The following is a 71740-nucleotide window of genomic DNA, read 5'->3' as shown; positions in this document are numbered from 1 at the left end:
TCCATATCCTCTTTCACCGATGATGTCATAGATGCCGACGACATTGACTGCTCCTTCTACGGTGAAACCCACAATTATTAGAAGTAATCACAATTCCCTAATGGGTTTCACTAATTAAAATTCACAAACCTTTTTCATCTTTCCATCGTAGAATTCGCTTTCATTGTCTCCTATCCCGAAATCTTTCTTCCTCCTGTTCATCTTATAATATGAACCTAACAATATATAACTGACATGTGAGAGAATAATCAAGATCATAAAAGAAAAATAAAATCAAGCTTCCCAAAAAATTATTCTCACTTCAATTTGTAATCTAAACAATACTGGGGAAAAAAATGTACCATAAACCCTAAACAAAAGATAATCACATTGTTTAAAATGTGATTCCCCTGCAGAAATAGTACTGCTCAATTTGTAATCTAAACAATACTAAGTTGTTAGTGTAGTAGCTGGAGATGGTATATGAGCATAGGCGGCTCCCTACAAACATGCAAATATACAGTGTAATCAAACATGCAATAAAAAGAAATTAGCCGTAACATCCAACCACGTATATAATACTGCTCAATTGTAGAATGATGAAACTTCCCTAAAAAAATTTAGGAAGTCATCAAAACCCAACCAACCACAATCTATCATATCCCAACAATAATACCACTTTTTTCTCCATTGAAAAATACTTTTCTTCCAAATGTTAATACTAATATGATTAACATTTCTTCCAGTAATTGACCTTTCTTCTTATCAACTAAAAAGGTGGCAAAAATATTGGAGGACCTAAAAACAAATACATGCATAGAAAAGTATGGCATGAACTATTAGGTAAAAAAAAAAAAAAACCAAAATTTCAAAAAATACTGTTCAATTGTAGCATGATGATGTTGGTGTAAACTATGCACAAAGAATTCCTATTTTCATGTCCTCGACAATCCACCATTTGAGTAGAGAAGCAAAAAAATCAAATAAATAGTTATACAGATGAAAAAATCCCCCTTGACCAACTTGCCAGTTCACACGAAAAAACAATTGTCTCATTCCAGGACCACAACCAAGGTGGACCACACCCACTGCCAATCAACAATAATATTGGCTCAAAATCGCAATATTCGACAGATGTTGGACAAACAACAGGTTGGGGATGAGGTTTCAACCAAAAGCTTCCAACACAACAAAAAAATTCAAAAAACAACTATTAAAGGCTTCCATTTCAGTCAATCAACAAAACCCACAAAGAAATTTCGGAAAATACCTTCGTCGAAACCAGATTTTTCCGATTCAAAATATTGTGATTTGAACGAAACCTAGCCTGAAAAGTGACGCCGGAATGGGTGATTTAACCGGTGGGTACTGTCGCCGGTGGCCTCTGTCGCTGGTGGTTCTGTCTTCGGTGGGTTCTGTCGCCGGCGGGGTCTGCGTCGGTGGCGTCTGCGTCGGTGGGTTGCCGCTTGAGGTGTATCGGAAGGCTTGTATTTTGACCGTATAAAACTTGAGAGTTTCAAAGAAGAAGGCCTCAATTTTAAGCCAAACTCACCGTTTTGGATGGTCCAAAACGGTGAGTTTTATATCCTACGTGTCCAATGTGAACACGTAGGATACAAAATTCTACTGAGGTGGACTTAAGTAAAACGGTGCGTTTAACTCAAATAACGGAAGTTAACAAAAATTAACGGTAGGGAGTTTTTAAGTAGTCTCGAGTGACCCAGGGATTAAATTTCCGAAAAAAAATACCCAAGGAGTTTTTTAAAAAAGCGCGTTGACCTAAGGATTTTATATATGATTTCCCAAATTGATAATGTCCTTTCTAAGGCCAACTAAAAGGCAAAAAGAACCCTAAATATTTGTCAAAAAGACATAAATGTTCCTATAAATTCGTAAAAAGAAAAGTTTGGGAATTTTTTTAAAAATTCCCACTCCTTTTTTTTTAAAAAAAAAAAATTATTATTAAGGTTATTTTCGTCACTAGGGGACATTGACAATTTTTGGTAGTATGAAAATGACACTACCGCAATTGAAAGATTGGAGAAAATATTATCAATTGGGTGGTAGTTTGAGAGGATATGTAGACTTTCGCCAAATTTCTAAAATTTTCACATATAATTTCTATATTAATGTCATATTCTCCCATTTAAATAAAAAGCAAAAGTCATATTATAGTCTTTTTTACATGAGAAATGCTCAATGGCGGATGAGGCATGTCAAATTAGCGAAAATATACGCGAGATGGACACCATAATGTAAAAAAAGTATTTATCTTTTGGGGAAAATTTCAATTTACCCCCCTGAAGTTTCAGGAGTTTTTCAATTCGAACTCCAATGTTTAAAAATTGGCAATGCACCCCCCTAATGTTTCAAAAATTTTCAATTCAGATCCTCTGTTACTAATTTTCGTCTAATTGGATGGAAATCATCCCACATGCATCTCACGTCGAATTTTGATGCCCTCTATTTCAATTTTGCCCTCATTTAAACCTATGAAATTACGAAATTACCCTAATTAAAACCTATGAAATTGAGGATAATTACGTAATTTCATAGGTTTTAATGAGGGCAAACTTATAATAGAGGGTATCAAAATCCCACGTGAGATGATTTCTGTCCAATTAAATGAAAATTAGTAACGGAGGGTCTGAATTGAAATTTTTTGAAACATTAAGGGGGTACATTGTCAATTTTTAAACATTGGGATTCGAATTGAAAAATCCCTGAAACTTTAAGGGGATAAAGTGAATTTACCCTTATTTTTTTATATGCGGAGATTGAGATTCGCTAGATGGACACCATAATGTAAAAAAAGTATTTATCTTTTTTATACACCGAGATTGAGATCCACATGGCATATAATTTTGTCCGCCATCGTGGTGATTGCTTGTTAGGCTACCAAAACCCAAGAATATGTTTGTTAACAAAAATTGACCATTAATTATTTTATAGTCAAAAGTTAGAATCTTGGACCAAAATTTGTACATAATGAGCGATGTCCAGAAATGTCGTCAAGCCGTCAAAGATTGGGAGATTCTTAGACCAATTAGCAAATTAAATGGATGAGCCAAATTTTTTTTGCAAGCATACCTTGGAGCATCTAGGTACCTTCCAAAATCAAAAGGTCCCAACTCCCAAGATGTGGGAATAATGTACGTTTTGGTTGGAGATTTTAATAATTTTGCAGTTTGAATTACTAATGATTTTGATAATAAATGTGAGAAAGTATTTATGCGACTCGCCTTTCCTAATAGGTTTTCGACAACCTGTCCAACTGTATAAAGCAAGTGAGCCTCAAAAGAACTCTCACATATAAAAGCCACATCACAATTAGGAGGACACCAGGAAAATACTAAAAGAACACCTAGCATTTCTGATATAAGAATTCCTTGTAAAACATATATATATAGCAGAAGGGCTGAAATAGCCGCAGTTAACTACTAACCACCTAAATGTCTAAGCATTTTTTAAGGTGTTTAGAAAAAAAATCACTGACCACTTAGGTCTGTGCGATTAGTGATTTTATGATTTGGAAAAATTGCTAATTGCTAACCGCCTATATATGTATGCATGAAACGACGTCGTATGTAATAGAGTATTACCATATTACCATAGAAACAATGTGGTTTTGGTTTTTTCTCTCTTTTTTTTTTTTAATTTTTTTCTCCTTCTCTCTTTTCCTTTTAAAACGCGGTTAGCGGAAACGGTTATCCAATTTTACTAATCGCCTAAGTGGTTACAGTTAGTGATTTTAGCTAATAGCCACTAACAGTAACCATATTTTCTCTTGGAATATAGATTCAGAACTTCAGCAATTTTTAGTTGGGATTGCTAGCAAATCGAACAAAATATGGGGAAATACTAGGTGTTCTTCAAGTGTTCTCCTGGTGTTTTTCCAACTGTGATGTGGCTTTTAAAATTATCGTTGAATTTGAAATTATTATCATTGACTTTAATCTATTGGTGATTTTAAAAGCCACGTCACAATTAAGAGGATACTAAAATAACACTAGAAGAACACATAACATTTCCTTTCTCATATTGGGGAATAGCTTTCCTAACGAACCCCATTAGAGCAATGCTATATTTATTATTTAACCAAAAATATGGTACATCTCAAAACCTTATCGTCAAATGAAAAATGCCAAGAATAAAATTTTATTTTAAATCAAAAACATAATTCTCTTAGATAAAGGAGTCTAAAATATTACTCTATAATATGATAAAGAAAAACATTCATGGTAAACTATTTTATCAAAAAAGTAATACTTGTTCGAAAAAAAAGTACTACATTATTTTAATTTTAATTTTAATTTAGGATGAAGCCAATAAATGAAGTATATCATTGGGTATAAATTGATGTAGTGGAAGGCAAAAAGAGAGAAGAAGATGTTCTTTCTTGACTTCATTTAAGGAGAAGAAAAAACAATAAAGGAAGCCATGCGATTATTTTATTAAAAAAATGATAAAGAGACTTTGCCAAAAGATAACATATTTATAGTCCCAACTCCAAGAGTATCCTATTCTCCTAAAATAAGGGTGCATTTTGGTATTGCGATTTCATAGATAAAAAATGTGATTTTTAACCAAATTGAATAAAATAAATCATTTGGGATTGTGTCTTTTAAAAAAAAAAAAAAAAAAAAAAGTTTTGAAAACATAAATATCTGCCTTTTCAAATCACGAGTACGATACACTTAACTGTATTTTTAAAAATCGCATTCTCAAATTACAATTTTTCAATTTAAACATTGCGTCTTGTTTTATCCAAACTCAACCTATTCGTCAACATAAGTATGAATAACTCTTCATTTAATATGTGGCATCTTACAAAATAAAAAATAGAGGAAAATCCACATATTCTCCTCAAACTACCATCTAATTAACAATGTCCCCCCAAACTATTAAAAATTGTCAATGTTCCCCCAATGACAAAACTACCCTTAGTAAAATAAAAACAAAAATACTAAAACTTCTAGAAAAAACCTAAAACTATAAATAAAATCCAAAGGGTGGCAAATTTAAAATTAAAAAAAAAAAAAAAAATCCTTAGTATAAGAAAAAAAATTAAAAAATTATGATTTTTTTTTTTTTGTTATAAAAATGAAAATTTTTGTTTTTTTGTTTGTCTTATAACTTTTTAAAATAAAAATTTCTGTTTTAAAAAAATTAACAATTTTCATTTAAGAAAATAAAAATTTTCGTCTAAGAAAATAAAAATTTTCGTTTTCTAAACAAATTTTTTTTAAAAAAATGTTTCTTTTAAATAAAAATTTCCGTTTAAAAAAAAAATTCATTAAAAAAAAAATAAAAAATTTCGTTTAAAAAATAATTTTTTTTTTTATAAAAAAATCTTTCTTTTTAAATTAAATTTTTGTTTTAAAAAAATCATATATTTTTTTATTTATTTATTGAATTTATAGGGGTATTTTTGTCTTATTGAGAATAGCATATGGGCATTTTTATCTTTTTGCTAACTTTAAGAGGGACATTGACAATGTTTTGGTAGTTTAGGGGGACATGTCACAATTGAAAGTTTGGAGGAGGTATTGTCAATTGGGTGGTAGTTTGAGGGGGTATGTGCACTACAAGAAATCCAGTCATCAGGGCAATATCATTAGGGGCGACTACAAAGTAGACGCTAATGATTACATATAAGTGTCCATTTACAAAAGTCGACGTTGATAGGCGATTATTAGCGCCCACTGCAACATCCACTGTGCAGTGGATGCTAATATGTCGACGCTAATATATTGACGGGGATTATAAAAACCCTATCTAGTCACCAATGGCTACTTCCTTTTATACCCAACCAACGGGGCAACAATTAAATTGCATATTTTTAGCAATTTTCTCAATTATTCTTCATAGAAATTGCATACTTTTAGCATTACTCTTTCTTTCTTTTTTTTCTTTTTTTTCTTTTTATATTTTTATATTTAGAGTAATGCTATACTATAGTTTTATCCTATAATTGTTTGGCACTCCAAAACAACTATTGGATATTTATCTTTATTTAGAAATGATTAATCCAAGGGTTAGTTGGAAGCTTCAACCTTGTTGGATGAATGTTTGATAGAATAATAATATCTAGCATTTTTTTTTTTTTTTTTTTTAATAATGACTGATCCAATGGTTGATTGGAACTGCCACATAAATATTGTAATTTTTTTTTTTTTAGTGAAAATTTCATGCTATCATTAATAGCATCAAACAGTACAACTCTATGAAGTTACAATATCATGAATAAAATCAGGGTATTCTTCCATCCATATTTGCTCCAAGGATTGTTGAAGAGCCGCCTTTGCCAAATAACGAGCTTACCATGTTTGCTTCAATTCTAATATGTATGAAGTGTCATGATTGAAGACTATATAGTATTATTTTCGAATTGTAAATCAAATTATCATACCTGCTTCAAGATTGATCTTCCTTCCCTAATGCATTTGCTATTTTCAAAGCATCACCCTCCAAGATAATATTTGGTATGCCCAATCTCTACCAAATTTCACTGCCTTCCATGCAACAAAAGCTTGTAAACAGTTGGGTTAGTTATATACAACTTGAACGAGCATGTGGTTGCCAAGATCTTTCCCTTATGGTTTCTAACAATTACGTCCACCCATATTCTTTGTTGTCTTCTCAATAGCCGCATCTCAATTAATTTTGATCAAACCACATGAGGGAACCATCCATATTGGTACAATTGTATTTGGCTGACGTGCTTCCTTATTTTTTGCCTTTTGTTCTGCCTCTTAAAATTCCTCTATTGCTTCCTTCACCCTTATTGTGTTGGGTGTAAGAGATCTCCTCCAAATACTAATGTATTTCTATGGAGCCAAATCCTTACGGCTATTGTGGTTATTAGTTCAAACTCTTCATTCCCAAACTTCACTAGTGGCTTACTTGCAATTTGAAGAAAATCATCCTCACCGCTAAAACATTTTTAAATTTTTATAATATATTCTCCCCACATATCATTTGCAGACAAACATCGCTACAAGATATGACATGCATTCTACACATTCACTCCATAAATTGGGCACAAAGGATCATTAGTAATCATTTTTTAAAACAATTTTTTTTTTTTTATTGGTAGCAAATTATTACATGCCTTCTAAATAAACACTTTCACCACCCTCGGGACATTTAGATTCCAATAAGTTTTCCACTCATTGCTATGCACGAAGGGTATGGAGCATTCACTTGAATCCTGCATTAATATATCTTTTCTCATGTGGTATGCATTTTTCACTGAGAATTCCCCATTTGACGTACTATTCCAAATCAGAAATTCCACCACCTAGTATCTTTGTCAATGAGTTCCTTCACTCTTGTATCCCTATCCAACCTCTTGATTAGATTGCATTGCAAAGTTTTAACGGATTTGGGAGTTATTTATCTTCCCAAATTCTAATATTAGACCCATCCCCCCACTCACCACTCTAACCTTGCCTTTAGAAGACTCTTTACCTACTATATACTCCTCCATGCATAGAATGACCTACGTCTGAGAGGAGAATCTGATAGAATATAATCCCTGGTTTCTATTATAGTGTTCTCGCTTAAATAAAATACACATATTCTTCATATTAAGGCTTTGCACTCACACTTTTTCATAAATTGTCAACCGCTATTGAATCTTGCTCCATTCCACAACATTTGCTTTACAAAATAATAAGCTATCGTCAGCAAAAAATAGGTGGCTCAATTTGGTTTTACCTCTCGCGGTTGGAATAACTGACAACATCCTACTTTCTTCCGTCTTCTAGAGGAGAGAGCTCAAATCGTCAACACATCAAATAAAAAAGGTAGGAGAATAAATGATCATCTTCCTTGAGCCCTTTGGATATAACGACTTTTCCGTGAGGCTAGCCATTAATAAGGACATAATAATTGACTAATATGACATGGACTGCGATTAATGTCACCCATTTATAAGAAAAGTCAATCTTCTTCATTAATCTTTCCAGAAAATTTCATTCAACTCTGTCAAACACTTTATTCACATCTAGCTTTAGCGATGTATCCTTCATTCCCTTTCATCCGAGATTGCATTGTGTTAAGCGCCTCATAAGCCACCAAGATATTGTTTGTAATCAACCTCCCAGGGATTAAAGCACAATGATTCTTGGAGGTAATAGTTTGCAATATTTTTTTCAACCCCTTTGGCAATACATTTGGCAATTAATTTGTACAAGACATTGGAAAATGTAACTGGTTGGTATTTTGTTACTTTGGATGGGGTTCATATTTTTGGAATCAGGGCTATATAACTATAATTAATGTTAGCATAAAAAATTCCAGAATTCAAGAAGTCAAAAATAGCTTGACATACCTCTCCCCCCACTATATATTTATTTATTTTTTTATAAAAACATGTCGCAAAATTGTTGGATCTATTAATTTGTAATTGAGGTTGTTTGATTATTGTTTCCATCAGAAACACAAATTTGGGCTTTTTTTTTACTTTACCATTTGGCAAAGGTCTTGAACTGTCTGAGGGTTTCCAAACCCTTGATAGTTTTAACTTAGGACACTCATGATGATTGATGGGGCTGGTTGTTGGAAATGGTGTCCAAAACTCCAATTGATTGGATAATGTTTTTAATATTATGATAAAGAACAATAGACATATACAGATATATTCTTGCATGACATATATGTGTGATTGTGTATTGTTCGATTATATGTATGTAAGATCCCTAAAATGTATTGTATTTGAGTGATTGTGTATTGTCCAATTATATGCATGTAAATGTTGTTACCGTGCACAACAAAGATAAATAATATAGAATCAAAAAGAGAGAGATCAAGAGAGAGTTGAGACACAGATTTACGTGGTTCGGCAATCTGCCTACGTCCACAGAAGAGAATGCGGCTATATTTTTCTATTCAATGATTTAGGGTTATAACATAACATATTTGTAGGAAAACCCTAATTATAAGTATTTTGGAAAACCCAAAAATACCCCCCACAACTTATTTGTCCCCAGGCCTACATAAACTAATAATACTTAATGGGCCAGTAGTAGAATATGAGCCACTTGTTCCAACAATCTCTACCTTGGCGGGTATTCACCTTTTTGAAAATAATTAAGTATTGGGCTTATGCCTAGAACTAATAGGTTTGGAGATGCCGCCTTCTCTCCTCTCTTTTCTAACACATGGAGACATTTGTCAAGTCCAAGCTGTGCTTGAACTTGTCTGCAGTAACAGGCTTTGTCAACATGTTCGCTGCATTTTTAGAAGTGTGAATCTTCTCAAGTAACAATTCAACTGTAGCAACCAATTCCCTAATCTTGTAAAACCTCACATTAATGTGTTTGGTTTTAGCATGATACACTTGGTTCTTTGCCAAGTAAATGGCACTCTGACTGTCACAATACAACGGAACTCCGCCTTACTGAATACCCAGCTCCTTGATTAACCCTGTAAGCCACAAAGCTTCCTTTGCGGCCTCAGCCCCCGCCTTGTACTCCGCCTCAGTCGTGGGCATTGAAGCCATGGATTGGATCATAGACCTCTAACATATGGGTCCTCTTGCAAGAGTGAACACTTAACCCGTGGTCGACCTCCTGTCATCCAAATCCCCTGCATAATCTGCATCCACATATTCGACAACTGACAAATCACTTTTCTGTCTGACAAAAGTGATGCCATACTCTGTAGTACCTTTCAAGTATCTGAAAATCCATTTGATTGCATCCCAATGCTGTCTCCCCAGATTCGCCATGTACTTGCTCACCACACTGATTGCATGAGCCAAATCTAGCCTGGTACATACCATAGTATACATCAGACACCCCACTGCACTGGCATATGAGACCTTAGACATGTCTTCAATTTCTTCAACTGTCTTTGGACACTGTGAGGTAGACAAACGGAAATGATTCGCCAAATGTGTGCTTACCAGTTTCGCATTTTCCATGCTAAACCTCTCCAACACCTTCTTCACATAGCTAGCTTGAAATAGCCACAATCTCTTGGCATCCCTGTTTCTTAGCTGCAATAAGCATATCATCCACATACAGTAACAAAATAATAAATGAGTTATCATCGAGGCTCCTCAAGTACATACAATCATACTCACATCTCCCGTGGCCAATTCTAGTCATATAGGAGTCAAACCGCTTATACCACTACCTTGGAGACTGCTTCAACCCATAAAGTGACTTATTCAATTTACAGACTAAGTGCTCTTGTCCAGGTTGACTAAACCCTTCAGGCTGCTCCATGTAAATTTGTTCCTCCAAATCAACATGAAGAAAAGCTGTCTTCACATCCATTTGCTCCAATGCCATGTCATAATGAGTTACCAACGCCAATACCGCTCTGATGGAAGTATGTTTGACCACTGAGAAAAATATTTCCTTATAATCAACCTCTTTCTGCTGTAAATAATCATTTGCTACTAGGTGAGCCTTGAACTTTTCTCCGCATTTTTTATGATATTGCTTCATTTTTCTTGACCACTCATTTGCACCCTATCGCCCTTTTTCTCTTTGGAAGCTCCACCAAATTCCACGTCTGGTTTCTATGCAGAGACTCAATCTCTTCCGCCATAGCACGCACCCATCTTCTCTTCTCTTGGCTATTGACAGCCTCTTGAAAAGTAGTAGGATCTTACTATTGATGACAAGAGCATAAGAAACCATGTCTTCAAAACCATACCTAGTTGGTGGCCTGATAATGCCTTTAGGCCTGTCTGTGGCTATAGTGTGATGCTCATTAGCTCCTGAAGTAGAGGTCTTTGTACCCTGAGAAATGTTCTCCTGCACAGGAGTCTCTAACTCCACCTGCTTATCACTGCTACTGCTTTCTGACACCTGCTTCTCTTTACCCTGAGTACTCTTCAACATGGAATTTTCATCAAATACCACGTCTTTACTGATCACCGCCTTGTTTGCCTTCGGATCCCAAAACTTGTAACCCTTAACCCCTTTCCCATATCCAAAAAAGACACGCTGTCTAGGCTTTGGATCAAGCTTCTATCGTTCGTCACTAGGTATGTGCACATAGGCTGGACAACCAAATACTCTCAAACCAGAGTAATCTACCTCATTACCTATCCGCACCTCTTTTGCAACTTTCCTATCTAGTGCTACCCTCGGTGACCTGTTGATCAAGTAGCATGCCATACTTACTGCATCTACCCAGAAAATCTTTGCAAGTCTAGCATTCAACCTGAGACATCTTGCTCTCTCTGCAATAGACCTATTCATCATTTCCACCACACCATTTTGTTGTGGTGTCTTGTGTACTGTGAAATGTCTTTTTATACCATGCTGCTCACAAAAATCTTTGAACTTGTCGTTTGTATACTCAGTTCCATTATCTGTCCTAAGGCACTTAACCTTCTTCCTAGTCTGGTTCTCCACTTCAACTTTCCATAATTTGAACTTGGTAAACGTTTCTGATTTATGCCGCATGCCACATGAAGTACACCCAAACCTTTCTTGAAAAATCATCAATAAAGACCATGAAATACGTATGTCCTCCCCGTGATGCTGTCCTCACTGGTCCCCAAACATCAGAATGAACATAGTCAAGAATGCCCTATGTCTTATGTGTGGTTGTCTTGAATTGTACTCGATTCTGCTGTCACAGAACACATAATTTACAGAATTCAAGCTTGCACGTTTTAACATCCTTCAACAAATTTCTCTTATGAAGCTCCAACATGCCCTGCTCACTCATATGACCCAACCGCATATGCCACAAAACAGTACAATCAAACTCAGACTCCATAGAATCAACTCCACCTACAACTGTTCTTCCTAACAGTTTATAGATATTCTTTGAGCTTTTCTGCCCCTTCATAACTACCATTGCACCCTTAGTCACCTTCATTACTCCACCTTCAGACTTATAACCATAAGGTCCATAACCGTTTGAGTCTAAGGTTTCTAATGAAATCAGATTCTTTTCCACTTCTGGTACATGTCTAACATAACATAATGTTCTAATCACATCATCAAACATCTTAATCCTGATATTACCTATGCCAATAATTTTACAATGTGCACCATTACCCATAGTAACTATACCATAATTAACTGACTTGTAGGTGTCAAACCAATCTCTATTGGACATCACGCGAAACGAACATGCTAAGTCCAGCATCCAATAATCCACAGGATGCTCTGAATTTGATGCAATAGAAAGCATATCACTATCAACATCGTCTGAATTGTCTTCCATTACGTTCGCAAATTTTGAGGAACCTTCATTCTTGTCGTCCTTTTTCTTCTTCCAGTCTGGACAATCTCGCTTCATGTGCCATTTTTTCCGCACTTATAACAGATGATGTCCTTCCTCCTCCTGCACTTTGTCCGAGAATTCTTGCCATTCAAACCACCTTTGTTAATGCTTATTCCACGCTCTTGGTTACCCTTTACAATTAGCCCTTCTCCTTGAGAACTTTCATCATTGATTTTCTTCATCTGATGAAAAGCCAATAGGGCTCCTATAATGTCCTTTAACTCCAATGACTCTTTTTCCCATGTTAGAGTTGTAACCAAATTCTCATATGTAGGAGAAGTTGGGAGTGAATTCAATAGCATTAACACCTTGTCTTCGTCTTCGAACTTCACATCAACCCTCTTCAGATCTCTGATTATTTGATTGAATGTGTTGATGTGTTGGCTCAGATCTGAGCCCTCCGCCATCTTCAAGCTATACAACCGCTGCTTGAGATAGTACTTGTTCGTCAACGACTTTGACATATACCGACTTTCCAGTTTCAACCAAACTGCCGCTGGAGATTCTTCATCCATGGCATGATACATCATGTCATCTCCTAGACAAAGCCAAATAGCAGCCACCGCTTTCGCCTCAAGTTTCTTCCAATCTATGTCTGCCATCCCTTCTGGTTTCGTCCCATATAACGCCTTGACCATCCCTTGTTGCACCAACAATTTCTTGACACGTCTCTGCCATAACTCGAAATTACCGGATCCATTGAACTTCATCACGTCGAATTTCGCAGAAGATATGCCAATCCCAGCCATCGTATAATTAGGCTTTGATACCAATTGTTGTTACCGTGCACAACAATAATGAATAATATAGTATTGAAAAGAGAAAGATTAAAAGAGAGTTGAGACACAAATTTACGTGGTTCGGCAATGTGCCTACGTCCACAAGAGAGAGTGCGGCTATATTTTTCTATTCAATGATTTAGGGTTACAACATAACATATTTATAGGAAAACCCTAATTATAAGTACTTTGGAAAACCCCAAAATACCCCCCCCACAACTTATTTATCCCCAGGCCCACATAAACTAATTACACCCAATTGGCCAGTAGTAGAATATGAGCCACTTGTTCCAACAGTAAGATCCCTAAGATGCATTGTATTTGAGTGATGGTGTGTGTATCACATAAGATCATACTCAAAGGTCCTTACAACTTAAACTAATTGTTCGTAGTAGTAAATGGAATTTGGAACCCCATCTAGACTATAACATATCGAACCTCAACGATTTGTCTTGGTTAAGAGAAGTAGGTAGGCTTCACGTTGATATGTTGGGGTATTGGCAGGTTTGGGCCATACACCGGACATGACCACATGAGTCATCATTCGTTTACTAATACTGTCTTAACAATGATGTACGTGCATGACGACTTATAGTATTTACTCTAAATCTTGAGAAGTTCTTTGAACTCAGTTGTGAAGTGTAGATTACTTTGATGTATTAAAAGAGTGAGACCTATTAGTGGTTGATCTAACCTCGGTACATTAGGTGATCGCATGTAGCATTGTGGGAACACTGATTTCAAGAAGGAATCCAAATCCCTTGTCTAAGACAAAGCGATAAGGAACAATCCCCTTGTTTTAGATTAAATGGGAAAGATTTTCCTGAAGCTTAGGCTTGAGTGTTTCAGTAGGTATGACTGAAACTTATGCATGTACAAGGTGAGAATATTTCTCATAAAGTACATAAGGACAATCATAAAGTTAAATCGATGACTCAAGGAAAGATGTAGTGAACAAAGTGACAGTACATAAACTTTAGTTCGACTACGGAATGATTCCATGGAAGGGTAACACACATAATAAGTACGTCATGAGGATTAATTGATTAAAGCAAAAATATTCATTAGAGTGCAGTCACAGTTATGTAGAGGTATTAGTTGTGATTAAATAGAGTTGTGTGATATGGTCAACGTAGACATAGTCGCAAACCGCTAATGATATTTTTTCCTTTGGGTCCCTCTTTGAGCTAATGTAAATTGACTAGTATAAATATTGGGCCTCAGTTATATTTATGTGTTTTTACTTGAGATGTTTTATTTTATAAAACATAGGTAAATTGACTAGTATAAATATTGGGCCTCAGTTATATTTATGTATATTTACTTGAGATGTTTTATTTTATAAAACATAGGCCCAAGAGATTTATTAATCTAAAGGGCCAAGTTGGAGAAGTTAGACATAGGGAATTAAATAGAGCAATTGGGCTCATGATTTAATTCCTACATGCTAAAGAACGTGATGAACACGAAATTGTTCATCACGTTGGATAAATCCAAAAAGATGAAATTGTTCATCAAGATCCTTTTGAATATCAGCCACAAGTTCATCAAGAATGTGATGAACACGAAGAACATGAATAATGCAAAAAACATGGAATGAGTATTGACTCAGACCATAAGTTTGAAAGTTCGTTAGGACGACAATTGCTCAGCCCTACATCATAGGAAGAACGGTTGTACGCTCCTATGCCGCAATGCCTAGGAGAGGCCGAAGCTACATATAAATATTATTACTTATATGTTATTAGATCTAAGTATGTTTATCTTGTTGGCAAAAGTTCTTGGGGATTGTATTTTTTAATCCACTGCGTAAAAAGAAAAAGTTTTAAAATTTACGCAAACGATCCCAACACTGGTTACCAACCTCTACCGTTATATTATTTCCTGCTTCCATGGTACTCAACTGCTTTTTTTTTTTTTTCCTTGCCCTTTGCCACCTCTATTATCGACACCTTCGCTAGGCTCCTTTTGTTATTTTGTGCCCACTATGCCTCCCATATTGTGCTCGTTGCTTCCAATATTTTAGAGGCGTTTTGACACTTTTTTCTGTTTCTGAATTCCTTGCTCTTCAAGTTTTCATTACCATTTACTTCGTATGACATCGACACCCAATAATATGATAGTTGTGTGATAAAAATGTAATTTTATCATTACTCATCTCAACCAATCCATCTATTATTCCTTATTAAAAGAAAAAATAAAATAAAATTCAGGAGTTTGTTAGGGCTGATTTGAAACCGTCTAATTCATTAGGATTTAACTATCAATTTGGATACAGATATGGGCTGACCTGGACTGATATTGGTCGGTGGAAGCCCGGCCCATTTTCGCCCCTGAACTCCTTCTCTCAACTCTCAGCTGAAAACTCTCAAAAGCCTTCTCTCTCTCGCTTGCCGCTCAAATTCTCTGGCTCTCTCTCTGCTCTGCTTCAACTTGGGCTTCAATGGAGGTTGATAAATTAAATTCTAGTCTCATCTACTCTGTGAATCTCTTTAAGTTATCTGTGCTACTGTAATCTCAATTCCAACTTGTCGCTCTTTGATGTTCCGTTCGGTTGCTGGGAAATTGTAGGAAAGTCAGGAAAAATTCATAAGTTTTTGCAACTCCGATTGTCGGAATTTCCATTTGTACGCCTTCCACGAATACACTTTTCTTTTGTAGCCCTATAATCCCAGCAATCAAGCATAACATTATTGCTCTCAGTCTTTATTAGCTTGATACAGTTCTTTTCGTTCTAGGTTTGGTATCATTGTATATATCTTACATAATCGACAATTGATTGGTCTCTTTCTGATTTCCAAGTGTTTCTTTTTCAGTTTCTTGGTGTGGATTTTTCCCATTATATGTGAGATTGTGTTGTGATCTTGCTATCCATCAGCTTCACTTCGCATTGCATCATTTTTCATCTTGACAACTGCATTTCATTTGGAAAAGGGAGCAGTAGAGCAGAACCTTGTTTTTCATTAATTTTTTTGTGTTGGCTCTTGGTGATTTTTTTTTTGTAATATCAAGATTTGAAACTAACACCAAGTGCTTAGGTCATTGTTGCCATTGTATCTTTAAAACCCCATTTTTGTGGTACGTGAATAACTAAGTGCTTTGAAGTTAAACCCTCTTTTTGTGAATGCACACACTTAAATATGTGAGAAGTCCACTTAGGTCCTGCAATCACAGCCTATGCCATTTGATTTTTATTTGGTTAATATTGCTGGCTTGGTCTATTATGTTGTCTAATGAGTAAGATTGGTTAAATCCTGCAATCCTCTTTCTGGTTGATATTGCTGACTTGGTTAATATTTGGTTAACATGTGTGTTCACTGCAGCGACCGTCATCTGATAAAGCTAAACAGACTGACGAGGACCGAATAGTTCTTGAGCTATCTGAAAATGACCCCCATTTTGATAAAAAGAAGGTGAGAATGTTTGAGTTCTCTTGTGTTTTTCATCAAAATTTTCTTGAATCACAGGTGCAGTTATTTAAATATTAATGGTTAGAAATGTGAGGATGAAATGTTATTGAATTGAAGGATGTATATAACTTGAGGCAGTCACTTATTGCTGTCCTCTATATAATGAAGTGCAGGGAATTGATACTGAACTCCAGTGGCATACCAATAATTAAAATTCAAATGATGCTGCATTTATTGTTCAATATATAATTGTCAGATTCTTGTTGATTAAGCTGTATAGGGAAGAAAACTTGGTATACAAATACTGACAGTGATTGTTCCATTTTATGTTAGCATCTATACACTGTTCTTAATTTTCATTAATTTTACAGTTTATTCAACTTATACTTTGATAATATTTACTTCTTGGTGAAGGAACCGATTACTTTTAATTTAATTGAGCTGTTAAGTTGCTGCCATTCTTCTGATTATTTGTCACACCTTTTTGGCAGAAATTACTTCAAAATATGGGTTTTAATACCGAGGAACAGATTTTTCTTAAGAGCTCTTCATGTCCCAATTGGATAAGTTCGACCTTGAAAGCAATGCTTCAGATAGCAAGAATCATACACTTAAATGAGGTAAATTCTAATTCTGCTCTCACTTATCAAAAAAAAAAATTCTAATTCTGCTCTCTAAACTACTTGGTTTTTTCACTCGAGGGACGGAAGCCCAGAGGGTTTACCTTGTTTCATGTTTGAGCAATAGGAAAGCCAAATACTTTGCCATGCAGGTTTAACTTTCTGAAACTTGTAGCTTCAATCAGTGGCAAGATTAGAAATTTATCTTTGGGGGAGTTGGACTAATATTATGATGATTAAATATTTTTTAGGAAAATTATGTCACGACCCCCTCATGCTTTTGCACTTTTTGACATTGAGACCACAGTTTCCAATTTGATAAAATCAAGACTCTGGCTGGGTTGTCATCCAGTCACACATGTGGCCTTGACTGGGTGCTGCCACCCAGCCATGGCGAAGCTGCCCCTGTCACGGCTATAGTTGGGTATGAGTTGGGTGTCACCCAGCCCAACCACTTTCTTTTTTTGCTTTTTGGTTTTGTTTTGTTTTGTTTTGAATTTATGATCCAAAGGCATACTTTTATTTTCATATCATTTATGTTATCTATTTGACCGAAAAAACTGACGTAGGTCTCGATTTATGAATATTTAAATTGGAAACTGGGGTCTCAATTTTTTTTTTAAAAAGTGCGAAAGCACGAGATGATTGTAACATAATTTCCCTATTATTTTTTTAATTCTTTTTATATATTGAACTTGACAAATATGTGCTATAAGATGGACAACAAGATTGGGCATTTCTAATCAATTATCATGTATATATTATGTAAGTACACAAAAAAAAAAAAAACCTAGAAAAACTAATTATCTCCATTAAGTCCTTCATTTAGCATTGGGAGAATGCTACCATACAAAAAATCTTTTTGATATATGACACTAGGTGGGAATTAAGGGTGGGCCAGTTCAATCATTTTCCTCATGGGAGAAACAGAATTAAGACTAAAAGAACTCTAATTTTTGTTTTTGGTGTAATGATAGAATACCCACATATATACCATGGATATAGTCGGTATGACAAGTAAAAGTATAGTTTCACACCTGTCATACCATTTGTCAACGCCTTTTCTACATTTATCTTACAGGTTATTAGTGTGACCTCCCTACCATGATAATGCACAGTAGGACTACTGATTACTAACTTAAATATATCTATCTGGTAAGCACGTACCAATTTACATTTACAAATTTTATTGGGTATCTTTACAAGAAGTGGATTTGTTTTTGTTTTGTTTTTTGTTTTCTGAATTAAACCGAATCCAGTTCTAGTTGTCTGTTATAGCACTTCTCCTACCAACCTAGTAGTCTGTCTAAATAGCTAGTGCTGCAAGTTCTGACCAAGGCAACATGATCCTTCTTTGAAAAAATGTAAATCATAAAATGATTGGCTGTTTAAAAAATTAGTTGTAAGGATTTTGAGGGCATGATACTGTTGGTTTTCTCAGATTTGAATCTTAAACATAGCTTTAGACCCTTTTTTTTTTTTTTTCTGCATTTTGAGGGAGGGAGGGATAAGGATTTTCTGATTTTTTTTCCCCACATTTTTGGGGAGGCTAGAAGGTTTCTTCAGATTTTTTGGGGCCTATGGCCTCCCTGGATCCGCTCCTGGCTTCAATTTCTTCTTGTTATGTCTTTGGCATAAAACTGGGGCATGAATAGCAGTTTAGCCTGAGGTCCCTTCAATGGTGTTGATGAGTAACTCGTGATCATATTATGTGCTGATTGAGGTGCAGGTAGAACTTTATTTTGGCGAGGGTGATACATGTTCACCAATGGAATTTTACAGCTCCAGGAATGAGCTGGAAGCTCTTAATTCTATCCTTTCACTTCTTGACATACAACTCTCTAGTGATAAGTGCATGCAAATGAATGTCCTGCAAGAATTACGGGAAGCAATTATTGGTATGATCCATGATTTTGGGGGCAAGAACAATGTGAAGACTACAATTTTAGAAACTCAAAGCTGTGAGAAAGAAGAATGTTTGTCACGATGGGGTGAAAGCAATGGCATGAGGACAAGGTTGCAGATAGCTTGTAAGGCTTCACAATTATAATGCTGCTGTTGTACTTTCTTGCTTATCAGGCATGTAGGGATTTTTCTCCTTTTCTGGTGTTTATATGATTTCCCCTTTTTTCTTTGGGGTGGCTTTTTCTTTTGTGGTTTTGGTGGGGGGGATAGTGCAGGGGGCTGGGAACACCATTCATCCTTACATGTTCAAGTTATGCATAGAAAAAAGGAAATCTAGTATTTAATATATTTGTTTCCCGTGCTTCATTCATCATGTAGATGTTGAAGGGGCTGGCAGAGGAGCCATAGCAAGAGAAGATCTAAATGTTGGAGACATTGCTTTGGAGATCCCTGTATCTATTGTCATTTCTGAGGAGCTAGTGCGCATATCTGACATGGTATGCTTCAAACTTACGTAAATACTTCCAACCGTGTGTAAGTTTTACCTCTGCCTTTAAGTTAGAACTTCTATAAGTGACATTGGTAAAATAAAAAGAAAAAAATTGAAATGAAGCTTCTTTTGGGCGGGAACATGAACATCTTTAAAGAACCTGCAAGACATAGACATAGAAAACAATAGGTGGATGATGATCAGTAAGAAAAATGTCTTCCAGCCTTACATTGAGTATGAGTTTCTCATTACCCCTTGTTTGATGGCATGATTGTAGGATCTGTCTATGATGTTCCTATATATACTGCAATAGTAAAAGGGTAGAACAGTGATTCTACCCACCCATTTTCTTCTCCAATTGTTCTTCTCTCTAAAACCCTAAAATCTACATCCCCAAAATAGGCAGTGAAAAGTCCTTGTGCCCAAAGTCATCCATGTTTCTCAGACAAAGCTATGTGAAGGCAAAAGGAAGCTATTAAGAATGCAACTAAACCGACCAGTGGGAATCTAATTTAGTTCAGGAAAACTAACTTTATGTAGTATGACATAGGTGTTGGTTGTTAGCCCGTGCAAAATTTAGTATATAAAACCTAAGGAAAAGCCTTTCTTTGTTGATTAGTACAATGTTCATATGTGTTCCTTTTATTTTATTATTTTATTTTTTTTTCTTTTTCTCTCTCTTAATGGTAGTAGGTTAGCATAAAGATCGATTTTGGAATCAAACATCTAGTACCACACTGATACTGCTTTACCATCACACAAGGTGGCATTTTAGTTCTTTAGGTCTTTATTGTCTCTATATATTTGTTTCTATCTAGTCAAGTTGGATCATCTCTATGGTGGAGTAAATAGTTTGTGGGCTTGGTTCAGTTGGCAAAAGGTTGGGTGGGATCATGGATTCAAAATTTTCCTTGTAAACAAGACATACGGATGTTTTGTTTTCTATTAAATCACTACTTGTCTCAAAAGTTTAAGCTAATAGGAAATGGTAAATTTGATTATTTAATTAATACTTTAATACCACACGTGTACTAGACAACAAGTGGAGTATTTTAATTGAAAATAGAGTACACTGTAAAGTCAAGATTTGAACCTAGAACATTGGTTTTGGTACCATGTTAAATCACTATTTGTCCCAAAAGCTTAAGCTAATAAGAAATGGTAAATTTAATTATCTAATTAATACTTTAACATGTTCCATTTATTTTGAATAGGTGAATTACATTTTTCAAGAGGGGAAATTCTTACATAACCAATATTTTGACTTTGCATAGACTAAGATGAACAAAAGTGGGGTCAATACGATTTGCTTGTTTTTCTTTTTATTGCAGTTTCATATATTAGAGAAGATTGATGGCATCTCTTCAGAGACAATGTTATTGTTGTGGAGCATGAAGGAGAGGCACAATTGTGATTCAAAATTCAAGATTTACTTTAACACGCTTCCAGAAAATTTCAATACAGGTACTTAGTTGTGTTCACATTTTTTGCCAATGATATCTAATTTTTTATTTCAACTATCAGCAAGAACTTGATGCTAGGTCAGAAAATTTTGCAATCTTGTATATAGGTTGTGAATGACCTCTCTTAGTATGCTAATTTTGAAAATACCCATTAAGGTTTGAGAAATTAATGCCGACTTGTTGATTAACAATTAATTGACAATGTTTGATGTGTTTGCCTTAATCATTATAATATTCAATAAACTATTGCATGTAAGATAGTACTATGAAGTTAAAATAAAATTCAAGAGGACATAACTTCTTAGTAACCATAAAACTGGTTCCATCACTTGCCATTCTAAATGGTTCAATATCAATACTTTATTTTTTATTTTTGGAGTTTTGGTTTGATGTAAAATAACAGCTGCTACTCATTTATTTTGTTGTTTTTATTTTGAACTGATTTTCTAGTTTCTTTTTATTTTATTCCATTCTATTCTTTTTTAATCTTGGTATTTACCCCATCTTTGTGGTTTCAAGTTAAATTGTGCATACATTTGGCCATCATTCAAAGTAAAACTCACTTGTTTCTACCACGGTTAATGTTTTAATTTTGAATGATCAAGAGTAAAACTGACTTGAAATGCTTCAATCACAAAATTCTTTTTTTATTTTTTAAAAAGAACCAGAATTTATATACCCAAACCTCTAGGAATCTCAGATTTATTTTAATCTCAACATTAGGTTCTAAAATTTTCCTAAATTTAGCTGGAGCTTCATGCGACAATTTAGTACCAGTTTGTGCATAAAGAAATGGGTAAGAAGTGTTTATACTTCTGCGAAATTTTATGCTTTGCTGCTATCTTAGCATCGATGGGAAAGTTTCTGTTAAATATAAGCCTTATATTTTATCCTATAGTCACAGTTATGGGTGAAATGTAAACTATATTTTACCCATTACTTTGCAGATTTGGTTATCTTATAAAAACGATCAAGTACTTTGGGTTCAATAAGCATAGGGTAATTGATACTCGTAACTTGTTCTTTTAGAGTCGTAGACTTCATACCTATCCCTTTATTTCATTGTAGCATTGGAAGGTGCAAGATATGGGTTTGCACTGGATTTATAGCCAAATAAAATTGGATACATTGCCAAAAAGAAAAAAAGACTTTTCACAAAAATGCTAATATAACTGTCAGTACTGTCATTTTTGTTGTTGTTATTGCATATGTGCATAGTACATTCGGTGAAATAAAGAGTGCTTGCTTTAAAGTTTAAAGGCTTGTAGGACACATTTTTAGGCTTTCAAATGAAATGGTATTTCAAATGCCTTCCAGGAAGTGGGAATATCCCCTAGATGGGAAAACCTACATATGCAACAAATAGTATACAAGTGTGGGTTAAATACAAAAGTAATGTTATTTAGTAGACTGTTATACTACTGCCATATAACTTGATCATGTCGCTGTGAAACTCAGCCCTTATAAAAGAATAATAATAATAATAATAATCAATGGCTAATTATCATTGCCACATCATCTCAGTTGTATGACAGTTATATAGCGGTTTACTAAATAGAATTATTCTAAATACAAATTATGGTCAGTAGGAATTTTGAGAAAATTTTGGCTGGTGTATTCATTTGGCTGGGTCCCCTCGCCATGCTTGCCTATATTGGCAGGGTTTTTAACATTTATAACTATTATGATCTACTTCTTTTTCAACATTAATATCTTTTATTTGGATGGTGTCAATTTCTCGGCGATTCTTATATTGCCATTTCTGTTGTCTCCAAAATCAAACTTTGAGTATGAAGAGCCACTAAAGTATTGTGTTAGGAAAATCTGTTTGGAAAGTTGCATCATCCGATGCAAGAAAGGAGTCGAGAAGTCATATCAGATACGGATGTGTTCATTGATCAGTTCTTGTAACAGATTCTGTTTATTGGAAGTGTATGGGAATTTTGTGCCTTGAAATGACCGTGCAGAGAAAACCAAAAATTTTCGATTGGAAATGACAAATGTTCAATCTTCTGTGATTCCTGTTATCTCTGCTTAAATGTCTGGCATGAGGTCTGGGGGTATTCTCATATCATTTATGAGACATTATTGATGATGAGTTTAAATTGGTTCATGGAAGAGGCATGGTTGCTTTCCTGGAAGGACTGAAATTCAATCTACTCTGGTTTTGTGCTAGTTAAGTACTCCAGAGAATTTAGAGTAGTTAGGAGGTGGCAAATTCCAAATGGTATTTTGGTCCCTCTCAAGCATCTTCAATGGAAATTTATATTGCTTTAAGTCCAATCAACATGAAATTTGATGTGCGAATTCATAATTACCACGTACTACTTCATTTGTGGTAGTAGTATGTGATGATATAATCATATGCTGTCATTAAACTCTGTAGGTTAAATTTGAAAGGAACCGTGGCATGTATAGTCTGTCGATGTCCAATTATATCTATCTGCCTTTTTGTTCTTTTAATTATTCAAAGACTTTATTTTTGTGTAATTTATGTTGTGTATGTAATCTGAAAAAGGGGCGAATGGTGTAATTTTAAGGCAGCAAAATTCAGTTTTGCACATTTTGTATGGAAGAATTATTTGTTAATAATAATGTTCTAACACTGATTTATCTTGGTTTAACTGGACTGCTTGTTTATTTTTTATTTTTATGCGATAGGGTTGAGCTTTGGAGTTGAAGCAACTGTGGCTCTGGATGGGACCTTGCTGTTGGAAGAGATAATACAAGCAAAAGAGGTATCAGGCTTTCAAATAAAGTGTTAATAGATTAATTTGTTCAATAATTAGGCTCTGGTTACTTTGATGGAACAGAAGAGTTTCATAAACGGATTCATTAATGTGCATGCATCTGGGAATGGAAATTTGGCCTGTTTAAGCAGAACCCTGTCTTGCCCTGCCCTCCCTAAATGGTGTGGATTTGGTTTTATACGAGAATAGGGAATAGATCTATAACTTGATCTGGTTTTGGTTCTTATAGGGTGCTTTTGCTTGTATACATCGGTGTACAAGGGTTCCGCTCCTTGCACTTTATAGCTCAAAGTTTAGTTACTAATAAACAAAAAAAGGACAGGCATAAGGGAGCTCCACACCGATCACATACATTTGCCCTTATTTATTGCACAATCTCTTAAATGCCATCATATGTACAAACACAAACACACCATCACCATCCCACTCTCTCTCTCTCTGTGAGTGTGTGTGTGTGTGTGTGTGTAACACCTTTTGATCTCTTGTCACATATCCTCTGAATTTCTAGCTTCCTTATTATTCTTTAGGCTTGGTTTCTTTGCTTTCACTTTATCGTTGAGTTTCTCTTTCCCACCTAAATATTAGACTGTTTCCACTTCCATTTCTGTTTAAACTAATCTGGAATTCAAATCTGCATTTTTCCTTTTTATTGGTTTCACTGGGTCTGTTATTTCAGGGTTTTATGGAGTTGGATATATAACCTTGCTCTGAAGTTGGTTTGTATGATGGGATTTTTTTTTTCCCTCAACAAGAAAATGGGCTCAAATGCAATGCTGTTGCCCCAACCTGACAAAGATAGACGAGGCCAGGCAGGGAGGGTTGGGATCTTTTTTTAAAGACGGAGAACACAGGGTTGCCCCAACTGGGGTATGGGGCTAGGATGAGGAGAGTTTTTTTGTAGTTCTTATTGGAAGTTGGGAGGTGATAGGGTTGTGGAACACCCACTCCATACCTGCCCTGCTGCTATTTTAGGTTTGTAATAGTAAGTTGGCTGTGGAAATCTAACATTTGCATAATGTTAGTTCAATGAAATGCAGTTAAACCAGCCCTGCTTTGAGGAATTTGCTTTCCATTGATCTCTGAGACAGAGATCTTCTCCTGATCACAACAATTAATATGTACAATATATATTGCAGCTACTTCTATTGTCAAGTTTTCCTTAGTTAGAGCCTTCAGAAAGAGCTATACTCCTTGAGATGAATAATAAAAACAATAGGAGATCTGGTTTTCCATGTAGGTAAATGGAGTTTTGTCACAGCACTTTTATCTAATATTTCTTTTGTTAGGTCTCTAATTGCTAGGAAACCAAAGTTCATCTCATCCTGATAGGATTTCATCATGCCTCTATAAGCATTATGAAAAAAAAAATCTTCTATTTTTTCAAAAGGTGATGCATTTTTTCTTTTATTTTGTCACAGCACTTGCGTACTCATTATGATGAGTTATTTCCTGCACTGTGTGATAATCATCCTGATACATTTCCACGGGAACTATACACATGGACGCAATTCTTATGGGCTTGTGAACTCTGGTACTCGAATAGCATGAAAGTAATGTTCCCTGATGGAAACCTGAAGACATGCTTAATTCCTATTGCTGGCTTTCTTAACCATTCGGTATGTTATTCCTTTCTCTATTTTCTCCTTTATTTCTCATGTTGTGCTTATATTCTGTCTTCATGATTAAAGATAAGACTTGGGCTTTAGTGATAGTGGCATTGACTACTGATTTCAAAGGAAACCTAAAGTACTCAAAGTTGGATGCCAAGCCGAACTTATGATGGACATATCACATGTATATGATAAATCCTAGACTAAGCTCATCATCTTACATTCTTACTGATCCCTGTGGGTCAAGCTTCAACTCGATATGAATTGCTTACCACACGTATCTTCTGCCTAAAAGATTCAGATGTTGAATAATTTTCTTCAGGACATTGTAGGCCTTGTGGTAACTATGTTGAGGTCCATTATGTGTTTAATTATGGAGAAAGTGTCATTTTACTGTTCAATTGTCTTGTTGACAAATACTCAATTATTTTCTCATGTGATTTTGGAGCTTTTCAGCGAGTATAGTTCTTGCTTTTTCTCATTTGTTCCCTGTTACAGTTATACCCACACATATTGCACTTTGGCAAAATAGATCCTGCAACAAATTCCTTGAAGTTCTGTCTCTCAAGACCATGCGGTGCAGGAGAACAATGCTTTCTTAGTTATGGGAACTTCTCTAGTTCTCATCTAATTACCTTGTATGGCTTTTTACCACAAGGAAACAACCCATATGATGTCATTCCACTGGGTAAATTTCTTGCTATATTAACTTCTATCAAAAAATATCTGTGCACGTTTCTCTGTTTTACAAGACAAAATCCTTTTTGTCTTCAAGATTCTTCTGTTTTGAATTTGCAAAAACTCTTCCAATGCTCAGAAGGATGATATATCAATATTTGTTCAAGTGCAGACATTGAGGCTGCACAGGATGATTGTGCTGAGGGTGGATGCACATCCAACTGGGGCTCTCACATGGTGCGGGCTACTTGGCTCTCGAACAATCGCGATATTTTCTACTACGGCTTGCCATCGCCATTATTGGACTGTCTACGGAGAGCTTGGAGTCCTATGCTGCAGACCAAGACCTTAGTAATTTTATTCTATTACTCGATTTTCTTTCTTTTTTTTTTAGTGAATTGATATGCTTGAGTTAATTCCATCATTCTTTGAAGTTTGATTCTTTTACTTCGTTTTATAGCAACAAGAAAGCTTGGAAAATGAAATGGAAATTCTTAAACACCTTTGCTCTATCTTTGGCAAGATGATGGACGATCTTGGTGATGGAGATTTGGATGACAGGTAAAAGAGGAGGTCAAAAGCAAGGATACATTATATAATTTGAAACTGAAACCAGAATAACATTTCCTTTTTAATATTTGCAGAAGAAGCGAGAATTGGGATGTAAGGCTGGCAGTGGAGTTCAAAGATCGACAAAGAGGAATCATCTCTTCAATTATAACTTCATGCCTTTCTGGTTTGAAGCAAGTGGAACAAGAATGTCGCAAATGCATGGGTGAGGACACCCTTGGGTAGATGAGCTGGCTTCTGCTAGACCACACCATACAATACTGTGAGTGTATCATAAATCTTGTTCCTATCAATCAAAATCATGCGACTTGATCATTTAACCAATCGGTGTCTGATGACGTGGCAGCATAAGCCTGGAATATTACTAATAAATCTCAATTTGAAATCGTGTCCCTTTATTCGTTTGGTTAAATAGTGTTTTGCAGTAGCCTAATCGACTAAATCTAACCTTGTGGGGGCATGCGCATTACTTTAAAATGTGTGGTCAATATGCGCCTATAAAAATGCTTTATTTGGTGAGAAGATATGGATGCCGATTGCCGACATTTGACTTGTGCTGCCAAATCTCAATTTAATGGCACTCTTTATATTCATGCATAACTTAATTCATATATATAAACCAAATCATCGGTCTTAATCATCATAATATAAATGTAATTCACGTGGTGAAAAGAACAGTAGCATGTGATGCCCATGGCAAGACAATGCGTAGGAGCCAATTTTTACCAAAGTTAAAAACTACGGTTGGTGGTTCAAATAGTTATTTTAAATTAATAAAAGTTCTCTTAAAATTTCTTAAAAGCTTTTGGTGGGTAAGGTTTCATCTAGAACAGTTTATTATTGTTAGAATATATTCAGAAATATTCTGATATTTTCGTTATTTGCCTGATATCTCATATACTTACTATTATTCTTTGTATAATTTGATTTTTTTCATGCAATATTTTCAATTTTTCATTAATTCTTTGATTATATTTTCCATTTTAACTGGCCTTATTGAACCATAAAAAAGGCTAAACCATATGACAGTTCTGGTTGGGCTTGTGATTATGTTTTTATTCTTATTTTAGATATTGATAATAATAAAATTATATTAGCATAGACATTAGGGGTCTGGATTATTCAGATGTATAATAGTAAGACAACAAACAAACCTAATAAAAAAATGGTTATGTTTGTTAATTTTTTGTTTTTGTTTTTATATCTTTTATTTTTTTGTACCCAAAACAAAAACATTAACAAACAACTCAAAATACAAAACTCTTAAAAATACAAAAACAATTTTTATAAAGATCCATCAAAACACGTTAACAAACATACTCAACGGTCTATGGGCCGGAGCGCTCTTTAAAAAAAAAAAAGAAGCCCTATTTTAATTTGAACAAACTAAGTGATTTTTTTTTTTTAATCACAAACTAATTGATTTGGAATGGTAGTCAGAAGCGGTAGTTAAGTGAGGTAGTGAGTAGGACTGTAGACGATGTTTACGTGCCTCCTTCCACAGTCAATTAGTCTTGTCTTCTTCACCATCTTTGTATTATTAGGCCAAATAAAATCAAAGATTCATGGGAGTTTAATATTTTTATTTTTAGTGGAATATTTTATTTTATTTTATTTTATTTGTAAGTGGAATATTTTTATTATCATTACACCGAACATATTCTCTTTCTCAGAGATATATATATTTTTATTTTTTTAATCAGATTTCAACATATTTATTTTCTTAATGATGGGTGAGTCATCACGGACTATAATTAGTGGGATTAAATACGAGATGGAATATAATTGCTTGGCAATCAGAAACATACACCGTGTAAGTGGGCAGCCCACCAGCTTGGCCATCCCCACCCCACCCTCCAACCGCCGACCCACGTCAATTTTACTCTGTCTTATATCCGCTGTGAAAGCCAGAAAAGTGCACACAACTCACACCCAATCAAATGCTTCCCGTGCGTACACTACTCAACGCACACCTTCGTTGAGAGTACGTGGCAAACTTTTAAGCGCAAGACTCATGTTGGTGCGGCAGCAGCGGATTAAGCTCCTATTTTACATTCCATCCGGGAAATGAAAAATAAATAAATAAAAAAGGGAAAAAAGAATAGCTTATACGTCTTTCTCTCTCGCTCGCTCTCGCTCTCTGAGCTTTCTTTCTCTCTCCACCTTCTTTGCTTCGCCTTAGCGGAGAAGAGAAGAGAAGAGAGAGAGAGAGAGATCAAGAAAGCGCTGAGAAGCAAGTCCAATCTAATCCGTTTGAGAACTGTACATGCGTCTTTGAAATTCCTGAAAGTCTTTTCGCTTTGTTGCTATAAATTTTTGCTGTTGTTGGCGGCGTTGAAGATGATAGTTGCAAACAGCTTTGATCTATGGCAGAAGGACACCTTCTTTTCTGCGGCCGAGGAGGTTCAGGAGTCTGCTGATGCGTATGTTTCTCTATTTCTCGTTTTTATGGCTTTTAGTCATGTGGGTCTGCAACTTTAGTATTTTTTGTGTGGCGTTCTACAATTCGTGGGTTTTGGTGGTGTGCGTATGAGGGTATATGTGTTCTAGTTTTTCATTTTGGAGGTTTTGGTGATGTAGGGTACCGACCTTCGCTGTAAGTGTTCAAGGAATTTGTGTTAATTTTTTCATTTTGTGGGGTTTGGTGATGCGACTGGGGATTATATTGCAAGGCTTAATATCTTTTTATTGGTTTTGCTTTAACCGTGCTTCAGAAATTGCATAATCTGTTGCTGTTTTTTCCTTGATTGTGGTGTTGTTTCTCTATAAGTTAGTTGGGATGGTCTCAGGTTACATATGCTCCATTTATTTATCCTTTTTGGTGTTGATGATTCGGCATGTTCTATTTTCGACTGGCTAGAAGTTCTTGGAATTGATGAGTTTCCTTGTTGCATTTCTCGAATGGCAAAGTTGTCTCCGTACAATTATTTTCCTGTTCTAGTTGGTTCTCTTCAATTTGCCATTTGGGTAGTTGTTGTAATCTAGTATGCTTTAGAACGGGGCATTTCTTTGGGATGGAATAAATGGTTGATTATTAGCTTATTGTCCCATTGGAAATTTGTACTGTTGAAAAAATAAAATCAGTACAACTTAGTATCGAATCTTTCATTTTTTACTCAAAATCTGGAGAGGAAAACTATTGCAAGCTGTTTTGATCTATCAAGAAGTTCTGGAATATTCAACTGTACAAGGTAATCTTCATGCACTGGATAACTAATAATTGAAGGGGGTTTTGTAGTACTATTGGCCTTACTTTCTTTCCCAAGGATCAAGAGGAGCCTAACCCTTTCAGCGGAATTTATTGCAGTTGGAATGCTTGTTTGATTTATATGGTTTCAGTTGTACAATGGGAGTTTATTTCCTCTGCTTTGTTTCTGCAGAATGGAATCAGCCTACAGGAGATGGGTAAGAGAGAGGAGAGAAACTCTATCACCAAAGGATTTGGATGAACTATGTACGGAGTTGCAAACTGCTTTAGGTACTGCAAAATGGCAGGTACATTAGTTTTCTTTTTCTCTAATTTCTGCATTGCTCCTTTTCTGCTCCTCTTTAATTCACTTTGATATTATTATCAGAATCCGCAACTAATCTTTTCTTTTTGTTAGTTGAGTAAGTGGACAAAATACAACTTTTTTTTTTTGATAAATAAGTATTTCATTAAAAAGTGCATAGGGGCGCAACCCTAGTACACAAGAAGTATACAAAGACACACACCCCTTTAAAGATAAAAAGAAGAACACCAAAATACAACTTTAAATCGTCTGTTTTCTATTTGTATGGTTTTTGAAAAATAAGGGTATACTTCAGCTTATGCCAATGTTGAATCTTTTATTTTCTAAAGTCGGATTTATGCTTTCATGGGTTTCAATCATCGTCAATTCGTCATATATGACATTCAAAACACTCATCTGTTTTCTTGTTTCACAATTTCTCACCAATCAAGCTGCATTTAGAAACCCTGTTTTGATTTTTGCCTCTAATTTTGCATTATTGAAATCCTAATTTTGAATCAGTTGGAAGAGTTTGCGAGGGCTGTCAGGTTGAGCTATGGACATCGTGGCAATGACAATACAACGGCTAGGCATAGACAATTTATTGATGCCATTGAAAACCAAATATCACTTGTTGAAACAGCGTTAAGGGAATCTTTTAATGTGGAAGGAAAGCAACCCCTTCACTGGGTAAACTTGGATGAAGATGAACGTGATGAGTTAGCCACATTTCTCTCTGGCACCTCCCAGAGCTCGCAAAGTGCAAAAGATGAATATTTAGAGCTCAAACCTTCCATGAAAAGCTCTCTGTTGGAGAATCATGCTCAGAGAAAAGATGCAGACCTCAAGTACAGTGCTGCCTGTGACACAGATTTTTCTAATGATATGGAAGGTCTTAAAGATGTTAGTTGTGTCAAGAAGGATGGAAATCATGTCATAACGATAGAATCAAATGAAATTCATGGACGGATGGATGATGTAATTTGTCAAGCAGATAGAATAACTAATAATACAAGAAGAACGTGGAGTTCTCCAAATTTTAGTGAATTGAAGATCATAATACCTGATGAAGATGAACCTATAAATAAACTAATGCTGAGCGTTGAGGACACACCTAAAGAAAAAGGATTGAAACCTATCTTCCGGAAGCAAAGGCGTGGGGAGTTTCTTCAGGTCCAGGGAGTGGTTAATTTGTTCAATCAGGTCAGTTCAATTTTATTTGAAAAAGGAAACCTCATTTTATCTTATTTTAAAATGTAGCATATAAGATGTGTAGAAAGAAAAATAGTATTTAGTTTTTATGAGAAAGCATTAAAAGAGAAAAAAAAAAAAATTCATGGATTATCATATCTTATCCCTTATTTTTGTTCTGCATGCAGTCAGAACAAGTGCATATTTATTTTGTATCTTGATCCATATGTGGTAATGGTTAAACATGATTTTGAATGGCCAAATTTCATGAAAATTCGTAAGTTCAATCTACTGCAGTTTGGTCGGGTGGGTGGCTTCCAGAGACAATTGCAAAGTCCACTACACTTGCCGTTCCGTTGTTCTGTTCAAGTTACACTTGCTTTGATGCTAACTATTTTTTTGATTGGTAAGCACTTGATTTGCTTGAAGTGTCTAAGCATTCTCAATTATGAAGGAGTTTAGTATGGTATACTCATTAAGAATGCAATTGTTTGTATGTGTTTGAAATTTTATTCACTGCATGCTCCAATTTCCCCCTACGTTATATCATACTGAAAATGCAAAAATCAAATCGGATATTAAAATCTCATGCAACAGATAGGAGATCTTTTTTTCTTCTCCCCCTTTGACTAGGTTTCCAGGATCTTTGAGCCTAATTGTAGGCATGTGTATGTGCTCGTCATACACCTGCCAGTCAACTATTGGTATAAGACCTAAGAGTGGCCACTTAGCAACAGACACTGAACTAGAAATTTTACTCTAGTGGGGCCAGACTGCATTGAAATGTTCTTGAACGGGGGCCATCATAATAAAGTTAAAAAAAATACCCTAAATATGTTAAAAGGCTTTTTTTATTTTTTTGTGTGCGAGGAGGGCTCCTCCCAGTCCCCCCTTTGGTCTGTCCCTGGTTAGCAGTAGGGTTTTAAACTTTGATACCTTGATAAATAGTAAGTTGTGTATACTGGAGTTTAGGTCAATAAATAATTTTTGTTTTCATCTAGTTATTAACTCATTATGCATAACAACCTCTTGGAATAGTAAAGTACTTTCTTATTTACAGACAAATTGTTGCTTTTGTAATAATAATTCGATGTACATTTAGGTTGCTCTGCTTTTTGTGTTGCGATACAGTTGTTTGATTTAGATGATTGGTTGTAGAGCACATGTTGAGATAACTTTTATGTTATCATTCTTTTCTTATTTTTTATGCTCTAACTTACCATAAAGCTTTATTTAAATGATTTTTGGATCTACTGTTAATTTTGGTTTAGTAATTCATGTTCATATCATGCCCCAGTACTTGCAGACTTTCTTGTCTTCCAATGAGAATTAGCATGGTAGTTGGTGTAAATAAAATTAATAGGTTGTTTTTTTTCCTTCCTATTTTGTAGTTAGCCAAAGTTATAATCACTAGACCTAGGAAGGGAGTAGGATTGTACAGACGGGTAGTTATTAAGGGTGTGTTTGGTAAAGAGTTTTGTTGTGAGTTTTTTGTTTGACTAGTAATAAAAAGTGATTGATGTGATATAAAGGTGAAATAAAATTTGAATTTTTTGTGAGAGAACAGTGAAGATAATTATTTGGCAATAGTTTTGAAAATAGGTTGACATTTTTTTAGAGAAGTGAAAATAAAGACAAAGTTGGCTGCCTAGGATGGTGCGGTTAGTGGTGGTAAGGTAGGCGGGGGCAGTTAACAACCGCTAATCGCCTATATATATATATATATATATATAATCGTCTATATATATATAGCAAAATGACATAGTTTTGGTATATGGTTTCATATTAAAACACTAAAACAGGCCCTAAATGGCCCCAAAACCATCTAAAATAGGTCAAAAAAAGATGCTAGAAAAGGTCCATACCTGATAGGTGGTTATCGTGGCGCGGTTTGGGCATAAATAACTGCTAATTGGCAATTACTCAAAACTGCTAACCGCCTAAGGCGGTGTAATTAGAGACAATAACCGCCAACTGCCACAGCCTCTACAGCCCTAGAAGAAAGCAGTATATATTTAAAGCAAAAGTGCCTATTGTCAAGGTTAACTTCGTACAATTAATAGTTTAGGTTATGGGATGGCAAACTTCGTACAATTAATAGTTTAGGTTATGGGATGGCACTTAGGATCCTTATGTTGAGGAATTAGTTTTCTGCAACCGTTGGCGGTAATCTTTTAGTCTTTGATATCAGTTGTGCCTTCATGTTCTCAGAACATATCAATTAGGATCTCATAGGTGTCAAGAGGTGAGTTTGCATAATCCACTTCTGGACGTTAGCACCCCTTAATTCTTCAGTTTTATTAAATTGTGGGTGTGTATTGTTACAACATTCTTTCTGTTTAGCTTGCTATCTAAAATAATTTCAGACTAAAAAAATATGTTTCAGAAGAAGCAACGGATTGGATCACGTTATATAGAAGCAGCAATTATTTTTTACATGTGGCATGTTTACTAGATGCCACTTCTAGCATAGGAATAGAACCGTGCCTCTCTCTCTCTCTCTCTCACACACACACACACACACACACACACACAAATGCACACAAGTCATATGTGGCTTTGGAGAATGGTTTAGTGTATAGAGTGTTGTATGTGCCTTGGCAGGAGCTATAATTAAATCATAGAGGAACATGCTCTATTATTGGTCATTTTATGATAGTAAAACCTATTTTAAGTTTTCAGGACTTTAAATCTATGAATTGTTGTAAGGATCAATGTTGTGGTTTCTTATTTCAAAAGCCACCCTAACAAAGGAATCTCATGTTTTGTTTTATCTTTTTTCTCCTGCAGTACCTTTTGTATTTTACTCGGCTTGATAAAGTGGTATGTTTATGGCACGTGATCAAGATGAGAGGTATATCTATTGCCTTCGAAATCCCCCCTTTTTTTAATACAATGTGTTTAGGGGAAAAATTAAATAAATGAATGGACCACTGTTGTGTAGCTAACTAGCCATGTATCCCGGATATCCATATCCTTGTCATCTCTATGTTCAATACGAGTACTGTACAGACACTCTGACACCCATCTTCTAATACATCTTAAATGTATTTAACTCTTGAAAATATGATTACTTACTGGAAATATATTTGATACTTCTTGGAATTCCTTAAGATGTATTGGACACCTCAGTTGCTAGGATACAACCTTTCATTTGGTCTAGTGTAATTGTAGGGGAAAACATCATATGATATTTTGTGGCCATTGTTTTAAAGTATTAAAATTAAATGTTCATACACAGGCTCACCCATACACTGTTTCAACCATTCACTCTGTTATATACTCACATATGTGATGTATTCCTGTTCTACTTACTATCATATTCTTGGGGGATCTATTGTGGAAGTATCTGTATCATCACATAGCTATCTGGAGTTCATAGTTGTGCAGTGTATGTTTTGTTCCTGTGATAAACGTGTTATTAAGGTCTTCTTTTATACTTTTTTTTAGTTGAAGCCACTATACCATCATTGTTTTGCCAGGATTGCAGTGAGACAATGAGGTTTTCCATGCTTCCGCTTCTCTTCTTTCGTCTTTCCTCCCATACGAACAATCCTAGCCATCCTTTACAACCTTTACAAACTGAACATGATCGACTGGAAATTTTATTTTTATCTCAATTTCTGGCCATAACTTCACCATGCCAATGTCGTTCATGCCATAAGATGAAGTAAAATTCTGCAAATTTCGTACTTGTTTAGCTAAAGCTGCTCAATTATTCTCAGTCACAGACAGCTTCGTTCTTGTGGTTTAGGTGGAGGGTTTTAACTTTTGGGGCTTCTGTAATGGGTCTGTCGTCATGCATAACAAATATTTTGGAAGATGAATTCATTCATTAAGTAGCAAGCTTGGATGCCCCACCCCCCATCCCTCCCCTCCCCTAGTGTGGAACATTAATGCTATCTAAAATAAATTTCATAAATAGAATCATAGTTATTTGGGTGTTTCTTTATATGTGTTCTTCAAGTATTTCTATTGTATACTTTCCATGTAACACAGGTTGCGCTCTTCTGTGCTTCTTGATAAGATTGGATTACTTTTCAAAGAAAGAAAAAAAGAATCTTTTTTTTTAGATTGGATTACTTCTTGATAAGATTGCAACTATGATTCTTTTCTCTCTTTTTTTTTTTTTTTTTTTTTTTTTTTTAAATTATATATATATATAAAAAAAAAGAATCGTAGTTGCAGCATTTCTTTCTGCTTATCAGGAATGAAATAGAGATAAGGTTGCTTCTAATTTATACCCCTCTATTTTTCCACAGGAATTGGAGCCCTTTCTGAAGCAAGGAAAGTTTGAAAAAGGATTGCCTGTGACTCCAAAATCGACATCTCCTCAAACATGTATGACATTTGGAAGCAGCTAAACCACCTCTTTAAAGTAGCAGAAGTAAAACAGGCAACAAGAATAGGGTATCCCACAAAATTTAAATACATTCATGTTGTCAGCGAATATCTGGTAGTGTAAACGTGTAAACAATACCATTTGACTCGATGCTCTAAAATCTAAACATGGTTGCTTGTTAGGGCCCCAAATCCATGGCTTTAACTTTTATAGCCTTGCATAGAAGGGCTTATCTTCATATCTAGTTGCAGTAAATGTTTTCATCTGGTCTGTTTCAATTATCCACTCTTGACTTTTTGCCAGGCATGGCCTACACAGGCTCATTCTTTTAGGGTTAAGGACCATTTTAGAAGTTTTCTTAACTTGCTATCCAGATTTTCAAAAGTGAGAATTATGCCACATGGGTTTGGCAAAATTTTATTCTCTACATCTGGTAGTGTTACGTCAAAAAAATTTAACGGTTGTTAGGCCACCAACACGCATGGCCACATTGCCTCACCTCATATAAAATTGTGTTACCTGTACATTTAATTTGGTTAAAATTGCCATATCAACAGCTGCGCTTGCCATGTCTATCTAGATCATCCCAATGTTAGATGTCACACTCATGCAAAGATGCAAAATAATAATGATAAAACAAAGAAAAACAACTTCGATTTTGGTCGTGAGCCTCCTCACTGTGCTTCAGCCGCAAATCGTCAACCCACACTGACAAAAAAGCAGCAGACAACCCAGAAATGGGCAAGAAGCCATTTGTGGCAACAGTAGCCACGACAACTCTCTTGTTAATCTATGTATTGGGTCATGTGAAACAAAGGAGTTGAGAGAGTTAAAAGGGTTGCAAAAGAACGTAAAGATGGTCAGAAGGGTGTTAATAATAAGGGCACCGCAAATGTTGCTTGTTGAGCCATTCAAATTTCAAACTCAAGTGAGTACTAGAAGAAAAGGAAGAACAAGAGGAGGAAGACGTTGTGCAAACGTTGTTTGTTTCATTTAAAAAGCAATGTAGTCTGTGGAGGGCTTTTTAAGCTTGGCCCCCCATTTTCAATAACGGAAGATCTCATGTTTGTGAATTACAGGAGTTAAGTAAAATCATGGTTTAAACATTTGGGTTTTCAATTATACTAGGGGTCGTTTGGACGACAAGAATAGGTCCAAGAGTAGGATAGGACCGATAGGTATTCTATAATTTTGTTTGACTATTCAACTACTTGATGGTGCTTAGCCACCCCAACCAGAAGTATTGAGGATAGTGTGTGATTATCTCCGAATCCCTTCTGCGTCCACTTTGGGTGAGTTGTCAACACCAAAAAATATAAAAAAAATTAATGATTATTTTATTCTAATTTATATTGTGTGTTTTTTCTTTTTTTACATAACTTATTGTGATTTTAGTAATACCCATTATTATTCTTCAATCACTAATTCAGTGTACCAAACTGGTCCTTAAAATATGATAAAGCGACAGGTATGTGCTAACTAGGATTTGTTTCCACGAATGACAGAAAAAGTGAGAGGAATGAAAAGATAGAAACAAACGAAAATAGAATACAAGGGAACAGATAATTTGTTTTTAGTAAATTTGAAAGATTAAAAAGAAAAGCATCTTGATAAATGATAGCTGCAAAATTAAATGAGTAATGCTGCATTAACTCTATTTTTTTTTTACACTTTTAAGTGCTTACCCCCCAATGTATGAGTTGCAAAAAGAAAGCAAGTAAATGGGATTAAAAATTTTTATAGTGAAAAGCTGGCAGGACAATTATCATGTAAAGTTATAAGCACTTAGGATTAACGATTACTGTTGTTTCTTCGGTTTGAAATTAGGGAGCCCGGATGAGCCATTCTCGCCCTTTCTCTTATCCCTATTTTTTAATTAGTAATTGGATCAGCACTTATAAACAAAAGTAAGTATTGATTTAATGACTGATTTTTACTGTTGCGTAATTCAGTTGTGTGATAGTTGTACATAAAGATACTAAATAGAATTACTCAAGACAAAATGGGGAAACTAGTATATGGTAAGTGCATTTATCACTATTTTTTAAAGAGTAATGCTATTTAGTAGATTCCTAAACAACTTAATGACGCTACAATAAAAATCAGCAATTAAATCTACAGTTGTAAGAAAAAAAAAAAAAAATTCAATTACTAATCCAAAGTCTATTTTTTATTGTCGCGTTATCTATTTGCATGACAGTATACATATAAGTCTACTAAGAGTAATTTTATTTAGTTGAATATGACAATAAAATTTAACTCTTAATAACACTTGATTGTTTTACTATTACATAATTTAATTATATAACAGTCGTATAAACATCTAGCCAATAGAATTAGTCTTCTAAAAGTTGTGCATTTCAAAAAAGAAAAAAAAGAAAAAGAAAAAAAAAAGAGTATAGATAGCCGGAGTCGTTGAGTCTCAGTCAACCAATGGAGCTGTTTAGCCAGTAAAAATAAATGGACTAGAGAGGTAGAGGGCAAAGCTCTCTCTCTCTCTCCCAGAAATTTCCCTCTTACTGCTAATTCAACTGAACCTACGCCTGCACTTGTCTTTCCAGGCAACATCTTCTATGACTTCTATATTTCATTTTTCTCTACCTCTCTTCAAGAAACCTCTCATTTTTGTGTAATGATTCCTACTTTTCCTTATTTGGGTATAATTTTGATCTCAACTTCTCTTATCATAGTCTTTCAAGAGATCCTTAAGCTAACCATTTGGAGCTAAGCATCGTTTTTAAACTTCATTGTTTCTTGCATATATAGCATGCATCACTGCATCAGTGCTTTTGAATTTGAATTTCTCCTTTGCAAGTTACTTGGGTCGTTCTTAGTACTTTCATATGCTTCTTCCAACCAATTTTTCTGTCTTTGTACTGCAGAAAGTTGAGATAACTGGTGAACATGGTGGCGAAAGTCAGAATAGCAGGTGTTCGAATTAGCACATCTAGTTAATGGGTTCTAGAGAAATCACATGCTTGAGATCTCATTTTGAGTGTTGAATTATTTGGATCATCCGAGTCCTTTGCATTGAATTACTTGATAGTTTTTGTTTCTTTGTTTGATAGTTTTTGTTTCTTGCTCTTCAATTGCAGTTCTGGTGTGGGCTGACATACTAGCAGGGTACGCCACGTGGGTGATGATGACATACTTAACAACTGTATGGAAGCTTGACATCGTCCGTGCTGGTGCAATTGTAAATGTGTTTGTAGGTTTACAATTCATAATACCTGTAGGCATGTCCTTCCTTGTGGATGCTTTCCTAGGCTACTATCGCATGCTCTTGCTCTCCAGTCTTGCTTGCTGCTTTGTAAGTTTCCAGAATTTCCCTCATTTTTGACATATTCTTACTAAACTACCTATAGTGCCACATTTTTGCTTAAATTGCTTTAGTTATATTCTTGCTTCATATGCCATAGTGATATAGGCGCGGCAAAGAAGAATGGATAGTCAAGGAGAAACGTCATCTAAATAATATCACTCCATGATCATAGCTGCATGGTTTCCTAAGGCTATACCAAGATAGGCTTTTGTTTTTTGGTTGACTATGCCAGACAGTTTGGTAACAGGGAAAAGAATGTTAAAGTGGGGATGTTAAGTGTTTTCTGCAGAAGTTGTATAGAAGGGAGAGACCACTTGTTTTTTCAATTGGGTTTTAGCAAAAGGATTTGGAAAGAAATTCTGAGTGCTTGTCTTGTTGAAGATATGTAGATGAGTTGGGAAGACATTATGAATTGGGGTTCGAGGAAGTTGACGTGTAGAAATATGAAAGTAGTGTTATGCAAATTGGGCTGGACTGCTGATGTCTATAACTTTTGGAAACAAAGGAATTATATAAAACATAGTGATCAGATCATATCAGAGGAGAGAGTTGCTATGCAGATTAAATGGGAAGCTATGTTGCAAATGGGGGATACCTGATAAAATGCTTGGTATATAGGTTAGTTTGTAGCAGCTTCTTATTGATTTGTATATTTGAGTATTGTAGAGTATAGGGAGAACATAGTATATGGTGTAAGCTGCACATTGCAGTTTGCGTATAGGACGCTTAGAAAGAGTTTTGTTTGTAAGCTGCAGATTGTAGTTTTTTTTTATCTAATTGGTTAAAACTGGAGTGGTTTGTAAAATTGTGGTTTGTATAATTTTTTGTCCTTTGCAATAAAGTCACTTGTGTCAAATAGGTCTCGTATGTTTATCAGTGTTCGATGCTCTTATTATTAAATTACCACTTTTCTTATAAGTTTAAGCTGACAGAAAAAGGTAAATTTAATCACTTAACTATTATTTTAACACTCTCTTTCACGTGTGGGTTCAAACTCAATTTTAATAGGTGAGGCCCAACACGTGGAATATTTAATTTAAATGGGGGTGAATTGACGGAGTCAAGGTTTGATTTCAGGACCTTTGGCTCTGATACCATATTAAAGCACCACTTTTTTCATAAGCTTAAGTTAATAAGAAAATGTAAATATAATCACTTAACAATTACTTTAACACTTATGACAATGTAATTAGTCTAAAAATGTTGCCCAATTCATTCTTTTGCATCATACAGGTTTTGATAGAGTCATAGGACTTCTACCAGAAGATGTACTAATAATTTGGTGTGACAACAGGGGATGAGCTTATTGGCAATGTCAACACCACCAGTCCTTTCTAGATTTGCAGGCAACTGTGATGATTACCAGCCAAATTGCATTGGTGATACCCAAAAGGCTCTCTTCTACACAGCATTAGCCCTCATAGCTTTTGGGATATCTGGTCATATGACATCCTTAGAGTCTTTCGGGAACCAACAAGAAGAGCTAGACCAAACAGCAAATGGTCCAGTTGATCTAGTGAGAAAATTGCCCGGCTTCTTTGCTGTGATTCTTCTCCCAATTGTTGGAGGAATTGCGCTTCCATTTATAAAGCCGTGGTCTGTCCGATTTGGAATACCAGCAATATGCACAACACTTGCAACTTTTCTGTTTATAAGTGGTTCACCTTCGTACACAAATGTTGAACCGCAAGGGAGTCCTCTCACAACTGTTTTTAGAGTTTTTGTAGCTTCTGCTTCCAAGATGTTCTCTCAGTGGGATGCTAATCATCAGCTCTATGGAAATCATCAAGTTAATCCTGACTCTGTTCCTCAAACCCCAAGCCATGCAAATCATCAAGTTAGTCTCAACTCCCTGCCTCAAACCCCGAGTCTCAGGTTTTCTCTCTCTCTCAAGCTTTAGGATAATTGGTAATTTAAACATTGTATCAGATCAAAGGTCTCAAGTTCGAACGCTAAGTCCACAATTTATTCTTCATTTCAGTTAAATATTTAACGTATTGAGCCCACACCTGAGAAGGATGTTAGAATATATGATTTGATTACAATCATATATTCTAATATGTAAGTGTAGAATATTAATTAAATGATAAAATTCATTCATTTCTTTAAGCTTAAGCTTTTAGTTTAATTAGCCATTTAACAGAATGACCTCGCCTATGTTCATGATTTATTTTAATAACTATTTTAACAATTTATTTCATGAATAATTTTTTTTTTTTTTTTTTTTGCAATTTACTCATTTCTAGTACTTTGCAGGACAAAATCTACTCAACAGTTGGTTTTGAGCTAAAAAATTTATTATCAAGCTGTACATGAATAGCCTAAAATGTTTTCTGAAACATAATTTTTTTATGCAGGTGCCTTGACAAGGCTGCCATGATAGTCCCAACCCAAACTCTAGAGCAACAAGTACAAAATAAATGGAAACTTTGCAAGGTGACAGAAGTAGAGGAAACAAAAATTTTTATACGCATGATACCCATGTGGTCGACTTTCATTATGTGTGGGGTTGTGAGTTCCATAGGAGCCACTTATTTTTTAGAACAAGCAAATAAAATGAATCGCAAGGTTGGAAGATTGATTGTCCCTCTTCCTATTCTACTAATCTTCCATGACATTACCAAATCAATGTCTGCTAAATTCTATGTCAAAATGGTTAAAATGTTATCAGGAAAATATGCAGCTCTTATTGGAATGATAGCAGCCATGTTATTTTCTATACTATGTTGCATCACAGCTGCAAAAGTGGAGACAAGGAGGATAGACATAATCAAAAGCCATGGGATACTTGACCCTAATGAGAAGATCCCAATGAGCATGTTTTGGCTTGTTCCACAGTATCTCCTTCTTGGTGTCCTTGATGGAATCTCTGGTTACCTTCTTGGTGATCGTGACGAAATCTCTGGTTACAGCATTGCTTGTTTCTTCATTGGTAAAATTCCTGCCTCTATGAGCTCTTGCTTGCTATTTTGCACCCGGGGTGTTTTTGGAGCAGGACTTGTGGGTAGTGTGCTTTCTGTTTATGTGGTGGGCAAGGTCAGTGAAAGGGGAGGAAAACCGAGTTGGTTTCAGGACACACTAAATAAAAGTCGCTTGGATAAGTACTATTGGACACTGGCAGTGTTGAGTTCTGTAAACCTTTTCCTCAGCATCTTGGTGGCAATTTGGTACAACTATCAACAATCATCAATTGAAGAGATTAGAACTCCAGGGTATCAAGAATCTGACATGCCTCCTAATGATGATGTACAATGTTGCTGTTGTTGTGCATAGTAGTACTTTGAGGGATTTCTTTTTACAACCCATTTCTCTTGTATTGTCCAATTTAATGTTCCAACATGTATACCATGTATTCATTGAAGTTCATCAATGCAATGTTTCAAGAAGAGGTAATCAAACTGTACATATTCTCTTTCTTTTTCCTTATCCCTTTTTTGTTAATGTTTCCAACCAGACAAACAAAGTGAAACTATTTTCCATTCTTCCAAATTTCTTATTCCAAAGAATGTAGAAGAAACTTTCATAAGGGCTTAGTCAGTGATGCAGAGCAAGGTGTGGTGGAATATCGCAAAGCCAAACAACACAGTACTCACAACTCTTCCCAAAACTAAAGAACCATTCAAGAAATTAAGGTAAAATAAGAGAAAACTCAACCTTAGGGAGTTTCTTATTAAAATCTGAATGAAAATACAAATAAGGACCTGTATGCTTGTTGGTGGATTTTCGGCAGCACTCGGAGTATTGCTGTATGAAAGATGGTGCCTTCATGCTTGTTGTGGTGTCTATAGAGGAAAATGAATGACATAAGTTTTAAGGACTGTTAAGAGAACTTTGAAGGAGATTAAATTTTTATTTTTCACTACCTTGTATTTTTGGATAGTTGCTTTTGTTTCTTGTTTGGTGATTAGTTATCATGATTTTCTTGTTCTTTTTGCTCATACAAACTAGATAATTTCTCTTGTATACACCCTCTGTACTTGGGGACGCTTTACACTTTTAATGATATCTCAATTATTTAAAAAAAAGGTTAGTTGGGATGGTCTCAAGTTATATATGTTCCATTTATTTCTCCTTTTTGGTGTTGATGATACAGCATGGTCTATTTTCTATTGGACTAGAAGTGCTTGGAATTGATGAGTTTCCTTGTTGCATTTCTTGAATGGCAAAGTTGTCTGTGTAACTATAATTTTCCTGTTCTAGTTGGTTCTCATCAATTTTGCATTTGGGTAGTTGTTGTAATCTAGTATGCTTTAGAAAGGGGCATTTCTTTGGGATGGGACAAATGGTTGATTATTAGCTTAATGTCCCATTCGAAATTTGTAGGGTTGAAAAAAGAAATCTGTACTACTTGGTATCAAATCTTTCATTTTTTACTCAAAATCTGGAAAGGAAAACTATTGCAAGCTGTTTTGATTTATCAAGAAGTTCTGGAATATTCAACCGTATAAGGTAATCTTCATGCACTGGATAACTAATAATTGAAGGGGGTTTTGTAGTACTATTGGCCTTACTTACTTTCCCAAGGATCAAGAGGAGCCTAACCATTCCAGCTGAATTTATTGCTGTTGGAATGCTTGTTTGATTTATGTGGTTTCAGTTCTACAGTTGGAGTTTATTTCCTCCGCTTTGTTTCTGCGGAATGGAATCAGCATACAGGAGATGGGTAAGAGAGAGGAGAGAAACTCTATCACCAAAGGATTTGGATGAACTCTGCAGTGGGTTGCAAACTGCTCTAGGTAGCCAAATGGCAGGTACATTAGTTTTCTTTTTCTCTAATTTCTGCATTGCTCCTTTTCCCCTCCCCTTCAATACACTTTGGATATTATTATCAGAATCCCCAACTGATCTTTACTTTTTGTTAGTTGAGTAAGTTGACAAAGTACAACTTTAAAATCTTCTGTTTTCTATTTGTATGGTTTCTGAAAAATAAAGGTTTACTTCAGCTTAAGCCAATGTTGAATATTTTATTTTTTAAAGTCGGATTTATGCTTTCATGGGTTTCAATCATCGTCAATTCGTCATATATGGGATTCAAAACACTCATCTGGTTTCTTATTTGACATTTTCTCACCAATCAAGCGACATTTAGAAAACTTGTTTTGGTTTTTGCCTCTAATTTTGCATTATTGAAATCTTAATGTTGAATCAGTTGGAAGAGCTCGTGAGGGCTGTCAGGTTGAGCTATGGACATCATGGCCATGACAATACAACAGCTAGGCATAGACAGTTTATTGATGCCATTGAAAACCACATATCACATGTTGAAACAGCATTAGGGAATCTTTTAATGAGGAAGGAAAGCAACCCCTTCAATGGGTAAACCTGGATGAAGATGAACGTGGTGAGAGTTGGCCACATTTAAAGTCCACAAGATGAACATTTAGAGCTCAGACCTTTTCTAAGTTCACAGTACTTTAAATTTATGAATTGTTGTAAGGATCAATGTTATGGTTTCTTATTTGGAAAGCCACCCTAACAAAAGGAATCTCATGTTTTGTTTTATCATTTTTTCTCCTGCAGTAGCTTTTGTATTTTGTTAGGCTTGATAAAGTGGTATGTTTATGGAATGTGATCAAGATGAGAGGCATTTCTATTGCCTCAGATATTCCTAAAGATGTAAGTGGCTAAGATTGTTGTTATGGGAGGAAAGAGGAAAGAGGTGTTAAGTGCTCCTGCTTCTCTTCTTTCCTCTTTCCTCCTATAACAACTTGTGGTTTAGGGGGGAGGATTTTGACTTTTGGGGCCTCTGCAATGGGTCTGTCATCAAATATTTTGGAAGATGAATACATTAAGTAGCAAGCACAGGTGCCCCCCATATGTTGCAACATCTATTTGACTCTTTTGCTTTTAGAATAAAGAGGCAGCATAAAGATGCAATGACTTTGACCTATGTAACCTTTTGTCAATGAAGTAGAATCATAGTTAATTGGGTGTTCCTCTGGTATGTGTCTCTTGATATGTGCTCTTTTCTTCGTGTTCTTAATCGAGTGTTTCTCATGTATACTTCTCGTGTACATGATTGCAACCCTTTGTATTTCTTGATAAGAGCGGATTCTTTGAAGTAACAGAATTAAAGCAAGCAACACCCAACAGGAATAAGGTATCTCATAAAATGTAAATACATTTATTTTTTTACTTTTTATTTTTATTTTTAATTTTTTTAATTTTAGGGTTAAATATCATTTTTTCGCAAATTTTTTAAATTGCTATCCAGGTTTTTAAAAGTGGCAATTAGGTTGCATGGGTTTGGCAAAATTTTATTAAAGATTTTTATCTTAATATATATCTTCACCTGTAATAAATTTGGGGTGATTAATGAGATTAAAGGTTCAAGTCTTCCCGATAATTGTTCACATTTTTTTCAAAAATGACCTTTTATTTTTATATTAATTTTAGGGTAAAGTCCACATACCTCCCTCAAACTACCACTTAATTGACAATGTTCTTCAAACTTTCAATTGTGACAATGTTCCCTCCAAACTATCAAAACATTATCAATGTTCCCTCCCCCCAAGGTTATCAAAAAGATAAAAATGTCTTTATATATTTTTCAATAAGACAAAAATATCCCTATAAATTTTTTAAAAAAAAATTATTTTTGAAATGAAAATTTTTATTTAAAAAAAAAAAACAATTTTTTTAAACCATTTTTTTTTTAAAACCATTATTTTTTTTTAAAAAAAAAATTCTAAATTTTTTAATTTTTTTTTTCTTATACAAAGGATTTTTTTTTTTTAATTTTTAATTTGCTACCCTTTGGATTTTTTTTTTCTTTTTTAAGTTTTAGGTTTTTTAAAAAAGTTTTAGTATTTTTTGTTTTTATTTTACTAAGGATAATTTCGTCATTGGGGGAACATTGACAATTTTTGGTAGTTCGGAAGAACATTGTCACAATTGAAAGTTGGGAAGACATTGTTCATTGGATGATAGTTTGAAGGGTATGTGAATTTTCCCCTTGAATTTTAATTTAATTTATGTGATGTATTTTTCCACTTTCTAATAAAAATTAAAGACAAAAGGGGAAAACTAATTTAAGATAAGTGCATTTATTTACGAGTTGAGATTTTCGGCTGCCTCAAGCGTTAGACATGACTTTTTTTTTAATTTTTTTTTTTTTTTTAATTGGAGAAGAGAGATATTAAAGGAAAATTCAAATTTGAGGTATTAGCACTAAATTTATGATAATAAAATCCATTTTAAGTGATACCATCCTTAAAATGGTTAACCTTCCACCCATAGGTTTTAGTTTTAAATCAAAAAATAAATTTTGAGGTATTAGAAATTAAATATTAACTTATAAAAATTTAACAAAAAACAAAAACAAAATCTAGCAGGACTAGGAAGAGAGATTTTTCTACAATTTTTTTTTTTTAATAAAATCATATAAGACTTTGGCAGACATTTGTCTGACTCTTGGAAGCCTAATAGCATGACCCTTTATTTACTATTTTTTAAAAGTTGTGCTTTTGGTAATAGAACTGTTTTTGCGGCAAAAAGGAAAGATATAATTTGGACGGCTTCCCACTCAACGTTCAAACAATGACTCCGGCCCCAGAAAATCTCCTCCACCGTCCTCTCACAACCCCGAAATGCACCCTTGGCTGCCCGCTCCTCGACCGCTGCCTCGCCGGCGGCTTCCCCTGCAACTCCATAACCGAGCTCTTCGCCGAGAGCGGTTGCGGCAAGACCCAGCTCTGCCTCCAATTGGCTCTCTCCGCTCAGCTCCCGGTCTCTCTCGGCGGCCTCTCCGGCTCCTCTCTTTACATCCACACCGAGTTCCCTTTTCCCTCTCGCCGCCTCCACCAACTCTCCCACGCCTTCCGCTCTACATACCCTGCAATTTTCAAGACCGATCCCTGTGATTCTATATTTGTTCACGCTGTACATTCTGCGGACCAACTGCTCGATATATTGCCTAAGATGGAGTCGTTTCTCTCCGACCCGAAAACCCACTTGCCGGTTAAGCTTATTGTGATTGATTCGATAGCGGCGCTATTTCGTTCCGAGTTTGAGAACTCCCCGGTTGAGCTTAAGCGGAGGTCCTCTCTGTTCTTCAAGATTTCTGGGAAATTGAAGTTGTTGGCGAAGAGGTTCGGTCTGGCGGTTGTGGTGACAAACCAAGTTGTAGATTTGATAGTGCCTGAGGGGATAAATGGGATGAGGATTGGGAATCTGGCTTGCTTGTATTCGTCGGGGAGACGGGTTTGTCCGGCCTTGGGACTAGCGTGGGCGAATTGTGTGAATTCAAGGTTGTTCTTGTCGAGGAACGAGGAGGTTGAGAAAGAAGAGAAAGGGTTAGTTGATGTCGATGCGAATCGTGTGTGCACCCGAACAAGGCGGCGACTTCATGTTGTTTTCGCGCCTCATCTGCCGGAGGGTTCTTGTGAGCTTGTGATCACAAGAGAAGGGGTTTTTGGTGTTGAATGATTGCAAAGGGGTTTTTGTGTTTATCATGAGTTGCTCAAGGGTGGTTGCTGATTCCAGCAGAGGTGGTTTTGCTGAGATTATTTAATCGAGTGTAAATTTTGGTGTTGTATAATTTATATTTTATATGCCCCCTTAACAGCCCATTTGGTTGAGCTATTTTGGCAGAGAAATAAAACAGAGTGCTAAGTGTGATAATACGATGAAAAGAATAATTCAAATAAACTAATAATCTCTATTTAGGGTGGGAGCAATCACAATATAAATCTTCACTTAGGGCTGGAGAAATACCACGGTACACAATAAGATAATTTCTTATTCTTAGGATAATCTATTTGGTTCGTCAAAAGATCAATGATTTCTCTTAGGATGTCATCTATAATCGGCTGCATGTGCTCAATGGAGAAGTTGACACCTGTTTCCAGTCGGTGAAGTCCTTCCCTCACTTCGTCCATGTCGGCTTCAAGTTTTTTCTGTTCTTCCTTTTGTCATAGTCATGCTCCGATACCAGTTGATAGGTCTCCATTCGAGTGTATGGAAGATGATAAAGAAAATAATTCAAATAAACTTATAATATTCACTAAGGGTAAAAGTAACCATAATACAAATATCCAATTAGGGCTGGAGAAATACCATAGTAGTCGATCAAAACACCTCTTGTTGGGTACTTGATCCCTCAATGACATTAAAGATTCGATAACTGAATCTTGGTGTCCAAAATCGACCATGCAATTACAAACGCCATGCTGAGACAAGAGTTATTTCCATGAATCATCACCAAAGCAAGTGACATGAAGGAAACAAGGCATCATATTGGATTGATGAGACTGAGAAGGCTCAGCAGCACCTCTCCCCACCATTCAGAAAAAAAGCTCAACAATAATGGCTAACTAAGGTAGCCAGCTCTACCCCTTTCCCTTATTTGCTTAAAAAAAAAACAAAGAAAAAGGTAGCCAGCTCTTGATAGTTGAGAAGAACCAACACCAACCCAAGACAAAACCCAATCCAATACCTGAAAAGGAAAGATTAGTTAGAAAGCAAGATGTTGAAGAAGCGATACGTCACCAGGGACGGAGCCAGGAAATTTTATGGAAGGGGGCCAGTCAAATTTTTTTTTTCGGTTCTTTAAAATTTTTTTATTAAAAAAAATTATTTTGGTTGTTTTTTATGAAGTAAAGACTACTGTAAGGGCCAAAAAAAGTGAACATTTGAAAGTAAGGGCCAAAAATAAAAAAACTTGGTGGGTATGGGCCAACAAAATTAAAAATAGGGCCAATTTTTTTTTTTTTTTTTTTTTTTTGGAGGGGGCTAAATAACTAAAATTAAAACTTTAATTTTACTTTTTTAATTTTTTTTATTATTTTTTTTACTTATAATTTTTTTTTCCTTATTTTGGGGGGGACCATGGCCCACCCTGGTCCCCCCCTCCCTCCATCTCTGTACGTCACATTCAAACCGCTCAGATGGAGCATGCATGCTCAGGGTTGTAAATGAAAGTCCAATCAAACATTAAAAATAGTCACGTGATCACCTTCCCCGATAAACCAATGATGCCTCGATAGGCAAAAACAATAGGGCGACACTCGCCCCACACACGTGAACATCGAAACAGGGGAAGACTATGTGATTGACTCAACTAACAATAATCATAATCAACTATCACACTATTCTCTATATAAGTCTATATTTGAGTAGATCACAAGTATACAATACTTCTCCAAGCAAAATAAAGTCTTCTACCCAAGCTCGCATTAAGAATATTGACATTCAGAAAATGTTTTTCTTTCAAAGTCCTTGACGCCAATGTGTCAAAATTATGTAGCAACCTTGGCGTAGCACAGATGAAGAACAAAATAAAGATAAAAGATTGGCGTCTCCAATTAGATAAATCTAGCGTTCTGCTACTAATGTTTTATTAAAGCATACTAGATCTCAAAAACCTAAACAACCCTCAGCGTTAGAATACCACATTTTATCCCAACTTATCCTATATGTATTTTGGAACCTTTTTCCTATGCCCCCACAAGAGCATCTGAATCCAAGTAAAATAATGATAGATATGTGTATAATTTGCTAATGATAATATGATAAAAAAGAAAGATTGAGTTCAACAATAAAGAAAGCTTCGCTGTTTTTTTTAGAGGCAACTTTAGCATCAAAAACAACATTATGGTTTTTCATGCTCCGATGAAGATCTTATGCAAAATTAAGCCAATCTTCACCTTTTTTTTTTTTTTTTTCCTAAGTAATGCCTTACTTTATTTTTATTTATCACACCCATTTTATACCGTTTGAGAGTGAGACAAATAAGTATGAAAAGTATTATTACTCTCTTTCTAATTAAGTAAGATAATAACTTTTATAAGGTTTTGATACAAATCAAGACTTTTGTGCCCTCCAATAAGAGGTCAACATATCAGCATTAAATAAATATTGGCAAAACAACCTATCTAACGAAATAGGATCCTCTCAAGTTATAGTGAAAATATATTTTTGTTTCCTCAATATAATTAATTTTAGAGAGGATCTTGTTCCCTATCTAACATTTCTTCTTTCGCTCTTGCATATCATTTACTTTACTTGTTAGATCCGTGTTTTGTTAACATTTGTTTTTCTTGTTTCAGGCTTATGTGTCGACTTTTCATTGGATAGCACAAAGGTCTCAGTTTGTACTAAGACATAATAGAAGTCATTTTCATTGAGAATAATGTTATTTAGTAGACTGTTATACAACTTGATATGTGATAGTGAAAATCAACCATTAAATCAACACTTGTAAAAAATAAAAAGACAAAATTTTACTATTACATCATCCCATTTATTCATTACTCTATATATCAATCAACTAAATAGCCCTACTATTTCTCATTCTTATTCTTATTCTCATTCTCATTCTCAAACATGCGTGCGTGTAATATGAATGGAGTCCAGTAGACTTGCCTGTTACCGGGCCGTGAGTGTGGGCCTCGTCCATGACATTTCAACCGGCCCATAACCATTGTCGTCGTCCTCACCTGGGTCTCTCTATCTCCCCCACTCTCACAGCAAGCGGAAATGGAAATCACACAGAAATCCAAGCGGCTGTGAATTACAGAGTAGGTTCTCTGCATTTCATCTCCTCCAAAATCCCCAAGATTCAAAAACCCAAACCCAAGACCGATCTGATTCGGTCTTCGAGCTCGACCTCCTCACCATGTCCTGCTTGGCCCTCGCCCTCCAACCCGCCAACGGATCCGACGTCCTGCTCCAGACCCGCGAGTGGTTCCCACCCGCACGCGCCCTTGTCGCCCTCTCCGGATTCCGCCAGACTCGCCACGCCTTCGCTGCCTCCAAACACAACAGCAACCACCCCTCCGACGCCGATGCAGACTCCTTCGCGGCTTCCATCGGCGACGACCCCCTCGCGGTCTCGAGTGGTCAGGTAATCGTCGGTGTGGAGAGCCGCTACCGCGTGGTGTACCGCCTGGTGAACGCGATCTACGTCCTGGGCATCACCACCGCCGACGACACCTCCGTGATCAACGTCTTCGAGTGCATCAACATGGTGAACCAGGCCGTGAGCGTCGTCGTTACGGCGTGCCGCGGCGTCGACGTGACCCCCGAGAAGCTCGGGCGTAAGTATGCCGAGATCTACATGGCCCTCGACATCGTCCTCCGCGGCGTCAGCAGCATCCGCCTCGCCGCCATGCTCGGAGCCATGCACGGCGACGGTATCGCCAAGATGGTGCACTCCGCGCTCGACTCCGAGGGCAAGATTCGCGGCGCCGACAATTGGACGAATCTGGAAGCGCATTCCGTCGAACACGAGGCAGGCGTGGAGGCATTTTCCAACGCACATTTCGAGATCCCGCCCGAGACGCTGGCGGCCGGGGACGAGGTGGCGGCGAGCCTGGCGCCTGTGGCGCAGAGTGTTGGCGAGCAGCAACCGCAGGAGCAGCAGCAGGAGGAGGAGACGCAAGCGGAGAAGGACCCCTTCGCGGCGAGCGACGCGATCAACAAGCCACCAGAACTCGTGGGTGGGTTCAAGAAGAGCAAGGAGACGTCCTCCGCCGATTTGACGCTGGCATTGGCGGGGATTGAGGTGACGACATTGCCGCCCGCGGAGGCGACCCAGTCGACGTATATCGGAGTGGAGGGATTCGAAGGAGATTACGGTGGAGTAGCGTACGGCAGTGAGAAGGTGGCCTCCTTGGATGATTCGTTTCAAGGGTTTAATGCACCTTTCGGTGGAGGATTGGATGCCTCGGAGTTTCTGGGTCCCACAAAAATTGCGAAACCTCAAGGACTTGGCGGGCTTGAATTGTTACAGACTGGGCCGGACGGTGCTGCACCAGCGGCACCTGCGGCTGCTGCTCCCGGAGCAGTTAATCCGCTTGAGGATCTGGTGAAGAGAACGGAACAGAGGGGTCCGGAGATGTGCATTGTGGAAGAGATCAGCCTGGAGTTTAGAGAGTCGTTGCTTGCTAGAGTAGGATTGTTGGGTGTGGTTTATTTGAAAACATTGCCGACCAAGGTGTCCGGCGATAAAGAAACCGAGTTTTCATTCCGGGTGGAGGGTACGAGCGCGGTTAAGAGATTTGTCATGCAGAGTTCTCGTGTAAGCAGTCTCGGGAATAGCATGTTTCACGTAAGGACCGCGTCTTCCGACGAGCCTATACCAATTCTCAAGTATAGCCTGTTACCAAGGTTGACGCCGGTGCCTTTGAGGGTTCGTCTTGTAAAGCGTCATACTGGGACTTTACTCTCTGTAATGATACAGTACGCCTCGAATCCTGATTTACCGGTACCTTTGAATGATGTGACTTTTGTTTTGAAGCTACCGGTTGACCCTACATTGTTGAAGGTGTCTCCCAAGGCTATATTGAATAGGGCTGAGAGAGAATTGAAATGGCATGTCCCGGAGATTCCAGTGAAGGGTTCTCCTGGTCGGTTGAAGGCGAGGATGCCTGTGGACTCTAGTGAGGAAGATGAAGAACTTGAGGTTGTTGCTTATGTGAAGTTTTCTGCGCAAGGAGCTAGATCATTGTCTGGGCTTTGCCTGCGGCCTGCTTCTGAGGGTAAGATAGACTTTCATGAGGTTAGTCACAGGTTTGAGAGTGGGGTTTACATGTGCAATTGAGCTATTGATGAAATGGCTGATTGGTTACAGATTGATATGCTTCTTTTTTGTATTTCTTTTTTTTCAAGGGGGTGTATCGTTTGGATATGTGTAACATTCTTTGATATCAAGCTTGTAACTTAGCTTCAAAGTTGTGTGATATATTTGTGTCTTTATGTTATTAGCTATTGTTCTTTGTCAATGGATAGTATACTTTGTTCACTATGTGTTTGTGTCTTAACGAATTTGTATTTTGGCCTGTTATTGTTGAAGTCCATAATCTTACTATCATGTGGCACTGTGGTGACTAAATAAACTGTGCCTAGATATTCATGAATCAGAAAGTGGAAGTGTCATAAAAAATTTATGGACCTATGGTCCTGCCAGAACATTGGTGTTAGTACATAGGTAGTTTCGATTCACAAGTACTTTTCAGGTCACAATCTAATAGGCTGGTAACTGTTCGCTAAACTTTTACTTTTCAAAGTGCCGGAATTTGGAATGTCTTTTTTGTGGTATTTACTTTTAAATTAGAAATTTCACTTTTTGAGTTATTAAGGATGGCCTGGTGTTAAGACATTATGTTTATAGCTATTGAGCTCAACATTAGTAGTAGGAGATAAGCTGAAAAATACTTATCAAAAAAAAAAAAGGAGATAAGCTGAAAAATAATTGAGGTTGCTTTGTTTGCAAATAGAGGCTTTAGGAGATAAGCTGAAAAATAATTGAGGTTGCTTTGTTTGTAAATAGAGGCTTTACATTAGATGTTAGGTCCATATTTTGTGTTGGCATATTCTGTTGACAAAGCACTAGTAAAATCCAAGTCTAATTGAGTCGTATCATTTGAAGTTCAAGATCTATTACATGATATCTTGAAGATGTTGTCATAGACCATGAATGAATCTTACACATTTAGGATGGTAACTGGACTTAGAAATGTGAGAATTTAACTTTAGCTGGTTAGAATGGACCTTCCATAACCTAGGTGCAGTGCTACAATGAGAGATTACATAACCTAGCTGGTTAGAAACGTGGATCTCATGCATTTGGGTAGAGTGACAGATTGCTTCATTCAAAGATCGCTTGAATGAAGCAATATTTTAGCACCACCATCTTGAATTTTAGAGAAAACCTTTCTAGATGGTGAATGGTGATACAAAAACCTTTCCTCACTATGGTGTGTGAAATCTGGATGGTCGAGTCCGAAGATGCTGAGTGAATAGCATGGGGAGCGAGTTGAGGATTCAACACGTGATATCAATGAACAGATATAGTAAGGATCTAAAAAACAAGAGAGAAAGGATATTGGAGAACTGATTGGTGAACAAGTGTGAATGGTATAACGTGAATCTTGTGCTGAATCAAGTTGGTTAGTAAGTCTGTATGCGAGATGTGTTAGTCTTTTTCTTGTTTCTTTTAATAATGATATGGTTTTGTGCTGGACCCGTGTGTTCTTCCCGTTGGATTTTTCATTAAAAAAAAAATGTTCTTTGCAATTTTGGGTGATGTTCTTGTTATTTTTTGCCTCATGTGCAATTTTGTTATTAGAAATTGGCATATTTGGATCTTTACAATAGCAATATTGAGTATGGAACATGTATCACATGAAAATATGTCTTCGTGAATTCTGTAATTTTGTTTATTGATTAATTGAGCCTGTGAATAAAATTACAGCTTTTGTAAAATTGTGCAAAATTGATAGTTTTGTCAATAGAACCTATTCACCCCTCCGTCCTCCCTGGTTCCCTCTGGGTCTGGTAGCTTAGCATAGTTGGACTTTTCACTAAACTTCTTCCCTAAAGTCTTCCAGTTATTTTTTAAATAAGATACGTGTCCATGGCGCTTCCACATCCAAATAGAAACTTCCCATCATTCAAGGATCTGGAAGACATTTGGGGACAGAATCACGAAATCATATTCCATTGGTAGGGGTGCAGGTGCATTTGGACCAGCCAATGACTTAAGCTATTGCTTTCAATCTTGACCAATTTCAAAGTTTCATAGTTAATTGGTTGGTTGGTTTTCTGCACCTATGGATATAATTATAGTCGTTTTTCTTTGAAACATGATGTCACTTATGGTAGAGTTCAAATGCTTGGCATCTAGATAGCAAAAGACGGGGAGAGACATGGTAAAGCCTAGACATTTCTGTGTAGGTTTGAGTTGCCTGTAAGAACTTTTCCCTGCTGGCTAGGTTTTGCCTCCTAAACAGCCTCTCTGATGCAATTGGTTATAAGCTTATAATGGAATAATCCTAAAATTTAAGCACGCAAGGACACAATTGAAGTGTTAATGGCCACGTAGCTTGGGACAAATTGAGTTGTTTATGTTGCTGACTAAGTTTGCATTGGGTACTTTGCTCATTTAAGTGATTCATTTAAGCATGAAAAACAGATAAAAGGAAGTACTATTGGAACACCTTCCTGTGGAACCAGCTATTGGTACTTGTCACCATCCAGTACATCGGGTCTGACTATAAATGCAAACTATACATAAACTCTACATTAAGTTATATGAAGCTAAAACCCCTTCCCCTTATGTGATGTATTCAACATTGAGATAATGATCTTTTCCAATGATCTTCGATAGGACAAATATTTTGTTGGGGGTCGGGGGCCTCTCCTAGTCTTTATTGGTGGTCATAACTGGGGTGATTACTTCAAAAAAATCTATTGCTATCCTTTTCCTAAACTGTACTGGGTTGACCATTATTGGTTCTGTTGTCTCTCTCTCTCTCTCTCTCTCTCTCTCTCTCTCTATTTCTGTGATTATATATTTATATTATTCCCATATTTTTATGAAATATTGCTGCTTTTGTCTATATGTATTTCCCCTAGAAAGAGGGTTTTATGTGTGTGCCTAAAGTTGCATTCATGAACCTTTTTGGGCCTGTGAGGTTGAGAATCAGGTGCTTGTTTTGGGTTGCAGTGCTGTTCTAGTGTCTTCATTGCTGATCTTATCTGCCTGTTATTATTTTTGGTGCCTGGACAAGCACTTTTTCAATGGAAACTGCATTTCCCTTTGCTAGTTGAGGGCTAGTCTAAAATTGAATTTGGATTGTGGTTTATGAAAGGCTTTGGATGGATGGAGAGGGAGAAATTATGGTGACACTGAGATGGGGGGAAAAGAAAATGTTGTGGGGGCAATGCTTTTTGTTTTTGAAGCTTTCTACCCTCCAGCTAGAGCATGAATTGCTGGTGCAGTTAAGTCAAAAACCTGGTCTGCCACCCCATGCCTCTAAATTCTATTATTTAATAGGTGATTAGCCTTTTCCTAAAGGGGATGAAAATGTTGTGTAGGTGAATTATATAGAATTAAATCTTTAGCTTTAGCGGTCTTTTAAAATACATTGTCTCTGGTTGAATCCTTTGAAATGCATTTGTCCAGAGAAGTGTGGTCAACAGTGATGAAATTAGTTGTGTAAACCAGCATTTGGAAAAGTAGCCTAAGGAGCGAGGGGGATTCCATTTCATTTTGAGATGCAAACTACAAAATTTTGTCGGCTTTCTTAGCATACATTTTTTTGTCTGTGCAAGTGTGTGTTTTCTTAGAAAGGTAGAATCATATAAGATAAAACTGTTGAAACATTTGGAAGCCCTAATCAGAGGCGGTTAGAAATTCAACTTTGATGGTGCTCTTTTGGTAGACTATGGAATAGCATGTTGTTGTGGGGTGGGGAGGAGGGGGGCTGTGCAGATATTTAGGTGAGCATATAACAACTATGTCAATTTCTCTGGATGCCAACTTTAGTCATGCTGATGTACAGTGAAGGGTGTAAAAGACTCTTCAACTAGGTGCTCTCATTGCCTTCAATTGATCTGCTTGTTATGCTGCTTATCAGAATTGAAAGACATTTCAGTTGAATCCTCTTTGGATGGAAGAGATGATATTAATTTATCTTTATTGGAAAAGAAAACGTAGCTATTGGCGTCTTGAGTGCCATCGAGTAGTCATCATGAGTTGAGAAAAGAGGTGTAGGTTATGGGTCAAACCGGATTTCTGCTGTTATGCGGATGAAAATGTTAAGATTTAGTTGACCTTTTTTATTTGTTTGGTTTTGACTGCTTAGAGTTCTTTACATTTTCCTATTTTTGTTTTTTCTCATCTTATTTCTTTTACAAACTATATTCTTATGTGGGGTGAGTGGCTTAGGTGATGAGTTCAATCACTTAAGTTTGGCAGTTCGGGGATGGGTAGTATTCTAATGAGCTTTTGGGAGCATAAGAGATGGGATTATGAAAGAATATTAGAAAGGGGTTGAGGAAAGTTTTTAAGCCTTCAGATTTGAGGTGAGAGAGAGCTTTAATGTTAGGTTTTGGTATGATCTATGGTGTGGGGATATGATCCTAAAGGATGCCTTTTCAATTTTATTTGGTATTGCGTGCGCGAAGGATTCTATTGTTAGAACTCACTTGGACCTTTGTGGTGGATCCAATCAGGGGAATGTTAGCTTTACTAGAGTGACTCATGATTAGAAGGTAGATATTTTTGACTCGTTCTTTAGGATGTTGTACTCGGTCAGAGTGAGACAAGTAGGTGAAGAAAAGCTTTTGTGGGTTCCCTCCATTCCATTAGAGGAATGTTCAATGTAAGATCAATAGTGTCTTGGGTAGTAATGTTGGCTTCCTTTTCTCTTGGTAGAGTATTTGGTGGACTAATGTTCCCTTCAAAACGGCTTTTTTTTAATGTTCCCTTCAAAACGGCTTTTTTTTACGCTTGGTCAACGGCCTTAGGAAAAGTCATTTTATGGACAATCTTAAGAAACGACATATATTGTGGTTAATAGGTGTTGTACGTGTAAAACGAACGAAGAGTCCGTGGATCATCCTCTACTCCATTGTGACGTTGCTAGTGCCTTGTGGAATGTTTTCTTCAGTCAATTTGTGCTTTCTTGGATTATACCTAGACGAGTAATCACCTTGTATGCTTGTTGGTGGACTACATGCTATGTGGAAGATGGTGCCGTCTTATCTTTTGTGGTGTTTATGGAGGAAAAAGAATGACAAAAGTTTTAAGAACCGTGAGAGGACATTGGAGTAGATTAAGTCTTTTTTCTTCAAAATTTTATTCTTTTGGACCCTGCATTTGTTTCTCCTTTAGTGAGGAGTTACTATGATTTTCTTATTTTGTTTTCTCCTTCTAATTAAGTATTTTCTCTTGCATACTTGTGAGTGCCTTAAACTTTTAATGATCCTTCTATTACTTATAAAAATATATATATATATATATATTTTACATAACTATATAATGTCTAAGCATTGGCACCTCTGCCAGGTTCACCTGCTAATATCATGTATGTCAGCGTGTGTGTGTATTGGAGATGCAGCCATGCAGGGTTATCAAAGAAGTATCTGAGTATAATAGGCATTTGTTCTTTCTCACGTTTATTGTTATAAATCTGACAGCATTGAAATAATGGCGTAAAAACCTTTTGATTTCTTTTTCTTTTTCCTGTTTGTTAAAGTTGGAATGGCATCCTTTTTATTTCAAATGAGGAGAGGAACCTATTAGTACAATATATAGGAGAGCAAAATGGTGTTTTCAATTTTTTTTAAAACCATTTTGTCCTCATGTTTTGCCTTAACCGGTTCCTCTCTTTGAAATGGAAAGGATCCTTTTGGGTTAAAGTTAAGAATCCTTTGTCTTGTTTTTTTTTTCTGTGTTTTAATCCTTTAGGTAGACTCATAGTTGTCAAAACCATACCGAATAGATGGTTGAACCGAAAAAACTGTGAACCAGTTGGTTTTTTATTTGTATTTTATTATATTGAATATGCGGTAAAAAACATGGTGTTTTTCCACGGCAAATTGTGTCATTGATTCACACATATGTTCTCAATAGTTTAATGAGATTTGTCACGTTTCTTTCTAGTGAGATGGCATCTTCATATGTCAAAGGTACTAAAGTGGGTAAGTGAGATCAGATGTCTAAATTTTAATCTGTTAGGTTCGTTTGAACAAAGTACAAGTTATCATGTCTAACATTTGATCTTTAAGGTTCGTTCGAACAAAGTACAAATCGTTTGAAGAAATTGCATTTCACGCGTGCAAGTAGGTGAGATTCGATGTTTATTTAATGTCGACCGTCACATTTTGATCGAAAACAGTTGATTTAAAACATGCATATGAGTCATTTAAAACATTTGGGTGAAGGAAAATTTTTTTTTTTTTCTTTGTCCTTCGTCCGAACCAGAGAGAAAAGAGACGAGCTTGAGGCTTGACAGGATCACTTGAAGAGAAACTCTTAAAGAGGTAAAAACCTTGGTCATCACGTTTGGTTTTGTATGTTATAGTATTGTTTTTTGATGAATTTTAGAGTGTAATGAATTGTTGGTGTGTTTATAGTTTTGATTTTTTAATGAAATATGGATGTTGACTTTGGTGTTTTGACGTTGTTGTGTTGATGAAATGAAGAATTTAATGGTGTAGACTAAATAAATACAAGGACTCTACTGTAGTAGGGTTGTTCAAACAAGAGGTTATTAACAGCTAACCGCTAATCGCCTAGGGCAGTTGCGGTTAGCGATTTTAGCGGTAGGGTAAGGCGATTATAACCACTAACCGCCTTCATTTATATATAATAATATAAATATATATATTAAGTATTTTATATTAATAAAATATATTAATTTTTTCATTTGTATTTGGATTAATGGATTTGGGCAATTTATGACTACGTATGTGAAATATATAATGTGGTATATGATGTTTTGGACTAAGCTTTATTCAAAAATATTGTCTGGTCCAAAAAATAACATGTTATTTTCATGAACATTTTGGCCTTAAACCCTTAAAATAAGTCCAAAAAAGAGACCAATTAAAAGACCAAAACACTTAAAAAACTTAAATGCCCATATATATATAAAAAAAGAGTTATAAAATAAAATAACCGCTAATAGCCTAGGCAATTGTAGTTATTAAAAATCGATAACCGTCTAAGACGGTTGCGGTTGCAATTATAGCCAATAATCGCGAGTTATAACCATTTGATCACCCCTAAATTGTAAGACACAAACACAATAGACAAGGCGATATTACCTATGTGTACATGTTTATGTATTCACATAATGATCACTCAACTACCAAAATACCACAGATTCTGTAATTAATTACTCCCAACCCTATCACACGCATGACCCACATCCACGTCTAAAAACACGACCCACAAAAGGGTCAAAACTAAAGGGTTATTTGCAACAAAACCCCTTAACCCCAAAAATTGATACTGAAAAAAGGAATAAAGTACACACAAATAGCAACTTTTCTTACTCCAAACCCTACCACCAACAAGCATGACTTGCATCCACGTCTGAAAGCCCTTATAACCTACAAAGGCACAGAATAACATATACTATTTGTGACAAACAACCTAAGACCCAAAAATTGACATTGAGCAAGAGACAAAGTACACACCAAAGTATATGCAAATAAAGAAAACAACAACGTTTTAACGAGATTACCTTCCACTTAAGCAACAACCCACAAATTTAGCAGAAGCTTTAACTTTTACGATATCGTTTGGTAAGAAAATAGCTTCTTCCTAATTATTACAATTTTAGTGTGGACGATGGGAGTGGGAACCCTAAGCCTCAAACTGTCGAAATGGTGATTTGGGGATTTCAGATAGTCTTTAACCTATTATTTTATATTAGAATAGTTTCATCATTAATTTAGAAAAGACAATAATTTACATTAGAACAATTTTCTATTTAAGAAGAAATCTCTCTCCTTCGTTATGTTTCAAGAAAGGAATTTCATTTTGATTTCAACTACATTTAAGTATTTTTATTTAGAATGATTTTCTTGTGCATATTTGTAATAGACTTAGTAGACTGCTATGTTTTTCTGTTTAACAAGAGATTTTAATCATAATAAAGAACGGCTTATATTAGACGTTTTTTCGATCAATTGTTTACTTACTAAGGTTGCGTTTACTTCGACGTAAAATGATTTCCACATTTTACGATTAGTGAACTCACAGTTCACTAAATGAGTTCCTCAAGTAGTGAACTCACAGTTTCATTTGTAAAATATTGTTTTACCGAGAATTAAGACAAAAATAGGACTAAGGGTCCGTTTGGGAGTGTGTTTTTTAAAAAATAATCTGCGTTTTTAAACTAAATCGTAATTTTGGAGTGTTTGGGATTATGATTTTAAAAACGCAAATTTTAAAATCGTGAAAAAATCTGCGATTTCTATAAACCGACTAGGGGGTACTTATTTGAAAAAGTGTGAATTTAAACAAAAATCACGATTTCTTTTAAAACAATATTTGGCGCAATATTTACCTATTTGGCAATGAAACCGCAATTATATGCTAATGTTATTCAAACACTCAATTGATAAAAATAAAAAAAATAAAAAAACTTTTTAACATGTTTTGCCAAACGCTAATGCGATTTCAAAAACGCAATTTTTAAAATCGCACTTATTGAAATCGCATTCCGAAACAGGCCCTAAGCATTAATGCCATTTTATTAAAAAATAGTTGATGGATGAGTGGTTCGGAGAAAGAAAAAAGAAAAAAGAAAAAAAAAAAAAAAAAAGGTTAGTCATATTTTTCACATACACAATAATGGAACAGAAATCAGGATCCTTCAAATGCACAACAGCACAATAACTCCTCGCATGCAACAAGCTTTAATGGATTTAGATCCCATCTTTAATCACTAAATTGGTAAGTGATGACTGGGGCCTAAAATCTGTTGCCACTCATTTAGTAGCAACCAGACAAGCAGTTGTGTGAATTAATTAGGGAAAAAAGTAGTTGCAAAATATGAAATGCACCACAACGGTTATAATTGGTGTTCGCTTGTTGAGTTTGAGTTGTATTGAAGTATATATATATATATATAGAGTGTGTGTATAAGAGCATCCTCATCAAGTGTTGAAACAAGTGGCTCATATTCTATTATTGACCCATGGTGTGTAATTAGTTTATATGGGCTTAGGGACAAATAAGTTGTAGGGGGTATTTTGAGGTTTTCCAAAATATTTAGAATTAGGGTTTTTTCCTATAAATATGTTATGTTGTAACCCTAAATTATTGAATAGTAAAATATAACGGCACTCGATCTCTCCTATGGACGTAGATATATTGTCGAACCACGTAAATTTGTGTCTCGACTCTCTCTTGATCTCTTTCTTTTCGAATTTCATATTATTCATCATTATTGTGCACGGTAACAACATCAAGCTCTTTATATTTAACATTTATCTAAAATTTTAACAAAATTCACAAAAAAAATCATAAATCAAACTCTTTATTGAAAGTTAAATTTAATATTTGTTTTAACTCCTTTCTAAATATAAAGACACCAAAAGCAAAAACTATTTATTTTTAATATTATTTTGATTGTTGGGGTGGCATTTTGGTAAATCTCTCGCATGGCATCAAAGTGAGTGAGTTTCCTGACAATTACATTTATTAATAAAAAATAATATTTAGTTAAAGTAGATAAATATTTAAAGAGTTTGACATTTGGTAGTTTTAAAAAAAGGCTAGTTAAATAAAAAAAGGTATATTTTCAAATTAAGTTAAATTTAGAGAAATTTTAAAGAGCTTGATGGAAATGCTCTAAGACTATATATATTAATTTTAATTCGACCCATTTAATTAAAACGGGTTGGACACCTAGACCCTAACTACCTAATTGCGTACTGGATTCGTATCGGGTTCGCTAGTCATTTTAAGAATTGTCAACCTTTATGTCGCGCTTCAAGTTCGATTCGTACCGAGATATGTGTATAAAACTATATAAGTCAATCTTAACCCAACTTTAATTAAGCGAGTAAAATTCTTTAATCTTAATCCGCTAATTTCGTATTAAATCCACATCAAATTCACAAATCGTATAAAAAATTACCAACCCTCTGATATCAATCGAGTAATAAGGGGCTTATCATATCGGTTATTTCCACTAAAATGATCAATATACATAGCCGGCATTATCATTGTTGACACAATAATATACGTATAATGATTAAACACAATAATAATATCTGGGCAGTGTCAATTTTTTGCTTCGTACGCCACAATGTATTGCTTGTAGTAATTAAAAAAAGCCCAAGACTATCATAATTTGGCTTTTGGCATGCTCAATAAGTTATTTAGAAGAAATCATTAATACAAAATTTATATGTACGCATATAATTAACCATGTCGCCGGCAAGAGATTTCACATTATTTAAATTTTCAAAACACGTGTTAATACTTAATATTGATTCTATATACACTATTAAATGCATTAATTTTTAATCTTGACTGTAAACTGAATACAAAATAGAAAAGATCGTATTCTCGACAAAATTGTATCGACCGCCCTCATTATTATTGAAATTGAGTAAAGGATTGGAAACAAGTAGCCTGCCCATTACTACTCATCAACCATGAAAGAAGATCGAACAAATGATCATAGTCTTCTCCCCTTAGACTAGACTTTTTCCTTTTCCCTCCTGTCTCAACTTTTGTCTCTTTCTTTTTTCTAAAGGCATGTAAAAACTTTGGACAGCTGATTATTAATTTCCAAAATATGTGTCCCATAGACATCAAATAATTATAGATCATAAGTCTCTATAATGGCTGCTAAAAGAGATGAAACAATATTGATCATCTAAAGCCAACGAGATATAAAGGTCAAATATTGAGCAAACTCTGTTATATATTATTGCGTCATCAAAATATAATTCACAATTTTAATATTTTAGTTTAGAGAAGTACTCCTACTATATCAGGATGTAGCAGTGTAAACTCACTTATTTACGGCATTTACTTAAGTTTAGACACATAAGCTTGAAACACAAAATAGAAGAAACGTAAAAACACTAGATTAGCTCATCCATGGTATCGTTTCGGAAACTACCGATGTACCTACACCTGCCTCCTTTGCCAAACGCCAGATTAACCTTTCGTAGCCGGGATTCACCAAACGATGACACTTTTGGATTAGATTTATGCCTCCAATGACTTGTTTCAATTGGTATTAGTTAGCGTGTTCATAGATAGTGTGTTGTTTTGGTAGATGGCCCCAGATGGGCTTCAAATTTGGTTAATATGTGTGATTAGGTGTTTTTCTTCTTATGTGTTTTGGTGTTTCATCCTTAAGTGATGGGCTACCGCCAATGGGTGTAAATGGCCTGGTTTACACCAAATCCTGATCGAAGCTAATTAAATTCTTCGGTTTATCTGTTTTTGGATGAATAATATATTTTTCATCCTAATCATGTGTTATCATAAAAATTAAAATATAATATGATGAAACAAAAAATTAGATACACATAATAAATAACTCTATAGTTTACTAGAAAAAGACAATTTACACCAACTTTTAGTTTAAAAATCGTTTTCATGCGCATGCTCATTGAAACACGACATGTCTTTCTCCTCAATAGAATGTCATTTACAATGTCGGCCATCCGACACGTTGCCGATCGATATAATTTATCAAGCATCTCATTAATTAATTTGTAGTTGATCGTTACAATACGATCCAATTCTTCTTTTACTTCAAAAGATTTCTAGCAATTTTGTTCATCGATTATAAATAATCTAACAATAAATATTAGAGAGAATAAGTTTTGGACAATATACTTATCTCTTAGAACAAGTGATCAATCTTATATGAATACGTTATCATTTTTTTAACCTTAATTCAAACAAAAAATTACTGGAGATCCAAATCCATCGACTTTATCGTGTAATTCAACTTGATTTGCAACCTGGATTTGTATTACTTATTAAAAAAAACCCGTGATTCAAATCGACTTGCGCACGTAAAGATGTATAGTTGTCATTAGTATCTAATTTTTTTGTTTTTTTTTTGGCTTAAGTAACATTCGATTATGGCATTGTCATTAATTAAAGAACAAAAAGAAAAAAGGATTGGAATGAAGATATAATAAAACAAGAGAGCAAGTAGAGATACTACGATTCAAACTTTGTCATATACATAATGATCAAGAACTTAAAGGTGGAGATAACAACGTATGATTTTTGTCTTTTATGGTAGAGTATATATATTTAATATTTTTATCTACCAACTATATATAGATAAGATAGAAGCAAATTAACAAAAAAAAAAATAATAATAATAATATGCTCTTTTTTTTTGTTGTTGTTGTCTCTGTCGGGATTCTCGTGATTTTCTTTCATTCATTCTTATGCCCACCACCTAACGTTATTCTCAATTACTGAGAGGGCACTATCATCGCCCAATATCCGCCACTGTACACTATCTTTCCTTCTACGTAAAGTCTTAAATAGTGTCCTTCTATTTACGAAAACACCCATCTCATGCAAACGCCTCGCAAACCCATTAGCTAGAGCGAAGGAGGACACAAATGTCCAAAAAATAATTCTCACGCACGCTCACACGTGGGGTAAGCAAAACGACGCCGTCACGGCCACGCTGGCGTGGTCCTTGCAGCTCAATGCTCTGAGCAACCTCCATGTCCCCTTACTGGAGCTGCGGTTCACCGGAAGCTTACCGTCAGCGGAGAGAGGAGGCGGAAACAGCGTGGAAGGATGGTTCCGGCGAACCTGCCGGTTTTTGATGTCACTCAGCTCCATCTCCGGTGGAAACTTCACCAGTCCAAACATCAACAAGTACCACCGAGGCTTCGCCGCCTTTTTAAGCGCCATATCGGACTTTCCGGAGCTCTTTACCGATGAATTTCGGTCTATTTCCATGGAGTTTGAGCTTCTGTGGAGTTTTGTGCAATCCAGAGACCGGCTGTTCCTCATGAGCCTAGTGCTGCCGGCGCCGCTGTTTGACCGAGTTACGGGGCTCTGTAGCTTCGACAATGACTCGGATCGCCTTCGGAAAGTGGTCGGTTTGGTTGGGTTTTCTCCGGTGGTTGGTGTTTTGGGAGGAGATTGTAGTTCTTTGAAGGGTATGAGCTTTCCGCAGAAGATGATGTCGTCGGCCGGACACATGTCGGAGCTGAGGTCGCTGAAGAACTCGAAGAAGTCGGGGGCCTCGGCGCGTGATCGTGGAGTACCGTTGTTGTTGTTGTCGACAATTTCGTTGTCGGGGTTGAGCGGAAGGTCGCAGAGAGAGAGTGATTCTTCTGTTTCTTCTTGATCTTCTCCTTCTACTGGGTTTTGAAGTTGAGGGTTCTTGGGATGATCTCCCATGTTTGGAGGAGGAGAGGGATTGTTTGATGGAAATGAAGAAAGAATGTTTTTTTAGGAGTGCCTTTCAGATTGGTAAGAGATCAGAGGCAATATATATAAATATAAATATAAATAACCCAGAGAGAGAGAGAGAGAGAGAGGGGTGGAGTGTCCTGAAATATATTTCATTTTTGGAAATTGTTTTTTTTTTTTTTTTGGGTGTCTATATAAAGCCTGCATTTTTGGAGTCTATATAAAGCGATACTTTTGAAATTCTCATAGTTTTTTTTGGACCCGGCTCCAATGGATGGCTTCTAGAAGAAGAAAGACAAAAAGAGAGAGTGACAAGACGATAGAGGGAGGCATCTAGAAACACTAAAACAAAGAAAGGGAATCTTCAATTAAAGAGAAGAATAGGCACACGAGAAATCGGGGGAAGACATGGTAAATTGGATAGGAGATTTTGAAAGTGGATCCGATATATTTTTTTTTTTTTTTGATAACGTAGGAGAACTTTACTCAGATTAATTGCACGTCGCAAACGCATACTGTACAACAATCCTCACCGTTAATCAAACTCCTACGAGTAACTGACCCCACCCGCCAGAACCAGTTACCAGGTAATCCAGGAGCTTTCACCCCTGACGGGCTAAGCACTTTACTCAGATTAAGTGGATCCGATATATTTAATTGTCCATAATCCATATTACATACAATACTAACGAATAATGTGAGAAGGTAAGTTAGTCCGTCCTTGCATTCTCGAACACTTAGACAAATAGCTATACTTACAACCGAAACAAATAAACCTCAAATTTTTTTGTTACATTAACCGCTCGTATTACATACAATATTAGCAATTAATTGCAACCTATAAGATCCTAGTTCCATTTTAGCGACTTGTTGTTGAGAATTGTGTAGTCTTTTTGCTACATCGATGGAGCATTTACAATGTACTTTTTATATTTATCTTTTTTCTAAAAAAATCTAACAAAACTTATAAAAATATCTATTTAACAAGCTCACTTCTGTACTTTATATTTACCTATTGTGCTCCCTACATTTCAAGAGCTAAAAAGTTATAATTAAATAATTTTTTAAGCTTATTTTTTACTCTCAGCTCGATTGATTGGTTTAAAACTAATAAAAATAATATTTAACTAAAGTAGAGAAAAATATAGGGAGTTTGATATTTAATTCTTTTTAAAAGTGGCTTTCTAAATTTTATAAAGTGAATTTTTCTCCTCTAATTTAGTTTTGAGGAGCCAATTGTTAATGTTCTTACTGATTTTCGGGGTCGTTACGAAATATCCCTAGAGTCACTATATATATAAGTGAATATAGTACCTATATAACACTTTTACAATTCACCCTTAAGTAGGACTTAACCTTTCAAGATATGACAAGGTACTAGTATTCTATTGCCATCAACCAATGTAGGATGTTTAAAAAGAGGATGAGAAATTGATAGTCACTTTTTTAAAAAAAGATGTCTAGTATCACTCACCCAAGGGGGAAAAAAAGCATGAATAGTGATTACTACATACGATTGAATTTTGGAATCTTAATCTGTTGATTTTTAATTTTTTCCTTTTTGAGATTTTAGTTTGTTGATTCTATGTCTTTAAGAAGTAGATCAATTGGTTGAGGACTACACCTCATAAAACGGAAGTCTCTAGTTCGAATATCTCACCCCCCTCTTGTGTGGACATACATGTCACAAAAAAAAAAAAAAAAAAAGGTTTGTTGATTCCATTTGTTCTTGGAAAGGCTCTAATAGAAGGGCTTAATTATCCTAATGCTACTATTGGCTATAACTCAATTTATTTCCTTTCCTAGTGCATTTCATCTAAGCGTATATGAAAATTATAGTAATGCCAAATCCTCATTTTTTATCTCACTTTCATACCACTAAGCTAATACGTTAGTGCCCATCGGCCCTACGTTTTTATTAAAAAAATGAAAATAATTCAAGGGCCGATGAGCACTGTTCCATCAATTCAATAATATAAAAGTGAAACGAGAAATAAATATTTAAAATTACTCTCGAAACTGACATGTCAATACCATCGTTTGTAGTAAATAATATAGTAATGAAGGCCACGAAATTGCAAAGAGCCTGCAGTGTCATGAGCATTGTTCAGATCCTATTATGGATCAAGAAAGTAACAGAGAATATTATTATTATCTTCTCTTTCACTTCCGAGATCCTCTTGTTTAACATAAACAAATAAACTAATATTATATTAAATACAGAATATTACATAAAAGAAACGCTAGGTTGCTGCAATGGCCATGATACGAAAAAGATTATTGTTTCAAAGAACAAGCTAAAATGCATGAAATGTTAGTCGGTTTCAAGCCAAGAACTGATCAGTACTTGTTGCCCTTTGAAGAAATTAGTCAATCAAATTAATTAAGACAGGAATGGCAAATAAAACAAAGTTTACTATGATTAAACATGTCTCTTTCGGACAATAAAAGTACAGATTAAACAAAGAATTTAGTATTCCTCTCTGTCGTCCCTTCCAAGTCTTCTTGTAGCTACAGTAGGCGTTCCTCGTGGCTACGCATCTATTGAACTGCTTCAAAAACTGTTATTTTCTGCGGTCACTTAATATTGGGTTGGGCTACTTATTAGGGGTGAAAAGGCAAGTAGTTATTAACAGCCCACTAACCGCTAATCACACTAACCGCTTTTGAAGGTGATTAAGAAAAACTGTTAACTGTTAACTGCTAACGTACCGTTTATATATATAAAACGATGTCGTTTTTGTATTTAAAATTTTAAATATATATAAAAATTTAGAAATGATGTGGTATATAGTATGATATTATCGTATTACCATAGAAACAACATCTTTTTGATTTTTTGTTTTTCTAATTTTTTAATTTTTGATTTTAAAAAGCGGTTATTAATTATAGTTACTAACTGCTAACCGCCGGTTAATGAAGGTAATTAGTGGATTTTACTAACCGCTTAGGTGGTTATAGTTAGCGGTTTTAGCCAATAACTGTTAACCGTAACCGCCTTTCACTCCTACTACTTATATTCATTTCCAATTATTTAGTTTTATTAGTGCACTGTAATGTTTGTAATGGGATGAAATGTTTTCTTGGCCATATGACTGATGTGCAATGGTACCGGAGCTAAAGGGACGGGGGCATCTATCTTATATGGTTAGCTGGGAATGGCTTACTTGAGTGCACTATAATTAATATAGTATTATCAATATCCTAGATGCGGTTTCACCTGTGGCCACGGAAATGGAATCGGGGGATCCTTGTGACTACCTATATATATATCGTTTGAGACCCTTTTATAGATGAGAAGGTACCAATTGAACCATTTGATTGGTTATGCAAAGGTATCATGTGGGTTTCAATGAAAAGAAGCCATTCAATTGGCATAAAGTAACCAATCAAACGGTATGGCGCGAAGCCATGCAGGATAAATTGAAAAACCCTAGCGATCGAGTAGCACAAGCACTGATCTATTAGTGACGGTCTACATGTAATTTACATAAGTCCAAAAAGTTACAAAAATGGGAGGAGTGTTATATATAAGCACATTTTCTTTGGAGGTGGTCCGTAGTGGGTGTTTCCTGATTTTTTCGCTATTGTGCGTGTTGTTCACTGATAAGAGCCAAATATTTCATATTTGGACCCCTTTATTTACATTAGTTAATCTTTTAACTGTGTCATTATTTAATGTTTTGTGTTAGTTTTGTGTTTTTAGTGTTTTATAGGTTGTTGAAGAAAAACTGCAGCTTTAAAGGAAAAAATGTAAAGTTTGGAAGAAAGCATACTTTGAAAAGACCTAGATGATGTGGTTAAGTTTAACCAAATCCAAGAAAATGTTAAATCTGATTAAAGATCATATTAGATTAAATTTTAGATTGGATAAAATTTCAGATTATGTACATGTCTCAGTATTTTGACTATAACTTTCCGTTCAAGTATTGGATTGATGTGATTCAAGTGGCATTGGAAACCTAACTCAAAATAGTACAGTTCATTGTGAAATAGGATTTTTCTAATTCGGATGGTTACTATGCCAAAAACGCCTTGCAATAAAAGGACACAAATTTGGATGAATCCTGTTCCAATTTCAGACTTCTATTTGGACTGTGAGACAGACCTCCGAATTATCTAGGTTTACTAGGGCTTCTAGGACTCTCCTAAACATATAAATAGACCTCTTTGCATTCAAGAAAAGAGGGAGAATTCCAGAGACTAGTTTTGGGAGACAAGTCTGGAGACAGAATGTAATCCACAACTTTTCTCTGTAGTTTAGTTTTTCTTTAGCTTAGGTTTTATTTTTATGTGGAGCTAATTCTCAACTAAGGTTGAGGATGAAGCCTCACTGATGAAGAACATCAATAATTTCATGTAAGTCTTTATTTTTCTGATTTTATTGGGTTTAATATTTCAATTGTTTTACTTCTTTTCAATGAGTAGAGTGATTCTTGGATATTTTTTGTGATTCAAGGATACACTTGATGATTTAAAATAATTTCACATAATTGATTGCTTGATTTTATTTGCCTAAATAATTGGATATCCCTTGTGATTTGTTTTACGGATACATTTGGTATTTCAATTAAGATTGGATATCTTTTGTAATTTACGAATACATCTGATGATTTAATTGATGTTGGATTCCATTTGTGATTTGTGCAATGAATGGATACATGAGATGGTTTTGATTAATTGTTTGAAGCATTGTAAAACATATCTAAGATTTTAATTGTGAGAACTTCAGATTAATATTGATAAACATGGAAGTATATTCGGTGAGTGTGAATTCTCAAACCTTAGTATTTTATCTCTTAGTTTATTTTAATTAGTTTATGTTTTGTCTTTTAATTTTTAAAACGAAAATTCAAAACCCTTTTGGAACTAGGTTATAATTTAATTAGTTTAGATATAAACTGCTCTTTCAAGAATACAATTCTATGTGGGATCGACCTCGCACTTGCAATCTATTAATTACAATCGATTCGTACACTTGCGAGTTAAATAAATTTGCACAACATTCACTATTGAAAAGACGCGCTCAACTTGTTGGAACAAGTGGCTCATATTCTACTATTGGCCCATTAGGTGTAATTAGTTTATGTGGGCCTAGGGACAAATAAGTTGTGCGGGATATTTTGGAGTTTTCCAAAATACTTACAATTAGGGTTTTCCTATAAATATGTTATATTGTATCCCTAAATCATTGAATAGTAAAATATAGCCACACTCTCTCCTATAGACGTAGGCACATTGCCAAACCACGTAAATATGTATCTTGACTCTTTCTTGATCTCTTTCTTTTCGATTCCATATTATTCATCATTGTTGTTTACGGTAACAACAATTGATATTGGAGCCAGGTTCTATGATGGCTGGGATTGACACATCTTCTGCAAAATTCGACGTGATGAAGTTCAATCGATCTGGTAATTTCAAGTTATTGTAGAAATGTGTCAAGGATTTGTTGGTGTAACAAGGGATGGTGAAGGCATTATATGGGACGAAGCCAGAACGGATGTCAGACATAGATTGAAAGGAGCTTAAGGCTAAGACTCTTGCTACTATTTGACTTTGTCTAGGGGATGAAGTGATGTATCATGTCATGGACGAAGAATCTTCGGTGGCAGTTTCATTGAAACTAGAAAGTCGGTATATGTCAAAGTCATTGACGAACAAGCTCTATCTAAAGCAGCGGTTGTACGTCTTGAAGATGGCAGAGGGCTCGGTTTTGAGCCAACACATCAACGTGTTCAATCAGGTAATCGGCAATTTGAAGAGGGTTGATGTGAAGTTCAAACACGAAGACAAGGCATTGATGCTATTGAATTCACTCTCAACTTCTTCTACGTATGAGAATTTGTTTACAACTATGACATGGGGGAAAGAGTCTATGGAGTTAGAGGACATTAGAGGAGCCCTGTTGGCTTTTAATCAGAGAAAGAAAATCAGTGATCAAAGTTCTCAAGAAGAAGGGCTAGTCGTAAAGGGTAAGTAAAAGTGGAATAAGTAGTAACAAGGGTGGTTCGAATGGCAAGAATTCTCGGTCAAAGTCCAAGAAGAGGAAGAACATCAATTGCTCTAAGTGCGGAAAGAAATGGCACATAAAGTGGGATTGTCCAAACCAGAAGAAGAACAAGGACAACGAGAATGAAGGTTCCTCAAGGTTTGCGAACATAGTGGAGGCAAATTTAGATGATGCTAATGGTGATATGATTTCTAT

The 71740-nt window shown here is 35.7% G+C and overlaps 6 protein-coding genes across 14 annotated transcripts; 5 read left to right on the top strand and 1 right to left on the bottom strand.

The window, feature by feature from the left end:
• Positions 1-15406: 15406 nt before the first annotated feature.
• On the top strand, positions 15407-26904 carry LOC132189324 (uncharacterized). The gene is made up of 12 exons (XM_059604015.1): positions 15407-15471; positions 16346-16435; positions 16924-17052; positions 18782-19082; positions 19336-19454; positions 20779-20911; positions 23572-23648; positions 25079-25276; positions 25769-25958; positions 26121-26299; positions 26409-26509; positions 26593-26904. The coding sequence occupies exons 1-12, from the start codon at positions 15466-15468 to the stop codon at positions 26741-26743; spliced, it is 1674 nt and encodes a 557-aa protein (XP_059459998.1). The 5' UTR covers positions 15407-15465; the 3' UTR covers positions 26744-26904.
• A 1710-nt stretch (positions 26905-28614) lies between these two features.
• LOC132189297 (uncharacterized) lies at positions 28615-35780 on the top strand. Of its 2 annotated transcripts, XM_059603967.1 has the most exons (6): positions 28615-28941; positions 29899-30013; positions 30532-31212; positions 31498-31606; positions 33991-34054; positions 35463-35780. In XM_059603967.1, exons 1-5 carry the CDS (start codon positions 28859-28861, stop codon positions 34014-34016), a joined length of 1014 nt encoding a protein of 337 aa, XP_059459950.1. In that variant the 5' UTR covers positions 28615-28858; the 3' UTR covers positions 34017-34054; positions 35463-35780. The 2 variants fall into 2 exon arrangements, with proteins under 2 accessions (XP_059459950.1, XP_059459951.1); XM_059603968.1 differs by lacking the exon at positions 31498-31606.
• A 2209-nt stretch (positions 35781-37989) lies between these two features.
• Positions 37990-44799, top strand: LOC132189323 (protein NRT1/ PTR FAMILY 5.5-like). Of its 8 annotated transcripts, none has more exons than XM_059604008.1 (7): positions 37990-38171; positions 38425-38471; positions 38638-38852; positions 40159-40739; positions 41222-42253; positions 42369-43615; positions 44014-44799. In XM_059604008.1, exons 2-5 carry the CDS (start codon positions 38447-38449, stop codon positions 42135-42137), a joined length of 1737 nt encoding a protein of 578 aa, XP_059459991.1. In that variant the 5' UTR covers positions 37990-38171; positions 38425-38446; the 3' UTR covers positions 42138-42253; positions 42369-43615; positions 44014-44799. The 8 variants fall into 8 exon arrangements, with proteins under 8 accessions (XP_059459991.1, XP_059459995.1, XP_059459990.1 ...); XM_059604012.1 differs by having other exon boundaries at positions 41222-42496; positions 43462-43615; XM_059604007.1 differs by having other exon boundaries at positions 41222-42496; positions 43188-43615.
• A 1544-nt stretch (positions 44800-46343) lies between these two features.
• On the top strand, positions 46344-47485 carry LOC132190180 (DNA repair protein XRCC3 homolog). The gene has a single exon (XM_059605090.1). It carries the CDS (start codon positions 46404-46406, stop codon positions 47289-47291), a length of 888 nt encoding a protein of 295 aa, XP_059461073.1. The 5' UTR covers positions 46344-46403; the 3' UTR covers positions 47292-47485.
• A 2776-nt stretch (positions 47486-50261) lies between these two features.
• On the top strand, positions 50262-52595 carry LOC132190576 (uncharacterized). The gene has a single exon (XM_059605611.1). It carries the CDS (start codon positions 50482-50484, stop codon positions 52405-52407), a length of 1926 nt encoding a protein of 641 aa, XP_059461594.1. The 5' UTR covers positions 50262-50481; the 3' UTR covers positions 52408-52595.
• A 12157-nt stretch (positions 52596-64752) lies between these two features.
• LOC132190965 (uncharacterized) lies at positions 64753-65520 on the bottom strand. The gene has a single exon (XM_059605991.1). It carries the CDS (start codon positions 65518-65520, stop codon positions 64753-64755), a length of 768 nt encoding a protein of 255 aa, XP_059461974.1.
• Between the last annotated feature and the right edge of the window lie 6220 nt (positions 65521-71740).

The sequence above is a fragment of the Corylus avellana genome, chromosome ca8 (genome assembly GCF_901000735.1).
Source record: "Corylus avellana chromosome ca8, CavTom2PMs-1.0".
NCBI lineage: Eukaryota > Viridiplantae > Streptophyta > Magnoliopsida > Fagales > Betulaceae > Corylus > Corylus avellana.
This window is presented reverse-complemented; position numbering and strand designations above follow the sequence as displayed.

Bases quoted from the DNA above. Each gene is read 5' to 3' on its own strand.
- LOC132189324 (XM_059604015.1), top strand. The intron at 16,436-16,923 runs GTGAGAATGTTT...CCTTTTTGGCAG, and splicing joins CCCATTTTGATAAAAAGAAG to AAATTACTTCAAAATATGGG. The intron at 17,053-18,781 runs GTAAATTCTAAT...ATTGAGGTGCAG, and splicing joins GAATCATACACTTAAATGAG to GTAGAACTTTATTTTGGCGA.
- LOC132189297 (XM_059603967.1), top strand. From the start codon at position 28,859: ATGATAGTTGCAAACAGCTTTGATCTATGGCAGAAGGACACCTTCTTT. The intron at 31,213-31,497 runs GTCAGTTCAATT...AATCTACTGCAG, and splicing joins TGGTTAATTTGTTCAATCAG to TTTGGTCGGGTGGGTGGCTT. The intron at 31,607-33,990 runs GTAAGCACTTGA...TTTCTCCTGCAG, and splicing joins GCTAACTATTTTTTTGATTG to TACCTTTTGTATTTTACTCG.
- LOC132189323 (XM_059604013.1), top strand. From the start codon at position 38,447: ATGGTGGCGAAAGTCAGAATAGCAG. The intron at 38,472-38,637 runs GTGTTCGAATTA...CTTCAATTGCAG, and splicing joins GGCGAAAGTCAGAATAGCAG to TTCTGGTGTGGGCTGACATA. The intron at 40,740-41,221 runs GTTTTCTCTCTC...TTTTTTATGCAG, and splicing joins CCTCAAACCCCGAGTCTCAG to GTGCCTTGACAAGGCTGCCA.
- LOC132190180 (XM_059605090.1), top strand. From the start codon at position 46,404: ATGACTCCGGCCCCAGAAAATCTCCTCCACCGTCCTCTCACAACCCCG.
- LOC132190576 (XM_059605611.1), top strand. From the start codon at position 50,482: ATGTCCTGCTTGGCCCTCGCCCTCCAACCCGCCAACGGATCCGACGTC.
- LOC132190965 (XM_059605991.1), bottom strand. From the start codon at position 65,520: ATGGGAGATCATCCCAAGAACCCTCAACTTCAAAACCCAGTAGAAGGA.